At 36.5% G+C, this 69,289-nt stretch overlaps 3 protein-coding genes and 2 long non-coding RNA genes across 6 annotated transcripts; 3 read left to right on the forward strand and 2 right to left on the reverse strand.

Moving 5' to 3' along the window:
* Nucleotides 1-37,202: 37,202 nt before the first annotated feature.
* LOC120426845 (intraflagellar transport protein 52 homolog) lies at nucleotides 37,203-39,038 on the forward strand. The gene is made up of 5 exons (XM_039591633.2): nucleotides 37,203-37,568; nucleotides 37,631-37,848; nucleotides 37,906-38,333; nucleotides 38,392-38,640; nucleotides 38,733-39,038. Exons 1-5 carry the CDS (start codon nucleotides 37,459-37,461, stop codon nucleotides 39,024-39,026), a joined length of 1,299 nt encoding a protein of 432 aa, XP_039447567.1. The 5' UTR covers nucleotides 37,203-37,458; the 3' UTR covers nucleotides 39,027-39,038.
* A 9,498-nt stretch (nucleotides 39,039-48,536) lies between these two features.
* LOC120426843 (cytochrome c oxidase subunit 5B, mitochondrial-like) lies at nucleotides 48,537-56,373 on the forward strand. The gene is made up of 4 exons (XM_039591631.2): nucleotides 48,537-48,747; nucleotides 49,106-49,279; nucleotides 55,757-55,800; nucleotides 55,873-56,373. Exons 1-4 carry the CDS (start codon nucleotides 48,669-48,671, stop codon nucleotides 55,933-55,935), a joined length of 360 nt encoding a protein of 119 aa, XP_039447565.1. The 5' UTR covers nucleotides 48,537-48,668; the 3' UTR covers nucleotides 55,936-56,373.
* LOC120426844 (uncharacterized) lies at nucleotides 50,231-51,582 on the reverse strand. The gene is made up of 2 exons (XR_005606766.2): nucleotides 51,236-51,582; nucleotides 50,231-51,175 (listed from the first exon to the last, which is right to left on the reverse strand). It is a non-coding gene; the product is annotated as an uncharacterized LOC120426844 (long non-coding RNA).
* Nucleotides 56,374-58,297: 1,924 nt separating the features above from the next.
* On the forward strand, nucleotides 58,298-59,285 carry LOC120426838 (uncharacterized). The gene is made up of 3 exons (XR_005606764.2): nucleotides 58,298-58,807; nucleotides 58,870-59,014; nucleotides 59,070-59,285. It is a non-coding gene; the product is annotated as an uncharacterized LOC120426838 (long non-coding RNA).
* A 6,587-nt stretch (nucleotides 59,286-65,872) lies between these two features.
* LOC120426847 (uncharacterized) lies at nucleotides 65,873-67,349 on the reverse strand. Of its 2 annotated transcripts, none has more exons than XM_039591637.2 (3): nucleotides 67,156-67,349; nucleotides 66,746-67,057; nucleotides 65,873-66,682 (listed from the first exon to the last, which is right to left on the reverse strand). In XM_039591637.2, exons 2-3 carry the CDS (start codon nucleotides 66,972-66,974, stop codon nucleotides 66,288-66,290), a joined length of 624 nt encoding a protein of 207 aa, XP_039447571.1. In that variant the 5' UTR covers nucleotides 66,975-67,057; nucleotides 67,156-67,349; the 3' UTR covers nucleotides 65,873-66,287. The 2 variants fall into 2 exon arrangements, with proteins under 2 accessions (XP_039447571.1, XP_039447570.1); XM_039591636.2 differs by having other exon boundaries at nucleotides 66,746-67,084.
* Nucleotides 67,350-69,289: the final 1,940 nt, after the last annotated feature.

Raw genomic sequence — 69,289 nt, forward strand, 5'->3', positions numbered from 1 at the left:
TTTTCCTGTATATTATATATTTTATAATTATGCAAAATGACTTCTTTCGACATATCGAGTTTGATAAATTACGACGAGTACTGAAAAAATCAAGTTTGGCAAGTTTTATCATAATGATATTGAAGTTTATAATAATGATATTGAAAAATATTACTTTTCAATACAATTACTGACAAATCCAAATTTGCTGTTTTAATTGTTGAAAAGTAGAACTTTTTAGTCCTTGTAGGGCGTCCAATTTTCCCGGGTTTTGAATTTCCCGGGAAACGGGAAAAATATTTTTTGAATCCCGGGAATTCCCGGGATCCCGGGAATTTTTGAAACAGTCATAAAATCTTTGTTTATGTTATTTTTGTTATGTTTTTCTTGCTTTAAATCATAGAATGACCTCAATGCTAGTAATTATTTATAATCTACACTTAAATCTAAACATGGGCAGCAAAATAAGATTGCTTAAAATACAATCAAATTTTTATTGTTGTTTATTGTTGTGCTATGTATTTTAAATGAACCACAATTTTTAATCCAATGTGATTGAAATTAAATAAGTTTGTTATTAATATATTTCTCTTATTTATTTATTTATTTCAATGCCATGACTACAAAAGCTTAAAAAAAACTTTTAAACTGTCTGTGAAAAACAAGAAACGAAAATAAATAAAATGACAACAGCCAATGTCATTTTGTTAATAAGTTTAGATTTTTTTTTAATTATCTTTAAGTCACTGCCGCAAATTGTGAAAAAACAACGGGACTAAAGTCTGAATAGGTACAGGAGAATTTAGAGCAATAAATTTGGAAATCGGTGTACTAATTGTTTTGTTCTGTTTCTGTTCACCCGAAATCAATGAAAAAATCGAAACATTTGGCTTAAACAGCTGCCTTAATTCGTCTTAATTTGCTCCAGATGCCGATTTTTGATGAAAAATAATAAAATATGATATTTTTTATGTTTAAAATCATAAATATTCGTGAATATTATAACAAATCTTTTAAAAAATAAATAAAATTAATTAGAAAATATTTCGAGGGGATCTGTAAACTAAAATTTTAGCAATTTTCCCTAATAAGCCAAATTAATATAGGCAGAACACAAATTTTAATGCTTTGAAATTCTTATCGCTTACTAAGTATTGAACTGTTTTGAACTGAAATTTTTCTCAACCAAATCTGAATTTCCAGACCAGATTTTTTTTTTTCAATTTCGGGAATTCCCGGGACAAAATATGAAAAATCCCGGGATTCGGGAATTCCCGGTTTTGGAAAAATCCCGGGAATTTTGTCCCGGGAATTCCCGGGATGGACGCACTAAGTCCTTGTATCGAAAAGTATTACTTTCCAATTATGTTATTTTTGATGAAGAAAATTAGGCCGTTTCGTCTTCCGAGAATGACGGGAAACGTAAGTAGATTTACAATGAAGTTGAGAATATTATTTTTGCAATTCCGTTGAGACTTTTCCTGTTATTCTCGCATCACGAAAAGGCCATATTTTCTCTACTAAAAAATCGAAAGGTAATACTTTTTGATACAAGTGCTGAAAAGTTCTACTTTTCAACACTCAAAAAGTACTTTAAATTTGGATTTGTCAGCAATTTTACTGACAAGTAATATTTTTCAGTATCATTTTAATAAACTCTTTGCAAAACCTGTTTTTTTCAGTACGTAAATTATAATTTTAATTTATCCCCGAGCAGACGGAAATAAGATAGTAATAACATTTTTTGTTATTTGAAAATACTAGGCCAATAACATTTTATGTTATTTATAACAAGATTTGTTATTCATCGTTATGATTTTTTTGTTATTGGATTGTTATGGTAATAACAGACTAATAACATTTTGGTTATTCTTCGAACAAATGTTTGTTATTATTTTTTGTTATTTTAACAACTAACTGATAACATAAACTCTTATTAAAAACTTATGCAAAAATTGATTTTTCAGGAAGATTCCATAACACTTTTTGTTTTTTTAACAGTATTTGTTATTGAAATGGCATGAATTTTGTTATTACCGTCTGCCCGGGTCGTAATTTATTCAACTCGATATGTCGAAAGAATTCATTTTGCATAATTATTTTTTCCATACAGATCTCCATGTATGTACTAAAAATAAAAGAATCAAAAAGTAATAATTCTCGATACAAGCCCCGAAAAGTTCTACTTTACAGTACTAAAATGGGTGCTGAAAAGTTGAACTTTCCAGCACTTGTATCGAAAAGTTATACTGTTCAATATTGTTTTGATTTTATCGATGAATCGACTAAGCACATAGAGACAATTGTCTTAAATTCAATTTAAAAGTATTTTATCGGAATCGCAAAAAATGTTGTATGGAACGGGTTGCAAAACTTGATTTCTTCAGCTCTCGTCGTGAATGTATAACTGGCATTTTTTTGCTTTTACAAAAACAGAGTATAGAATTTTTCAAATTTTAGTGAAGATCATTTGGAAACTTTTTTTCACTATTAACACTTAAACTACCATCCTCAATATTATCCCGCGAACTACCAAGCTAGCGAAAAAAGGCGAAGTCCAACTTCAAACAGCTGTATCTCGGCTCCCTGTGGACGGATTTTCAAAATTCAGGAAGCAAAAGATGCGGACAGATCTCTAGATTATTTTGCTTTTTGAAAAGTCAAAAACAGAGGCACTTACCCTAAGTTATTCCCAAAACCAACCAGGTAACTTTTTTTCAGCCCTCTATTTTCTAGTTGTTTTGCATGTTGGATCTAATGTTGAATGACAATCTGTTTAAAATTTTATCATAATGCAAGTTACAGTACAATTATAATATCCAATACCATATTGGACCGATCAGGCCACATTGGAACCGGTTCCAGGTTCTCCGGTGGAACCCGGAATATCCCCAATTACGGAGTATTTTCTAGAAATTTATTAGAGTGGCAATATGGGTATCAAAATTCAGCATATTCAAAATCAAGCTCACTGACAACGCTTAAAACTATTTTGGACATATCTGGCCATTTTGGGACCGGTTCCAGGTTCTCCGGTGGAACCCGAAATATCCCCAATTCCAGAGTATTTTCACAAATTTTATTGGAGTGGCAATATGGGTATCAAAATTCAGCATTTTCAAAATCAAGCTCATTGATGACGCTAAAAGCCATTTTGGACATATCTGGTCACTTTGGGACCGGTTCCAGGTTCTCCGGTGGAACCCGGAATATCCCCAATTCCAGAGTATTTTCAAGAATTTTATTGGAGTGGCAATATGGGTATCAAAATTTAGCATTTTCAAAATCAAGCTCATTCATGACGCTGAAAACCATTTTGGACATATCTGGTCATTTTGGTACCGGTTCCAGGTTCTCCGGTGGAACCCGGAATATCCCCAATTCCAGAGTATTTTCAAGAATTTTATTGGAGTGGCAATATGGGTATCAAAATTCAGCATTTTCAAAATCAAGCTCATTGATGACGCTTAAAGCCATTTTGGACATATCTGGCCATTTTGGGACCGGTTCCAGGTTCTCCGGTGGAACCCGGAATATCCCAACTACGGAGTATTTTCAATAAATTTATTAGAGTGGCAATATGGGTATCAAAATTCAGCATTTTCAAAATCAAGCTCATTGACAACGCTTAAAACTATTTTGGACATATCTGGCCGTTTTGGGACCGGTTCCAGGTTCTCCGGTGGAACCCGAAATATCCCCAATTCCAGAGTATTTTCAAGAATTTTATTGGAGTGGCAATATGGGTATCAAAATTCAGCATATTCAAAATCAAGCTCATTGATGACGCTAAAAGCCATTTTGGACATATCTGGCCATTTTGGGACCGGTTCCAGGTTCTCCGGTGGAACCCGGAATATCCCAACTACGGAGTATTTTCAATAAATTTATTAGAGTGGCAATATGGGTATCAAAATTCAGCATTTTCAAAATCAAGCTCATTGACAACGCTTAAAACTATTTTGGACATATCTGGCCATTTTGGGACCGGTTCCAGGTTCTCCGGTGGAACCCAAAATATCCCCAATTCCAGAGTATTTTCAAGAATTTTATTGGAGTGGCAATATGGGTATCAAAATTCAGCATATTCAAAATCAAGCTCATTGGTGACACTAAAAATCATTTTGGACATACCTGGCCGTTTTGGGACCGGTTCCAGGTTCTCCGATAGAACCCGGAATATCCCAACTACGGAGTATTTTCAATAAATTTATTAGAGTGGCAATATGGGTATCAAAATTCAGCATATTCAAAATCAAGCTCATTGACAACGCTTAAAACTATTTTGGACATATCTGGCCATTTTGGGACCGGTTCCAGGTTCTCCGGTGGAACCCGGAATATCCCCAATTCCAGAGTATTTTCAAGAATTTTATTGGAGTGGCAATATGGGTATCAAAATTCAGCATATTCAAAATCAAGCCCATTGATGACGCTAAAAGCCATTTTGGACATATCTGGTCACTTTGGGACCGGTTCCAGGTTCTCCGGTGGAACCCGGAATATCCCCAATTCCAGAGTATTTTCAAGAATTTTATTGGAGTGGCAATATGGGTATCAAAATTTAGCATTTTCAAAATCAAGCTCATTGATGACGCTGAAAACCATTTTGGACATATCTGGTCATTTTGGGACCGGTTCCAGGTTCTCCGGTGGAACCCGGAATATCCCCAATTCCAGAGTATTTTCAAGAATTTTATTGGAGTGGCAATATGGGTATCAAAATTCAGCATTTTCAAAATCAAGCTCATTGATGACGCTAAAAGCCATTTTGGACATATCTGGCCATTTTGGGACCGGTTCCAGGTTCTCCGGTGGAACCCGGAATATCCCAACTACGGAGTATTTTCAATAAATTTATTAGAGTGGCAATATGGGTATCAAAATTCAGCATTTTCAAAATCAAGCTCATTGACAACGCTTAAAACTATTTTGGACATATCTGGCCATTTTGGGACCGGTTCCAGGTTCTCCGGTGGAACCCGGAATATCCCCAATTCCAGAGTATTTTCAAGAATTTTATTGGAGTGGCAATATGGGTATCAAAATTCAGCATATTCAAAATCAAGCTCATTGGTGACACTAAAAATCATTTTGGACATACCTGGCCGTTTTGGGACCGGTTCCAGGTTCTCCGGTGGAACCCGAAGTATCCCCAATTCCAGAGTATTTTCAAGAATTTTATTGGAGTGGCAATATGGGTATCAAAATTTAGCATTTTCAAAATCAAGCTCATTCATGATGCTGAAAACCATTTTGGACATATCTGGTCATTTTGGTACCGGTTCCAGGTTCTCCGGTGGAACCTGGAATATCCCCAATTACGGAGCATTTTCTAGAAATTTATCAGAGTGGCAATATGGGTATCAAAATTTAGCATTTTCAAAATCAAGCTCATTCATGACGCTAAAAACCATTTTGGACATATCTGGCCATTTTGGGACCGGTTCCAGGTTCTCCGGTGGAACCCGGAATATCCCCAATTCCAGAGTATTTTCAAGAATTTTATTGGAGTGGCAATATGGGTATCAAAATTTAGCATTTTCAAAATCAAGCTCATTCATGACGCTGAAAACCATTTTGGACATATCTGGTCATTTTGGGACCGGTTCCAGGTTCTCCGGTGGAACCCGGAATATCCCCAATTCCAGAGTATTTTCAAGAATTTTATTGGAGTGGCAATATGGGTATCAAAATTCAGCATTTTCAAAATCAAGCTCATTGATGACGCTAAAAGCCATTTTGGACATATCTGGCCATTTTGGGACCGGTTCCAGGTTCTCCGATAGAACCCGGAATATCCCAACTACGGAGTATTTTCAATAAATTTATTAGAGTGGCAATATGGGTATCAAAATTCAGCATATTCAAAATCAAGCTCATTGACAACGCTTAAAACTATTTTGGACATATCTGGCCATTTTGGGACCGGTTCCAGGTTCTCCGGTGGAACCCGAAATATCCCCAATTCCAGAGTATTTTCACAAATTTTATTGGAGTGGCAATATGGGTATCAAAATTCAGCATATTCAAAATCAAGCTCATTGGTGACACTAAAAATCATTTTGGACATACCTGGCCGTTTTGGGACCGGTTCCAGGTTCTCCGGTGGAACCCGAAGTATCCCCAATTCCAGAGTATTTTCAAGAATTTTATTGGAGTGGCAATATGGGTATCAAAATTTAGCATTTTCAAAATCAAGCTCATTCATGATGCTGAAAACCATTTTGGACATATCTGGTCATTTTGGTACCGGTTCCAGGTTCTCCGGTGGAACCTGGAATATCCCCAATTACGGAGCATTTTCTAGAAATTTATCAGAGTGGCAATATGGGTATCAAAATTTAGCATTTTCAAAATCAAGCTCATTCATGACGCTAAAAACCATTTTGGACATATCTGGCCATTTTTGGACCGGTTCCAGGTTCTCCGGTGGAACCCGGAATATCCCCAATTCCAGAGTATTTTCAAGAATTTTATTGGAGTGGCAATATGGGTATCAAAATTCAGCATATTCAAAATCAAGCTCATTGGTGACACTAAAAATCATTTTGGACATACCTGGCCGTTTTGGGACAAGTTCCAGGTTCTCCGATAGAACCCGGAATATCCCAACTACGGAGTATTTTCAATAAATTTATTAGAGTGGCAATATGGGTATCAAAATTCAGCATTTTCAAAATCAAGCTCATTGACAACGCTTAAAACTATTTTGGACATATCTGGCCATTTTGGGACCGGTTCCAGGTTCTCCGGTGGAACCCGAAATATCCCCAATTCCAGAGTATTTTCAAGAATTTTATTGGAGTGGCAATATGGGTATCAAAATTCAGCATATTCAAAATCAAGCTCATTGGTGACACTTAAAAATTATTTTGGACATACCTGGCCGTTTTGGGACCGGTTCCAGGTTCTCCGATAGAACCCGGAATATCCCAACTACGGAGTATTTTCAATAAATTTATTAGAGTGGCAATATGGGTATCAAAATTCAGCATTTTCAAAATCAAGCTCATTGACAACGCTTAAAACTATTTTGGACATATCTGGCCATTTTGGGACCGGTTCCAGGTTCTCCGGTGGAACCCGAAGTATCCCCAATTCCAGAGTATTTTCAAGAATTTTATTGGAGTGGCAATATGGGTATCAAAATTTAGCATTTTCAAAATCAAGCTCATTCATGATGCTGAAAACCATTTTGGACATATCTGGTCATTTTGGTACCGGTTCCAGGTTCTCCGGTGGAACCTGGAATATCCCCAATTACGGAGCATTTTCTAGAAATTTATCAGAGTGGCAATATGGGTATCAAAATTTAGCATTTTCAAAATCAAGCTCATTCATGACGCTAAAAACCATTTTGGACATATCTGGCCATTTTTGGACCGGTTCCAGGTTCTCCGGTGGAACCCGGAATATCCCCAATTCCAGAGTATTTTCAAGAATTTTATTGGAGTGGCAATATGGGTATCAAAATTCAGCATATTCAAAATCAAGCTCATTGGTGACACTAAAAATCATTTTGGACATACCTGGCCGTTTTGGGACAAGTTCCAGGTTCTCCGATAGAACCCGGAATATCCCAACTACGGAGTATTTTCAATAAATTTATTAGAGTGGCAATATGGGTATCAAAATTCAGCATTTTCAAAATCAAGCTCATTGACAACGCTTAAAACTATTTTGGACATATCTGGCCATTTTGGGACCGGTTCCAGGTTCTCCGGTGGAACCCGAAGTATCCCCAATTCCAGAGTATTTTCAAGAATTTTATTGGAGTGGCAATATGGGTATCAAAATTTAGCATTTTCAAAATCAAGCTCATTCATGATGCTGAAAACCATTTTGGACATATCTGGTCATTTTGGTACCGGTTCCAGGTTCTCCGGTGGAACCTGGAATATCCCCAATTACGGAGCATTTTCTAGAAATTTATCAGAGTGGCAATATGGGTATCAAAATTTAGCATTTTCAAAATCAAGCTCATTCATGACGCTAAAAACCATTTTGGACATATCTGGCCATTTTTGGACCGGTTCCAGGTTCTCCGGTGGAACCCGAAATATCCCCAATTCCAGAGTATTTTCACAAATTTTATTGGAGTGGCAATATGGGTATCAAAATTCAGCATATTCAAAATCAAGCTCATTGGTGACACTAAAAATCATTTTGGACATACCTGGCCGTTTTGGGACCGGTTCCAGGTTCTCCGGTGGAACCCGAAGTATCCCCAATTCCAGAGTATTTTCAAGAATTTTATTGGAGTGGCAATATGGGTATCAAAATTTAGCATTTTCAAAATCAAGCTCATTCATGATGCTGAAAACCATTTTGGACATATCTGGTCATTTTGGTACCGGTTCCAGGTTCTCCGGTGGAACCTGGAATATCCCCAATTACGGAGCATTTTCTAGAAATTTATCAGAGTGGCAATATGGGTATCAAAATTTAGCATTTTCAAAATCAAGCTCATTCATGACGCTAAAAACCATTTTGGACATATCTGGCCATTTTTGGACCGGTTCCAGGTTCTCCGGTGGAACCCGGAATATCCCCAATTCCAGAGTATTTTCAAGAATTTTATTGGAGTGGCAATATGGGTATCAAAATTCAGCATATTCAAAATCAAGCTCATTGGTGACACTAAAAATCATTTTGGACATACCTGGCCGTTTTGGGACAAGTTCCAGGTTCTCCGATAGAACCCGGAATATCCCAACTACGGAGTATTTTCAATAAATTTATTAGAGTGGCAATATGGGTATCAAAATTCAGCATTTTCAAAATCAAGCTCATTGACAACGCTTAAAACTATTTTGGACATATCTGGCCATTTTGGGACCGGTTCCAGGTTCTCCGGTGGAACCCGGAATATCCCCAATTCCAGAGTATTTTCAAGAATTTTATTAGAGTGGCAATATGGGTATCAAAATTAAGCATATTCAAAATCAAGCTCATTGGTGACACTAAAAACCATTTTGGACATATCTGGCCATTTTGGGACCGGTTCCAGGTTCTCCGGTGGAACCCGGAATATCCCAACTACGGAGTATTTTCAATAAATTTATTAGAGTGGCAATATGGGTATCAAAATTCAGCATTTTCAAAATCAAGCTCATTGACAACGCTTAAAACTATTTTGGACATTTTGGAGAACCTGGAACCGGTCCCAAAATGGCCAGATATGTCCAAAATGGTTTTTAGCGTCATCAATGAGCTTGATTTTGAAAATGCTGAATTTTGATACCCATATTGCCACTCCAATAAAATTCTTGAAAATACTCTGGAATTGGGGATATTCCGGGTTCCACCGGAGAATCTGGAACCGGTCCCAAAGTGACCAGATATGTCCAAAATGGTTTCAGCGTCATGAATGAGGTTGATTTTGAAAATGGTGAATTTTGATACCCATATTGCCACTCTAATAAATTTCTAGAAAATGCTCCGTAATTGGGGATATTCCGGGTTCCACCGGAGAACCTGGAACCGGTCCCAAAGTGACCAGATATGTCCAAAATGGCTTTTAGCGTCATCAATGGGCTTGATTTTGAATATGCTGAATTTTGATACCCATATTGCCACTCTAATAAAATTCTTGAAAATACTCTGGAATTGGGGATATTCCGGGTTCCACCGGAGAACCTGGAACCGGTCCCAAAATGGCCAGATATGTCCAAAATGGTTTTCAGCGTCATCAATGAGCTTGATTTTGAAAATGCTAAATTTTGATACCCATATTGCCACTCCAATAAAATTCTTGAAAATACTCTGGAATTGGGGATATTCCGGGTTCCACCGGAGAATCTGGAACCGGTCCCAAAGTGACCAGATATGTCCAAAATGGTTTCAGCGTCATGAATGAGCTTGATTTTGAAAATGCTAAATTTTGATACCCATATTGCCACTCTAATAAATTTCTAGAAAATACTCCGTAATTGGGGATATTCCGGGTTCCACCGGAGAACCTGGAACCGGTTCCAATGTGGCCAGATCGGTCCAATATGGTATTGGATATTATAATTGTACTGTAACTTGCATTATGATAAAATTTTAAACAGATTGTCATTCAACATTCGATCCAACATGCAAAACAACTAGAAAATAGAGGGCTGAAAAAAAGTTACCTGGTTGGTTTTGGGAATAACTTAGGGTAAGTGCCTCTGTTTTTGACTTTTCAAAAAGCAAAATAATCTAGAGATCTGTCCGCATCTTTTGCTTCTTGAATTTTGAAAATCCGTCCACAGGGAGCCGAGATACAGCTGTTTGAAGTTGGACTTCGCCTTTTTTCGCTTGCATGGTAGTTTAGGTGTTAAAATTCCACTACAACTTTATTGCAAGACAACTGTGAAATCAATAATCATGCACATTTTTCTTCAAATGTTGATTCTAATTCAAGCCTTTGTTTTGTAAATATGTTATATATTTTATTTCAGTTTTATTGCTATTGATTTGGCTGAAACTTTATGGGTACAGATGTCCATACAAAAATAGTATGAAAGTAATCATAAGAGCTATTCCTAATAAGTTCAAGTTTAAAAATAATTTATCGAATAGTAATTAGCAAATTTTTGAAAAAAAAAATCACACGAATTTGAATACCCAAAATAAAAACAGGTTTATCTCTTAAATTGACATTCGGTTAAAAATTGTGTTCCCAATGGAATTGCTCCCAAGGAAACAAAAACCAGATTTTCTCCAAAGGGTACCTATTTTGAGATACACTATTTCAAAATGTTGATGTTTAGATGGGATTTTTTAACTTTGCTTCAAATCATAATTTTCATTTAAAGATTATTTGAATAAAGAATCAAACATTTGATAAGGTGAAAAGATGTCTAGATGGCGACTTTTTCAAAAAAATGTATTTGCTGTCATCCGACAGGTTGAACACGAGAACGCATTATTAGGTAGGGGAAATATACCCATTTTAATCACTCTAAGCCGTTGGACCAATTCTCATCACTTTGGCCGTTTTCCGCTATTAAATCAACATTTTCAGATGTATCAATAATGGAGAGTTGCTTGCTCATTTTTATTTGAGCTATTTATTACTTTGGAACAGTCAAAAACACTTTATGAAAGCTGTAATTCATGATCAAAGTGCTGATAGGCTGATAATAGAAATAGGCAGAAAAAGGGTATAGTTCCCCTACCTGAGAAGCAAAAATATGAACTTGAATTGATCATATCTTGCGATTGACAAGCTAATGCTACATAGATTTCCATGAAATTCTAATTGCGGTTTAATGAGCATCTAAGCACCTTTTTTTCAGTCCATGAAGCGATCTTATTCCCACAAAAATGCAATTCCTAAGGCTTCTGTTATCAAATACCAAAAAAAGGAAAGCAGAGATGATTCTAGGAACAATCGGTCCAAGTGATGCGTGTCAAGGTTTGTGGCTACCGAATTTAGAAAAACCACACAAAAAGCTGGTTCGTCAAAAAAAAAGTGGGAATAAAAACCTGAGGGCCTAAAACGAGAGCAGCTCATCATCACAGAAGCAGTAGGTGAAAGAGCTGTCCCTCATCGTTCAGAACCTTGTTTCGGGATAATGAAAAGGCCGCCGAGGAATTTCTGGATGCGCTGTTGGCGGTCAGTATTTCAAACCAAATCGGTACTCTCCTAGAGAGATGCTGGCGGGTCTTTTTGTGTTGATGGCAGAAGAAGAAGGGATCTTAAAGCCTACCCTCGGCCGTCGGTGGCTTCCTCATGGTGGCGGTTGGTGGCTTCCTTGGGATGATGAGGATGCATGCGTCAATGCGGTTGCGTTGATTGACGGGTACAAGCTCCTCCGGTCGGCACAGATTGGGCTGAAACCTTCAAGGCTTTCTCGAGGTTTTTAATGAGATTCAACGTTTTAATTTGTAACGAGGGGGCTGAGCTTTGGGCATGCAAAAACAAACAATTGCGAATTTGCACGCTAATTTGATGCAGTCAAAACTTTGAATAGAAGCCCATTAGAAGCATAATCTGCCGGCCGTGAAATCGTAAAAAAGTCATAAGCTGGCTCGTTTCGGCCCGAAATTCAACAACACTCCAAACAAGGCATTATGCGCAGCATAAACGCCGAAAATGAACGACACAGCAAATCTCGGACCAGACAGTTTTAATTCTTACTTTTTCTCTGACGGCTGGTACTGCTTCGAACCAAAAACTGAACCCTTCGCGCGCCCTTGACTTTGTTATCCTCCGCCCGAACCGCCAAATACGGCAATGAAGTACCCGGACTAAGAAAGCGGTTCAACTTGAGCCCAAGCGGATTATGTGTAATGTTTTCCGACACAAACCGCAGCGGAGAGAACCTCCCCGGGCGAAACAGGTTGTACCGCCGCTGGAACGTCGAGTTGAGTCGGTCGTCCCGGGTTAGGGGGCTTTGGGAAGGTCTAGTGCAAACATAAGACAAAAATAAGCTCTTTGTTTACTGGGACTGCTGTTTCAGAAACCCCTCGCGGGCCCTCCGAAGGGAAGAAGCCTTAGCCATGACCGTGGCATTGAAGACCTGCAGGCGAAGACGAATGGGCATGCGGGTTGGTTGGGGGTTGTGAACTGCAGCATTGGTCATAATCTGAAACATATTTTGGACGTTGAAGCACTTCACCAACTGTCGAAATCGGCACTTTGGCCACGTGGATCCAGACTGCGGGGAGACGATTTTTTGTGGTATTTCAAATTAACAACGCAACAAAAGTAAATAAAATTTATTTTAAAAAACTCATGGAAATGAAGTCCCAGTGGAAAATTCCCAGATTTCCAACATATTTTGGGTTTGGTTAAATGTGTTTAACGGTTTTCTTTGCATTTTTTTTTTATTTTTCACAAATTTTAAACATAATTTAAGAATGGTATGTAAAATTTGTTTAAAGGCTTTCTTTGCATTCACGGAAAGAAAGGCTGTAAGCTAATCCGGTAACTGTGTTGTTGAATTTTTAAACACAGAAATTTTCCCTAAATCATAAACATTTTCCTTCTTTTATCCAACAACAATTTTGTCGATTTAAAAAAACATGTCTAGATTTTTTTTAAATGTCCTATGAGCTATTATCTTTTATATGTTTTTCTTTTAAAAATAAACTCTAGATTTACAGCGAAAATCGTTTCTTTTTACGATTTTGGAAACATTTCTATGTTTACAAATTTGAAATCATAAATTTACTAGATTTGCTTACAGTATTTCTATCCGTATTAGGTACAGATTTTACATCATTTCAATGGAAAATCGTTTCTTATTTTTAGATCAAATGCTTTAAGCTTAACACTCTACTACCCAAATTTTTTTTTCGAAAATTTTTATTTTTCCCGTGTTCCCGGAGGTCATTTTGAGCAACTTATGTTCTACGAAAAAACTTTACTTCTCTTGTTTTATGTTTTTCTTGTTTTATTTTTGGTATTTTAATTTGCATTTATCTTGTTTGGTTTATGTTTGTTTTTGGTAGTATTTGGCCTATTCTACCACCTAATATAATTACATTTTGCCTATCTAATTTTTTCACGTTTTTACAGTCACTTTTTCAATTTTTTGCATGTTTTTCACATTTTCTGCTATAGAATGGCACCTTCTTCTTTTAAATTGCAAATAAATGCGTAGAGGCATAGTCTGGGACACTAGAAAAATTACTGCATACTTCTTTTTACTGAAAATATAAAAATGTTAGTAAAAAACACAACCAAAGTTGACCCCTAAAAAAATTACATTTTTAAAAACATTGGCAAAGTCACATAAAACAAGTTAAACTTCCAACTCTGAAATTTTCTAAAATTTTAAGAGTTCTTCTTTCCATTACTTTTTAAAGATCAAAAATCGGTTGGAAAATTGATTTTTGGCGATTTTTTAGATCGAAGCCCGTCTAAAGGCGGGGTTAGGTTGCGGAGGGTTAAGCACTTCATGAATATTTTTCAAGTTACAGTTCAGACTAGAATATCCCAAGCAGGGATGGAATACGCGCAAAAGAGAGAGAAAACGAATTACGTAAGAGAAAATCGAAAAAAATATCAGTCAGTTGCAGATTTTTTGTGATTTTCAATGTTGGTACCACTTTTTTTCGTTTTGTTTACATACATTGTTCATTCATAGTGAAATCGGTGTTCCGTCGAATAATCAAGTTGATGATTTTTCGGTTTAATTTTACCAAGCTTTCGTGCGCGAGAGAGGAGAGCCATGTTTCCTTTTGATTTTTTCTTTTGATGAGCGTCAAAGATTATCTTTTAATGAAGAATCTTCCATTGCTGATTTCAAGCCTCAATTATCTGAAGTTTGATTAATAATTTCATCACCGTCATCTTGGATTTAAAATTCCCATATCACTTTGAAGCATTTTTGGGGTCATATTTGAGCTCAACGACTTATAAAGAGCAACGAAATAAAAAGTTTTTTTTGATATTCGATTGTCCGCAATGATTATTTTCGAGAACTTCATATAATCAAGTCTGCAAGATATATGTTTATTAATTTCTTGCTTAATTGGTATACTCAAACAACTAAGAGCCAAAGGCGGCAAAGTCCTTGTAGATAAAAGAAAAAAAAAAGAAAAAAATCCAGACATCAACTCAAATCTCAGAATATTATACTTTGTTAGTTAGGCAATCAAAAGACCTTTACAACGGGTCAAAAAGATTGAAGATCTGGCGATCTCAATTTATGACCACATAAGTGATATTTATGTACTTTTTAGAAGCTGGATATCACTTAACTGTATGTAAACTATATCCGGATCCGTCATCTGAATCATCGTAGGTTTGGTAATCGAAAGACCTTTTTCAACGAATCCAAAGATTGAAGTTCTGGCAACCACCGCTGGCCAGAAATCAACTAAAATCACAAAATATTATACATCGTAAGTTAGGTAATCGAAAACCCTTTCTAATGAACCTTAAAGTTTGAAGACTTGTGGGGATTTTTCAGTAAGGAGTGAGGAAGGCACGAACCGCTTAGGATACGCAGTCATGCGTTGTAAAATCAGCAATTCCAAACAAAATAAATGTTTCTAATTTCCAAGTTTTTATTCAGAGCGATTGTATAAAACTAATTTTGAACAGATATGTTTTTATAAACGATGCAATTTAGCTAAATTTATGTTTGTTTTTTTAAAGAATAGAAATTTCAAAAAGTTATCGGCCATCATACGATATTTTGAAAAATGCAATATTTTGCTTTTTTACACGGGTTTTTTCAGTAAAATAGGAATTTTCTATTAATTACAAATTTTTTTCCAAAACATGGAAAACATTTTAATATTCTATTTTGCAGATTTTGCAGTTGATACAACCGAAAATTAGCTTTTTTAAACTGTAATGAACGTCATAGTGCTGATAAGCCAATATTAGGTGCTTACCATTACCACAATTTCAAAGAGCAAAGGGTTTTCACTAAGGCGTCATCCATAAAGTATGTCACGCTCTAGGGGGAGAGGGGGGGTCTGAGCAAGTGTGACATTGCATGTTATAAGTATAGGAAAAGCGAGACAAAGGGGGGGGGAGGGGGGGTAAATTTTGGCTGATGTTTGCGTGACGTACTTTATGGATGAAGCCTAATATATGAAAAGCAGGAATCAGAAAACTCTAAACATCCGACAAACAATTTGAGCAACAATGTAACTCCAAGTGTTCATCATCTCATGACACATTCGTTTCCTAGTTCCGTTCTTTGTTCAACGCGACAACAACCTGACGCCGCGTATGGCACTGACAAATTGAATCAATGTATCAAATTGTTCTTTTACGGTTCTTCCACCACAACGGCAGCCGTGGATGGTGCTTCCTTCTTCCGTCCCACCAACACACATCCACAAAACTCATCCTTTGCACCTCACGGCACACAGATACTCCAACATCAACGCCATGCTCTCCCTACTGGATCAACCCGCACGCGTAAAGCTCCGCCCTCGCGCCGATTCGATGCAATCAAAATTTCGAAAGATGTTGTAGTGTCATCACTCTCAACACATGTACAAAATCTTCAACTCCACTTTTCGTAGCTTGGAAATTTGGGAGTTTGCAAGAGTTTCTACTTTTCGTTTGCTTGTGGTCGTTCCTTAAGGTTTAGCTTGGTTATCTTTTTGCTACGTTAAAAAGGTTTCTGGTGAATTTGAAGAAAAGTGCATGAAATTCCTTGAAACCGTGCAGCGACTAGGTTTCTCCACCTAAACTCCTAATCCATGTTGTCGTTTCAGAGCGCTGGGAAGCCCGGCAAGTGCCGTTCCATTCAGCGGAAACTTGCAGCACTTCACACATGAGTGAGCTCCAGCGGAGTGGGGAGTGTTGGAGGGGGTTGCGACAAACCTGAAGAGATGAATGAAGAAAACCTGAAATTCATTCATGCCTCGAAGGAAACCCCTTTTTCCCAAGTCGCGCGCTGCTGTCCATGTGGTCTGGTGCAAAGGTGGTCGTGGTCAGCCTGGTAGATGTCTAACGCAATAGACCCAGAAGGACCAGTTCAACCGTGGAAGCCAACAAATTCCAGCGAAAAACCTCAACACCGACCTGACTGACAGACACTGGAGTGGTCGTCGGCATCAACCAAGCACGTCAATCTCCGAGATGCATCACCGACGACGACGACGACCGTCACATATGAAACCGCACCGCCCGCCACCCATCAAATGTGGCTGACGTCTAGGATAGGAAAAAAGGAACATGTTTGTGAAGAGTGAATCTCTGGGAAATGATGACATATATTTTAACATTATTTTTATTGAGAAATCAACACCACGCTCAGATACGTTATCTTGTCATAAGTGCACTTTGGACTTAAGCTATAGAAGCCATTTTGGGTAGCTTCCAATGCCTCACTTTTTGACGTTCATAGATCCCCAAAAACTTGATTTCAATCCTGAGATATTCAACAAAATCCATAAAAACTCCGTGCAGAGTTGACAGACGATATGATTTCCTTTTAAGCCACAGTCTGCAATTGTGACAAAATTTACATAGAAATTTGACTATACCAGTTTGACACTCTGTAAACAACATTTTGATTTGAACTCAAGACTCCAGCAACCTAATTCAACAAAACTTTGGGACAATCCACAGAATGTTAAGCTAAACAAAACGTGTTTGTTATTGTTTAAATTACGTGCTAAAAATTTTGTTTGTTAAAGGTAAAATATTTGTGTTTTTTTATGTCTTGAAAAAAAAATTAAAAATATATCTCCCAAAGAATTTTTATTTTTTCCTACTTCCTCAAAGATAGTCACCACAACTGTATAGCCTTTCGGTCGGTTGACGGCTATGATGACGATATGACGAACCAGTTGGTGAAGCCAAACCACTGACGATCGACAACTCCTCAAAAACATGGGGTAAAATAAAGCTTGAAAAAAATCCATTTCACCCCGTTACTCTCCAGTTCTACCAGCTACCTTCTGCAGTTGCTACAATGTGTGTGACGACCAACAACGCAACGGATGCGTTTGCTGCCCTTCTGAAGAATTTCTCAATGAGCCACACAGCCAGCACAAAATATCGTCCGTCGTCCATGCAAGGTGGCCCAGAAAGCTAGGGAAACGTAACCGACCGGCGATCCTCCAGCCTGGGTTTGCTGTTTTGATATCGGGTTACCCACCCATCCGTCCATCTATCGGCCACGGACACCAGATGCTGCACCCTGGTTCTATATGTATACGGTATTGTGTACGGAGATGGAACCGGGAGAACAGTCACGGTAGACACTTTGTGCTGAAAATCGATAACTGGGTGATTGGAGCAGTCAGTGCGTACAATGTATTGGAAATAAAAACAATTTTGTTCATTGTTGCAAACATGGCATATTTGGAAAAAAAAAACTCTAATCAGGATTTATGGGAGCCACCTAAAACATAAGCAAGTAAATACTAAAAAGTAAGCATATATTATTATCAACATATGGTTATTCCAAGGGTAATTTTCCACTTATAAAATATGAGTTTCATACAATTTTCGGAGCTGCCCGTACAAAAATGCCATTGAAATTTGATCAAATTTTATTCGACTGTAATAAACATAACTCCGTTTGCTTGTTTTTTTTAATTTCAGTATTATTTTTTAATTTAAATAAATTTTGAATTTTAAAGAACCTTTGTGAAATTTTGAATAAGCCTCCACGATCCAACCCCGCTTCCAGAAGAACCTACAAATTTATTGATAATTATCGTTTTCCAAAATTTGCTGGATTTCATTTTTAATTTTTTTTACGGATTTTTTGCTAACCTGGCCGTCTAGATAGATCGATCTGAACACATTTTTTTAAGATATTCAAAACATGTTTGAGCTTTTGTTTGAGTGACATTAATGGTTTCGAAAATACTGTATTTTGTGAAAATTTGTATATTTCATTCAAAAAAAAAAAAAAAATCTAAAACAGTGAAAATGCATGCACAATTTTGAATCGTGAATCGAAAATAAGGTATTTTGTGAAAATTTTAGTATTTCATTCAAAAAACTCTAAAACATTGAAGATACAGGTAAAATTTTGCTTCGTTTGATACCCATATTGCGAATTATAAAAATTTTAATATTTTCAAGAAAATACGGTATTTTGTAAAAAAAACAGGATTTCATTCAAAAAACTCTAAAACAGTGAATATGCAGAAAAAATCGCTTCGTTTGATATCCATATTGCAAATTATGAAAATTTGAGTACAGTCCAGACTCGGTTATCCGAAATTTCGATTATCCGAAGTTCAATTATCCGAAGGTTTAAGACTTCGGATTATCGATTCATGTTCAATTTTTTTTTCTAAAACAGTGAAAATGCATGCAAATTCTGAATCGTTTGATACCCATATTGCGAATAATAAAAAAAAAGTGGACGTATGTTGTGGCTCGTACACAGCTTGAATGTGGGGATTTTTCTAAAATAAAGATACAATCCTATCTCCTAAGATACCTACTGCCGTATCTCATAAACATATATTTTATAAATGAAAAATCATGTCATTCTAACAATAGACAAGCCACAAAAACGTCAAAGGGTCATTGTTAGGCAAAATCTACTGAACTTTCCAAAAAATACTTTTATAGGCTTACAATTGACTTTTAGGGGTACTTTGAAAACTGGTCAAAAATAGTAAAAATCATCACTTTTCAAAAAAAATAATAAATAAAAACAAATATGGAGTAACGGAAAAGAGCAACGATTTTAAAACTTTTTTTAATTTTTGTTGATGAAAAATAGGTTTATTTTCGTAATTTTGAGTACACCATCAAATCGGGCATGGCATTTAAACCTTTGTGCTCTGAAACCATTAATGTCACTCAAACAAAAGCTCAAACATGTTTTGAATATCTTAAAAAAATGTGTTCAGATCGATCTATCTAGACGGCCAGGTTAGCAAAAAATCCGTAAAAAAAATTAAAAATGAAATCCAGCAAATTTTGGAAAACGATAATTATCAATAAATTTGTAGGTTCTTCTGGAAGCGGGGTTGGATCGTGGAGGCTTATTCAAAATTTCACAAAGGTTCTTTAAAATTCAAAATTTATTTAAATTAAAAAATAATACTGAAATTAAAAAAAACAAGCAAACGGAGTTATGTTTATTACAGTCGAATAAAATTTGATCAAATTTCAATGGCATTTTTGTACGGGCAGCTCCGAAAATTGTATGAAACTCATATTTTATAAGTGGAAAATTACCCTTGGAATAACCATATGTTGATAATAATATATGCTTACTTTTTAGTATTTACTTGCTTATGTTTTAGGTGGCTCCCATAAATCCTGATTAGAGTTTTTTTTTTCCAAATATGCCATGTTTGCAACAATGAACAAAATTGTTTTTATTTCCAATACATTGTACGCACTGAATGCTCCAATCACCCAGTTATCGATTTTCAGCACAATGTGTCTGCCGTGACGTTCCTGTCTGTGTGTTTAATCAATTTCAAAACGGTTCCATCGCCGTACACAATACCGTATACATATAGAACCGGGGAGAGCATCTGGTGTCCGTGGCCGATAGATGGACGGATGGGTGGGTAACCCGATATCAAAACAGCAAACCCAGGCTGGAGGATCGCCGGTCGGTTACGTTTCCCTAGCTTTCTGGGCCACCTTGCACGGACGACGGACGATATTTTGTGCTGGCTGTGTGGCTCATTGAGAAATTCTGCAGAAGGGCAGCAAACGCATCCGTTGTTTGTTGGTCGTCACACACATTGTAGCCAACTGCAGAAGGTAGCTGGTAGAGCTGAAGAGTAACGGGGTAAAACGGATTTTGTTCAACCTTTATTTTACCCCATATTTTTACGGAGTTGTCGATCGTCGGTGGTTTGGCTTCATCTAGTGGTTCATCATATCGTCATCATAGCCGTCAACCGACTGAAAGTCTATACAGTTGTGGTGACTATCTTTGAGGAAGTAGGAAAAAATAAAAATTCTTTGGGAGATATATTTTTAATTTTTTTTTCAAGACATAAAAAAACACAAATATTTTACCTTTAACAAACAAAATTTTTAGCACGTAATTTAAACAATAACAAACACGTTTTGTTTAGCTTAACATTCTGTGGATTGTCCCAAAGTTTTGTTGAATTAGGTTGCTGGAGTCTTGAGTTCAAATCAAAATGTTGTTTACAGAGTGTCAAACTGGTATAGTCAAATTTCTATGTAAATTTTGTCACAATTGCAGACTGTGGCTTAAAAGGAAATCATATCGTCTGTCAACTCTGCACGGAGTTTTTATGGATTTTGTTGAATATCTCAGGATTGAAATCAAGTTTTTGGGGATCTATGAACGTCAAAAAGTGAGGCATTGGAAGCTACCCAAAATGGCTTCTATAGCTTAAGTCCAAAGTGCACTTATGACAAGATAACGTATCTGAGCGTGGTGTTGATTTCTCAATAAAAATAATGTTAAAATATATGTCATAATTTCCCAGAGATTCACTCTTCACAAACATGTTCCTTTTTCTCTAGCCTAGACGTGAGCCACATTTGATGGGTGGCGGGCGGTGCGGTTTCATATGTGACGGTCGTCGTCGTCGTCGGTGATGCATCTCGGAGATTGACGTGCTTGGTTGATGCCGACGACCACTCCAGTGTCTGTCAGTCAGGTCGGTGTTGAGGTTTTTCGCTGGAATTTGTTGGCTTCCACGGTTGAACTGGTCCTTCTGGGTCTATTGCGTTAGACATCTACCGGGCTGACCACGACCACCTTTGGGAAAAAGGGGTTTCCTTCGAGGCATGAATGAATTTCAGGTTTTCTTCATTCATCTCTTCAGGTTTGTCACAACCTCCTCCACCACTCCTCTGGAGCTCACTCATGTGTGAAGTGCTGCAAGTTTCCGCTGAATGGAACGGCACACTTGCCGGGCTTCCCAGCGCTCTGAAACGACAACATGGATTAGGAGTTTAGGTGGAGAAACCTAGTCGCTGCACGGTTTCAAGGAATTTCATGCACTTTTTCTTCAAATTCACCAGAAACCTTTTAAACGGAGCGAAAAGATAAACGGGCTAAACCTTAAGGAACAACCACAACCTGTATCTTCAATGTTTTAGAGTTTTTTGAATGAAATACTAAAATTTTCACAAAATACCTTATTTTCGATTCACGATTCAAAATTGTGCATGCATTTTCACTGTTTTAGATTTTTTTTTTTTTTTTGAATGAAATATACAAATTTTCACAAAATACAGTATTTTCTCGAAAATACTAAAAATTTTATAATTCGCAATATGGGTATAAAACGATTCAAAATTTAGCATGCCCACTGTTTTTTTCACTGTTGTAGAGTTTTTTGAATAAAATACTCAAATTTTCATTTTTTTGTTTTGAATGAAATACTCATGCATTTTCACTGTTTTAAAGTTGCATGTAAATTTTGGAATCGTTTGATACCCATATTGCAAATTATAAAAATTTAAGTATTTTCAAGAAAAAATCAGTATTTTCTTTTAAAAAAACTCTAAAACAGTGAAAATGCAGGAAAAATTTCGCTTCGTTTGATACCCATATTACAAATTATGAAAATTTGAGTACAGTCTTGACTCGTTTATCCGAAGCCTCGATTATCCGAAATTTCGATTATCCGAAGTTCGATTATTCGGAGGTTTGTATGAGATTTCGGATTATCGAATCATAAACAATTTTTTTGTTCGTGTTTTTATTTATTTTCTTACTTTAAGGGGTTACATACATGTAGAAAATCACAAAATTTTATATTACAGAAAATTTGTTAAATACACTTAATAGACGATTATTAATCACTCCTGAAAGTTTCATGAAGATATTTCATGATTAAACTGAGTAAGAGACGATTTAAGCTCAAAATTTTGCCATGCCTAAAGCGGGCTGTCCAACTTTGTTGGCGTTTTTCTTTAAACTCCGAGTTGATTTACGAGTGCCACGATATCTCAAGATGGGATGGACCAAATTGGCTAAAATTTGAGATAAAGACTCTCAAGATGTATACCGTGTGCATGACGAAGCCCAACATTTAAAATTTGCTTTTTAAAAAAAATACAAAAATCTAAAAGTAACGTTTTTTTATATGAAAAACACAAAAATATTTTTATCTTTTTTAAAATAAACTTTTTGAAAATCGGGCTTCGTCATGCACACGGAATCGGTTTAACGAGTCTTCACCAAAATTTTGAGCCGATTTGGTCAAGACAGTGTTGAGATATCGTGGCACCTGTTTTTTGAAACTGCTAACTTGAAATTGCTATATCTCGGCAATGATGCAATCAAATATCTTCACATTTGTTTTGTTAGTAAGTAAAAATGTATTTTTTGATTCTCTGAAAAAAAGAATTAAAAAAAGTTGAAGTGTGTGCTCATACTAACCTCTGACTTTTTTGCCGAAATACATGTATGTAACCCCTTAAACATTTAATTCGAGTTCTGCGACCCCATTTTAGTCAAATTTAAATTGTTGGTTGCCTATTAAATTAAAAAATGCATTTTTACAATATTTCATCGCCGCAATTTTGGACACCCTCTTGAATTTAAATATTATAATTGACTTTTTGCAATTCCGTCGTGAAACTACTTACTTTTCCTGTCATTCTTGAACGACGAAATAGCCTACTTTTCTGTACCAAAAATAACAGAATCGAATAGCAACACTTTTCAAAATAAATGCTGAAAAGTTCTACTTTTCAGCACTGAAATGGGTGCTGAAAAGTTGAACTTTTCAGCACTTGTTTCGATAAGTAACACTTTTCAACATTTTTTTGATTTAAACGATTTATTGACAAAATACATGAAAATTCGACTTAAAATTTCACTCAATGGGTGTTTTTCGAAATTGCAAAAAATGTTGTATGGAACTCGTTGCAAAACTTGATTTTTTCAGCACTCGTCGTATTTATCCAACTCGGTGAACCTCGTTGGATAAATGTACGACTCGTGCTGAAAAAATCCTCTTTTTGCAACTTGTTGCATAAACTACTATTAGAGTAGTTTAGAGGTTATATTTAAGCTCAACGATCAAAAATAAGTATTTTATAAGAGATGTTTGGTAGAGATTGTTGATTCAACAAGGATTTTTGACAGATTTATTCACTATACCACTATAACACATTCTTTTTATTTGAGGCAATCTCATCTTTATAAGATCTGTGGGTCAACCATAATCTAATTTAAATATTTTATTAAAGATGTAGATCGATATAACAGGTTTTAGTTAGTGATCGAAAACCACGAAGTCCAACCAGGAAAATGATTTAGATTGTTATGAATTCCAAGATTGTTTAATTTGAGCTAGGTCATTTATAAATGGTCCCCTTAAAAACCTTTGTACTAGTGTACCCAATTTGTCCACCATGTCAGGATGAGCAGAACAAATATTTTATATAGGCCTTCACAATAAATTAAATCCAACCTTGCACTGAGGGCGCACTCTTTTTTCAAATTTCCTAATCATAACACCATTTCAGGCTGCAAACTATTAAAAACACGTATTTTTCGAATGTTTGAAAATGAAAGGTTTCGTACTGCCGCCGTCATGAGATATATCGATATATCGAAAAATTACGGCTTGGGACAAAGTTTGACGCAAATCGAAGAGGGGTCAAGGCAACTGCTGTGTGAGTTGGTGGAGAATTACCTGTACATAATTAACACTTAAGTACTCATAACTTTTTAAAAGGCTGACAGATCTTCAAATTTACGAGCTCATCAGAAAGGTATTTTAAATACCTTTGGGTAATTCTCCACCAACTCACACAGCAGTTGACCCGACACCTCTTCGAATTGCGTGAAACTTTGTCCTAAGGGGTAACTTTTGTCCCTGATCACGAATCCGAGGTCCGTTTTTTGATATCTCGTGACGGAGGGGCGGTACGACCCCTTCCATTTTTGAACATGCGAAAAAAGAGGTGTTTTTCAATAATTTGCAGCCTGAAACGGTGATGAGATAGAAATTTGGTGTCAAAGGGACTTTTATGTAAAATTAGATGCCGATTTGATGGCGTACTCAGAATTTCGAAAAAACGTATTTTTCATCGAAAAAAACACTTAAAATGATTTAAAAACTCTCCCATTTGCGTTACTCGACTGTAAAAAATTTTGGAACATGTCATTTTATGGGAGATTTATGAATCAGAAGAGTCATTTTTTCATTTAGAACAAAAAATTTCATTTTAAAACTTCGTGTTTTTTCTAACTTTAAAGGGTTATTTTTTAGAATGTAACAATGTTCTACAAAGTTGTAGAGCAGACAATTACAAAAAAAAATTATATATAAACATAAGGGGTTTGCTTATAAACATCACGAGTTATTGTGATTTTACGAAAAAAAGTTTTGAAAATGTTGGTCGTCGTTGATCATGGCCGTTCATGGTCACCCGCGACAGACACGGACGACAAAACAAAAAAAAACGCAAAAAGTAACTCTTTCAAAAAAAAAATCGTAAAATCTCGATAATTCGTGATGTTTATAACCCCTTATGTTTATATATCAAAATTTTTGTAATTGTCTGCTCTACAACTTTGTAGAACATTGTTATACTCTAAAAAATTATCCTGCAAAGTTAGAAAAAACACAAAATTTTAAAATGAAAAATTTTGTTCTATATGAAAAAATGACCCTTGTGGATCAATGTTGATTCGAAAAGTACATTAAATTTCCCATAAAATTACATGTTCCAATTTTTTTACAGTCGAGTAACGGAAAATAGGAGAATTTAAAAAAAAAATTAAGTGTTCTTTTCGATGAAAAACACGTTTTTTTTTCTGAATTCTGAGTACGCCATCAAATCGGGCGTCTAATTTTACATAAAAGTCCCTTTGACACCAAATTTTTATCTCATCACCGTTTCAGGCTGCAAATTATTGAAAAACACCTCTTTTTTCGCATGATCAAAAATGGAAGGGGTCGTACCGCCCATCCGCCATGAGATATCAAAAACGGACCTCGGATTCGTGATCAGGGACAAAAGTTGACCCTTAGAACAAAGTTTCACGCAAATCGAAGAGGGGTCGGGGCAACTTTTCCCGATTTCGTGTGAGTTGGTAGAGAATTACCCCTTTCTAAAAAGCGACGATATAATAAATAATACGAACAATGTCAGTTATACAATCTACAATTTTTTATCTTCTGGACATTTCACAAATAGCGTTTGAAAGGAGTCCATATTGCATTTTTTTAACCTTAATTTCAATCACTGTTTAACTTAAATTAATACTGACATAAACAACCAATTGTCGTACATGCTCCACATCAACTTGATGGATACCTTGTTTTGATATTACCTGCCTAGCAGCACTAACTGCCCCACGTTTAAACACTGCTTACTGCCTCCATCGCCCTACCGTCCACTACCCCATAAACAAAACACAAACATTCAGACCCATGAATATTTCCCCAATTTATGCCCCACACTGCCATATCTCGCGGCCGGGATCGCGTGCAATAAACTAACGACGTTGCCGAGGCTCGAACCCAGGACGATCTCACACGCAGTGGATACGAACGGGTTTTATGACGCTCATAAATTGATTAATAATTATCACTTCGTTGCCAGGGCTTTGTTTCCAGTTGGCCAGACCAACTGGAAACTGTGAGTTCCTGGGGGTTCCTACCATGGGGCACGACACCCTGGGCGGCAGTCCCGGTTGTTGGTGTTGGTTCTGATGGCGATGTTGATGGTACCTTGTGGAGCTTGGGAAAACGATTAAGGCAGTCGGGATGGCGTGGCAGTTTGGAGGTTGACCTTCTCCGGTTGATTGCGACTAGCCCTATATCTGCACTATATTGGTATATGGAGCTAATATAATGTTAGATAGCATTTAAGTTGAACTTAACACATTTTCGACTAAATATTAAAAAATCAGTCCTAATTGATTATCCAGGTCTCCAAAGAGGTTGAATCGCTGGGAACACCACATTCCGTCGTTGGAGTGTCAATTTGTATTACCGGGGATGAACGTTTTATTCGTTCCTGTTTAAACATCTGATTCTTGCCCCTCTGAATGCATCTTTTTGGCAGTTTGCCATAATATCGATAACAGGTCCACCATAATCTCCTGGGTGGCGTGTGACCAAGGTTTTGGTGCAACATCTGGGACCATAAGGGTTGACTGAGTCCGGCTTTAAAGTTGCAAATGAAATATCTCTTTCCGAATGGCATGTGACAATTGTTTATGAATGTGCAATTTGTGTGTAAATTATATTCCGATCTAAGATAAGCCACTAAAACTTCGTAGCAGATGCGCAAGTGAGAGAGTAATCAATAATCTCAACGAGCAAAATTGATGTTTGTCATGAAGTTACAACAATTAATAAAAGCTTGTTGGTTTGGACAGGTAAAATTTATCAGAAAGGTTAAATAAAATAAATCTGAATCTTAAAGTTGGGAAGAAACCAACTAATCAAGAATTCATCGATTTTTCACAATTTCAAACAAAATTGCACGCCAAACAAAGAACTCGATTAAAATCAAATTAAACACGGCATTTAACGCAAAACGCGAGTAACTTGAAACCTGCTCGGCTGACGAGCCACCAACATCGTTTATTGGTAAACTCTGTTCGATATCTCTCGCAGGCAGCAGCAGCAATTTTATTTTTTTCAATATGGTGTGAATTTTATTATCAATTTCATGACCCTCCGGGAGAGATACCTTATCGCGACTGGCTTATCTGGCGTCTGCCCCGTAAGCTGGATTTATTGCCTCGCGGCCCATAAGTTGACACACCACCGACCCTGAAGAGAGAGAGAGTCTTCTTCCCTCCCAAACGGCAGATCGATACTCATCGGGTGGGGCGTGCGTGTTCCGTAGCTTGTTGGACATGGGGCTTTTCAGGTGTGAATTGGTCGTGTCGTGATGCTGTTTGGGGATTGCCCTCCACCCTGTGTTGGACCCTCACCTGGGACAATTTGTAGCCATTTAGGCTCCATGATCTTCAGCGTAGTGTGGGGTTGGATGTGAAGGGGTTGTTGGTAAACTATGCGGATTGTTTTTTTTTTATCTTTCGAATAAAAATAACAATAAGTCCTGAAATCTACAAACAAAACTAGAAATGTCCAGACCAGTCCAAACTCGATTATCCGAAGCCTCGATTAACAGAAGTTTTGATTATCCGAAGTTCGATTATCCAAAGGTTTGTATGCGACTTCGGATAATCGAATCACGAACAAAAATTTGTTTTTTTTTATTGTTTTTCTTTCCCTTGTTTAACACCAAATTTGAGTTCTGCGACCCCATTTTGGTCAAATTTGAATAGTTGATTGCCTATTAAATAATAAAATGCATTTTTTCAATATTTCGACACCGCCATCTTGGATTTAACATTTTTAAATCACTTTAGCGTAGTTTTTGGGTCATACTTAAGCTCGACAATCAAAAATAAGTTTCGAAGAGAAATTTTTCCGAGGCCGAGTCTGGACTGTAGAGATACGTGAAAATCATGTAATGTATTTTTATTTTTAAATTTCAAATCAATTAAGGCACTTTGAATTATTTGAAACTTTTTATTTATTTTGGGACCACAAATCGGAAACAGACACAACACAGGAAAAACAACATTTGCATTATTTCATAGATATGTTACAAGTTTTTAACAAAAGCATAACTGTAATATCGTATAAACTTTTGTTTTATACTTTTTGCTTAAAAAATTTGAAAGTTGAGCTTGAAATCCATTTTACAAAAGATTGACCCCAAGACCAATAAAAAAATCCTGGAACGTAGAAAAAGTGATATTTTTTTTTTGAAAATTCGAAACAAGACAAAATGTGGAAGCTGAATTTAGTAGTGTTATTTATTATCATTTTTATTATTTAAAAAAACGCATAATTCAGAAATACAGAACAACTCCACAAATAAAATAGGTTTTTAAAATTCTCGATTTTATCGATCAACTATTTTGCAGTTATTTAGAAAATTCGACAATTGAATAACCATTGCATTGAGTGAAATAGTCCCACGAATCTATGTCGTCCAATGATTCGAAAACAATCAAATCTAGACTTTTTTTGATTAGGTCCTATAAACACATGACCTTTTCAAAAAAAAACTCTGGTAATAACCTATGAAGCTTTTTGTTCAACAGATGCATGCTTTAATATCCCAAGAATTGTATAATTAAATGCTTTAAAAAATAAACCATTTTAAATCAGACATTCAACTTTACAAAAGTATGGCAGTATAAACAGCCCAGAACAACTTTGATTGCGGTTCCCTCAATAATATTAATGGTAGATTTTCTTTTTTTTTTCATTTAAACTTTATAAGTATAGTTTGTGGAACTGATAAAATAATGATTTTTTTTCGTTTTAGGCACTATCCATAAACCACGTCCACACCTTCTAGAACTCAACCCTCTAACGCTTATGAGCTGAGTACCAAAGCTTCAAACTCAACTGGCCCAACTTATTTTTTTACAGATGATTTAAGTTTGCTATCATCTCCTCAAATTTCATCTAATTTGGTTAAGCACAAGCAAAGTTAATGGGCGAAATGTAAATGAAAATGGGCAATATTTTGGGAAATTAATAATGCCTTTAAAAAAACTCGTCTGAACTAGGTACCAAATTCAAAAAAATGCTGAAACTTTTCATCATTTGATACCATTTGAATTTTTTAACAAGATCAGTTTAGTTCAGTTTTTCATTTGTAACTCCAGAGCACTACCTGGGTATATTAGCGACTTAAAATTAACGAGCCAATACAAGCAAGAGATCAAGAAATCTGAAAATGCAACGATTTATTTAACTATTATTTTATACCAACATAAACATTATGTTCTACAACACAACAAGAATTTCCAAACATAAGCATTTTTGGAACAATTGATCCAAAAAAATTAGATACAAATATTTTTTGCTCAAATTCAATGTATGTGTGAAATAGTAGAGCATTTCCTGCATTGTTATACCATTAGGGTAAGTGAATTTTCACGATTTCGCGGACAGCGTGAAATTCGTTAAATTTGAATATTTCCGTGATATCCCGTGAAATTTATCATTTTTTTTTTAATCTTTAAGATAGCAACATAATAAATATTTCAATCATGGAGACTTTTTAAGAAAATTTATTAGTTTTCAATTGAAAAGTGTGATATGAACCATTTGAAGAATTGTTAGAAAAACATACATTGACATGACATTGATAAAACATTAACTGAGAAGTGAACGCTGCTAAATCTTAAATAAAGTTAACAAAAATCAGTCAAAGAAAAAAAAATATTCCCGAAATTTATTTTTTATAAATTTTGTTTTTTCAACCAAAACTTGTTAAAATTGACTGGTCAAGTATATTGTATTTTTATTTAAAGATTGCACAGATTTTTTAATTATATGATTTATTTTTAGAAATCAAATAAAAGCAAGCATTCATGTTAAAGTAACATTCAGTGAAAATAGTCGTCTTTCCCTTTTCCTCCGGTCAATGATAAAACCTGAGGAGCAAAACAAAAAATAGATTGAAAAATTTAATACCATCTGAGTAATGAAAAATATTGAGAAAAAAGATTGATTTTTTCTTGATACTTTTAATAATAGTTAATCAGTTTTTCTTAGGAAACCTACTGAAATTAACAATATTTTCATTCACCGTAATAATAATTTAACCTTTATTTTATCAGAAATTTAAATGATATTATTTTTAAAAGAAATTGAAAGATTCAAGCTTGATTTATTAAAGATTAAATACATAGTTTTTTTATCTTTAAAGTCACATTTTAGGAACATTTCAGAATTTTCTGAGTCCTGTTTTATTTTCACGATATTTGATTTTTAGGATGATTAAATTATTTTGCCTATTGATTTTAATTTATTTTTTGAAAAGTGAGATGAAATCCTTTAAATTTTTTTTACTGGGCCAAATGTTGCAAAAACAAGTTATTTTAATTGTTAGACTGTTTTGTTAAATTTGGCTTTGAAATGAAATTCAATTAAATGTAAAGAGATAAAAAATAGCAAATTAGCGAAAACTGTTTAGCTATACTATTCGAACATTAAAAAAGCAGCTCAATAAATGACAATACGCATGCCCTACATTTTGGTTGCAAAATATATATGTATTATATATTTTGGTTGCAAAATATATAAACCAAGTGGATTTGTTTTAATTAGTAATTTTTGTTGTGTCATGTTCACATTATGTTAAGTATATATTAGTTTATTGAACAATAATAAATAATAAAGCATAAAAAGTAGTTTCTGTAAATTTAACATAAGATTTGCATAGTTATTTTAATATTTTTCAAGTTCCACGAAATTTCCGTGAAATTTTGTGTTTTGAAATTAAGGTCCCCGTGTAATTTGCAATTTTTTAGCGTGAAAAATCACTAAGCCAAACCATAATGTAACCGCTTACTGTGGGAGTTAGAAGGTTGAAGAATAGCATTTCCACACTGCACAAACTCACCTTCTTTTCCTTTATTAGCAAAAACCTTTGTCAAAGGACAACATTTTAAAAACGAATTAAAAGATTAATTGAACGAATACATTTTCAACGTGTAAATTACCAATTTTGTTAAAAATGTATTCGTAATTTTGTTAAAAATGTACTACGTGATTTTTGAATGACCCCTCCCACCACTGAACGAAGCGAGACCGCACAGATTTCGCATTACTAATTTATTCGATTCGTATGCCGGGATGCACGAGAGTTTACATGATTCTGCTTACGAGACCATACTGCCCAGACCCCCATCACCTGACATGGAACACGTTTCAGGTGGTGGTAATGACACAGAAAGTTGGCTTGCTCTAAACTTGGGGAAACTTGAAGGGGGCCCAATGTGTGGTGGCTCCAGACACCATTTAACCGTAACAGTTTCCTGGAAAACAGAACAATCAGCCCATTGGGGAGTGGAAATTTATAGCACCATTCGCGCTGCAGGACCATTGCTTCATAAATCTAGTAAAAAACGGTTTCCTCCGTGGGTATGGCTCCTTGGAGGTTCCCAGTTATTTTTTTTTTTCTAAAACGAGGAAGCTTCTCCCGCTTCTGACTGGGCTCACCGCGTGATCTCCCGTTCCAAACTAGTTTGTCATATGGCCCGTGAAGAACTGGAAGCGCCACCTAGCCAAGAACTTTATCGTTTTTTAGATGAGTGCTTAAGTTTAAACCGAACAAACAGAATGAGATCTGATCAATCCAACTAAAAGGGGAAACATTTTTTCAAATATCATTGAAATAAAGTACAAATATTCAAATGATTACATTTTCAACCAAATTGTTGAATTATTACAACACAACACCAAGCATTTTTAACGTTTACAAGAACCATACAAATCCAATATCTCAGGAAGAAAGCGCGTGAAGTGCCGTTGGAGACGGATAATAGTGATATTCAATCTCAAAGATGCAAACGCGTCTCCTGCCTCGACTTCCCCAGCAGCCTCGGACGATCTTTGGGCATGAACAGCAGAGGAGAGACGATCGGAAAGCCGAGCGACGAATGTGTCTCCCCAGGGAGCTGTTTGTTTGTATTATTTATTCGTGACAATTATGTAGCCCGTGTTGGGACATAAATTTTTTATGTTTAGCAGCAGCAGTGATTTGGAGAGAAGTTGGGAGTGGGGGCAGTGAGGAGAGGGGGAATGTTAAAAAAGGTGAGGAAATTGGTGTTTTTTTACGAGGTATCGAAGAAAGCAGAAGAATGTTTGCGAACATGGAGAAAATTACCGAATGGAATGTTGAATGCATGGCGACAATTTGTTGGATAATGTGATAGTTTTTAGAGAACTATGGTCTCATGTATTGCCCTGAATTAGCATAGAACACTTGGATAACAATCAACTTTTATTACAGAGTTTTTTTTATTTGTAATCGAGAAAAATCCATGATTTTCTTTGGAATGATCAAAATTACTTTTTTTTATTTTCTTCATGTTCACGAGATCATTTTGACTAACAGTTAAGTTTATTGTTGAACAAAAGATTCTTTTGTTCAACGAAAAACTTAACTTATTTGGATTATGTTTCCTTCTTCCATTTTAGTATTTTTTTTTTCAATAAATCTGTTATCTGTTTCTGTAAGTAACTGATAGCTTCATGCCTTTTCTACAGTTTTGAAAAATTATCTTTTACGAACTTGCTGTTTTCCATATTTTAAGTCGCAACAAAGTGCATCAAGAAATAGCCTGGGAGGACATATGGCTATATTTGACCCCTAAAAGTATGATATTTTCAAATCACTGGCAAAACAATTCCCTAGAAAAATTAAGAGTTCTTCTTTCCAATGTATTTTGCAGATCCTAAATTGGTTAAGAAATGATCTTTGCCGAAGGAAACATCTGATTAAAAAAGGGTAAGAAGTGTACTGTCGTTCTACGCATAATCGTCCCATGTTCGAAAAAGGGCAACTGAGAAAAACGCGATTGAAATTTTTCGATCGATTTCTGTGTTTCTACGCATAATTGTCCCGTATTCCCTATTCGCCCTATAAGTCCCTAATCACCCCGGTTAACATTTTATCACCCTTATTTTTAATCCTCTTGCAGGTTAACAGCTAAACAAGAAGAAATGCTTCTTAAAACTCATTATTTCGTGATAGAAAATACTTGGTGGGACAATTATGCGTAGAAGTTCAACGATGGGACAAACAGACTTGTTGTTGTTTTCAATGATTTTCTGAACAAAGTCCTAGATTTTATGTGTTTTTCTGAAAGTATACGTAAAACTAAGCTTAATCTAATCTAATCTAATCTAATCTAATCTAATCTAATCTAATCTAATCTAATCTAATCTAATCAGACCCTAGCGCAGCCAATCTTTCGAAGGGATCCTGGATAATGCCTTAGGTTAGATGACACCTAGCACTCTTCTTGTCATTTATTAACATTTGTAGTGCGCCATTGCATTAGAATGCATTGAAACATCACAAGCGTTAAAGCGGCCAGGCCTACTGCGTAAAGCCGTATCGCTGAGATGACTCGTAAATTGAGTTGAGTTTGAGCACTGAGTGTTCGAACAACAACACAATTCTGAATCGACAGGGGAGGAAGAAGCGTGTGGACACACCACCATACGCTCCGAGATTTGGTTGTATTCGTTGGGAGCACCATGCTAAGAAGGTTTGGTACTCCGGGACCCTCTGGAATGGGACATTGTATTACCACGAATGCCCTGGACACTATTTGCCGTGGTTATAGCGCCACAACTCGTTCTATACGTGAAACTAAGCTTAAAAATGATAAAAAGTCAGAATCGTCCAAAAATGACATGGGACAATTATGCGTAGAACGGCAGTGTAGTACCGTAAACTGGGGTGACTTTGATAGCCCGGGGTGACTTTGATAGGTTTTTCAAATGCCCGTCAAATTAATATCTCAACATTTTTGAAAATTTTGAGTATGTAAGCATTAAAGGATAACTTATTATCGAACATATATGCAAAAATGTGACTGTTCCATTCGATATATCAAAATTAGTGGCCAGATCAAATTTCTATCAATGTCACCCCGGGCTATCAAAGTCACCCCAGTTTACGGTACTACAAATATTTTGTCATGTGTGTCATTTACAATTTGTTTTCTCATTCTCAATCATCTCTTTGATATATTGACCTTTAAAATCAGGACCATACAATCCCGACTCGATTATCCGATGCTCTCCATAAAAATTTAAGAAAGTCGAACCATGAAAAAGTTTTTTTTTCTTTTTGATTTGCTTATTTTCCAAGCCAAATTCAAGTTCAGTGACCCCATATTGGACTAATTTGAGTAGTTGATTCAATACCAAATAAATATTCTCAATAGACAATCCCCACCATTTTTTTAGTCAACTCATCGACCCAACAATGGTCAATGTAGAAAATTGTATTTCCCGAAGGATTTTTTGCGAGAGCTTCGGAAATCGAGTCTGGACTGTCTAAAACCTGATTAAAAATTATTGTAGTTGTAGTACATTTTCACTAAATATGTTCATAAAGATCCATTGCACATTGGTGCACATGAAAAAGTACTCAAAAGTTGTCAATTGCAGACCTACAGCATTTTGTGAAACCTTTCGCTAAACAGCATTTATCAAAAAATTTGATTTGTTAAAGTATAACTTTTAAATTTATAAAACCCAATTCGATCACAGCCAGAGCCGAGGGACAAAACAAATAATAATATTTCTAAAAGCCTGAGTGAAATTACACCGAAAACAATTACTGAAGACCTAATTTGAACATTGGAATTACAGGTGGGCAAAAAAATAGCGAGCCGCTCTAAAAGCCGGTTCACTGAAAAGAGCGAACGAACCGTGGCTCACAAAAAAAAGAACCGCGGTTCGTTTTTAAACTCTGGTCTTTTTTCAATATAAAATATTGAATTTCCAAAAAAAAATAGTATTAAGTTTGTTTTTGAGAGTTGAAAATGCAATTTCAAATATTTCAATGCATATAAAAATTTATCCCAAAGTAAATGATTTTCTAAACGAAATGAAAAAAAAACTTTTCATTGTACAACTGATTGTATATTAAAGTATTACCGGATTACAAATTTGAGCATCCAAATTGCATGATTTGTAAAATATTACCAAAAATCTAATGAATAGTTTAGATATTTTGGGAAAAAAATAAATCCTTTTGTCCGATTAAACTTTAGCGTTTATAGACTTTATCGATAAAATCGGAATGTAGAAAAGAGTTCACAGAATATTTATTTTCTCCAAATAATATATCAGCATTAGTTCAATTCTTGCAGAAATAAACGCAATTTTAAAATTAATAGCATTTTTACCATTTAAGTTTGGATGCCATTCAATTACTCGAATGTTTAGGTTCGAGTAGAAATCTTGACATAGAGACTACCAACCCTATCGTTTTGAAGGGCATCTTCTCGTTTTCAGTTTTAATTTTTTTATCAATCTATCTATATATATAAAAAATTTCGACGGTTTTGTTCGAACGCGAATCAGTTCAATAAGGAGCGTCGCATCGAGGTGCTTTTTGTTGCATTGGGTTCGTATAAGCCCAAGGAAGGTTTTTACGTTAACTTATTGACACTTTGGCCACTCTGGAAGCGATTCCGGACCATCGGCAAATGGTATGGAGAAAGTTACGTAAAATCATATTTTGATCACAGGAGGCTGAATAAGCAAAAAATCAAAAAACGTCAACAAACGAAAAAAAGGCAGAACGAAGTTTGTCGGGTAAGGCTTGTAATTTATAAAAGTCCAATGCGAAATAACTTATAAAACACTCGATTCTTAAAAAAACCTTTTCATCAAAATTTTGAAAAAGAGCGAATGCGCCGTTCAAAAGAGCGGCTCTTTTTAATGAGCGAACGAAAATGAGCGGTTCCTAAAAAAAAGCGGTTTTGCCCACCTCTAGTTGGAATTTTTTTTTATTTAGCCGAGACGGGAAAAAGAACAATAACTTGAAAAATGACTTATGAATGCAGTAACTCTCCTAGAAATCATTTTTTTTTTTTCATTTGCCTTAAACTTTAAAGAAGCCTTTCCTGTGACCCAACCATACAAAAATGAAAGCTATGTTCATACAAAAATGGCGTCTAATAAAAAAAAAACATTTATCAAAAGTTAATTTTTAGATGTAAAATTGGATTTGGTTGGTTACCCAAGACTGAAACTATTTGTTTCGAACAGTAAAGAAAATTTCATATAAATTTGCCTAACAAACATTCAAGATCGGGCCTAGGGTTGCTGAGTCACAGGCACAAATATCTTTCCGATAAAAATATTATTTGAATTTTAAATTCAATACTAACATTTGATAAGAACTTTAATTGTAAAATTGAGGATATTATCATTTGAAAATTGAATGCTATTTGGGAGATAACCAAAAAAACATGTTTAATGTTTCTTTTTGTTTGTGTGGCTGTATTCCTTAAAGTTTTTTAGGCAAATTTACAGGATTTTTTTTTAAATCTTCGAAAAAAATATTTTTAATTTTTGGCAGCCATGCGATATTTTTTAGGAAAAATCAAACTTTAGGTGGATTTAATTCGAAAATGGTGCATGTATCAAAATTTTGGTCAAGAACTGTCAAATGCGATTTTGCATCTAGAACAGAAGTAATTTTTTTATTCAAAAAAAAATGCGGAAGACGCAAAATTCGTTCTCAAGATACAGATTCAAGAATATTCAGAGATAACTTAATTAGGTTAGGGAATGCCTTTCTAAAGAATATGAAAAATACAATAACTTAAAATTTAGGTACAATATTTCAAAATTGATCTTTCTTAATGAAGTTTATTATGTTAGCAACACTAACTAACGTGAAATTTAAAATTTACTGGAAATTAATTGTTCACTGGTGATTAAGTTAAATTTGCATTGTAACCTTAATATTAAAATAAAGTAGCAAATTCGTTTTCCAAAAAGTATACACCATAATTCAACATAAAACATTTTACTTTGATGCAAACTCCCAATTCCCAAATCAGATAATCACTAATAGCCTCTAATGTCACGTGTCAGCTAACGCGTGGTATTGTAAGAGGTGTCTAAATTAAATTCCCCCAGCCACTCTCGTCGTACGAACCTTTTTTGTTGGCGATAATTTACGAGCCAATAGTGTTCACAGCCAAAAACGCGGGCGGCCGGGGCTCAAGTTACCTGTTAAATCGGGAATTAAAAGTCTAAATTAAGCGCCTACTTCGAGTGCCTTCGTGGACGAAAAATTTGTACAATCTTGTTGGCGCTACGATTCCATCGAATCGCGGGTAAGGTTACCGGATACCGAATTTCTCCACAACGAACACTAACAAACTAACAGTTTGTATACGAAATGCGGCCGTCAATGTGTATGCGATTCCTCCTGCGTTTAGGCAACCGGTGGGCCGTACGGCGCACGTGCGCGATCGCTGCCATGGCGACCGGCCCCGAGAACCGGGCCCACAACATTCGGGAAAAACGCTCCAGATTTTGCTATTCGCGGAAATAAACGCACCTTAAACAGTGGAACTAATTTGGTTAAGCCGGTGGAATTAACGACGAAGAAGGTATCCTCGGCGAGCGCGTGTGTGGTCACTTGACGCGTGCCCCCGCGAGTTCAGGCGTATAGAGTTACGCCGCCGTTTTCCGAGGAATGTGAAGCGATTAACAACTCAATTTCTCGGTATATTCACGACGGGTCAATAGCTCAAGCTCGAAAATATGAACAACATCAATGTGGTGTTCAACGTGTCCAAAAATGAGCTCTTCAAGTTGCCGGACAACTACAAGACGCTGCATCGGAAGTTAAAAGTCAATTGTCGCGTTGAGAGGTGAGAATTGGGAGGTGATAATTGAAATTGGACTTGACGATCTAAGAGATCTTCTATTGTAGCAATAAAAATGATATAACGCCAGAAATTCTAAAAGGGGCTACCGTTTTTGTCCTTGCTGGACCACAGGAGAAATTCACCGAAACGGAGTTTCAATATCTAAAGGACTACATAGCTGAGGGAGGTCGCCTGTTGCTTCTGCTCGGTGAGGGCGGCGAAGTTCAGTTTAACACCAATGTGAACTTCCTTCTCGAAGAGTATGGCATGACAATCAACAATGGTATTTCTAGATAGATATAAAACTCAATGCATTACTTATGCATGTTGCATTTTGTAGATGCCGTAGTTCGTCCCCAGTACTACAAGTACTTCCACCCAAAGGAAGCACTCATCAGCGGTGGTATTGCTAGCGATAGTCTCAACAATAATCTTATGGAGTTCAGCAAAAGTATCCTGACTGCGTTTGACTTCATGGACGACAAGTACAAAGTGGAGTTCGTCTACCCGTTCGGTGCTACCATGAACGTGATCCAACCCTCGAACGTGCTGATGACCACCGGACCCGTAGTGTACCCCTTCAACCGACCCTTGGCCGGCTACTACCAGAACGAATTCAACGGTAAGCTAGTGGCCATCGGTTCCGGTCACATGTTCCAAGATAAGTACATCTCCAACGAGATCAACATGGCCATTTGGGACAGCATCTTTGCGATGATACTCGAGGACAACTTAAAGTTCAAGTCGTCCGACTTCAATGACCTGGAGGTACGCTAAAACCCTCGTCAAACCCCTCCAAAAGCAGTAATCACTTTCCGGCTTGCAGATTAATGACTACGCAATCATCCCCGATACGATCTTCATGGCGGAGCAGCCCAAGATCTGCCTGATGGATTCGCTCGACTACGAAATCCCCCCCGATTTCAAGCGGCTATTCGATACGGCCCTGTACTCGATCAACAACGATCTGCTGCGCGATGTTATCAATACGTACGCGAAGCTGGACGTGCAGTATGAACAGCTCAAGATCATCAAGCCGCAGTTCGAGATCCCGTTGCCGCCGCTGCAGCTTGCGGTTAGGACCCGGTTCCGAACCACAACGCGCCAACATGGCGTCGGCATCGCAACAAACCCAGTCTGTCTAATCTAAAAGTGTTCCCGTTACAGGTTTTCCAGCCGATCTTCAGCGATCTGGCGGCGCCGCCACTGGAATTGTTCGACTTGGACGAGGCGTTCAGCTCGGAAAAGGCCCAAATTACGCAGCTCACCAACAAGTGTCTGTCGCCGGCGCTGGAAAACTACCGGAAGGAGGGCGTCGACGAGAAGGAGCTCGGGTACTTTGTGCAGGAGTGTGGCCGGATTTTGAAGGTGTGCCAGGACGATCAGCGCATGTCGGCGAAGGAGATCCTGAACGTGATCAGTGTCAAGATTGCGCATTACAAGAAATTGGATAAGGAATAAAATTTATTAATTGATCAATGAAAAAATGAACTGATGAGTTTGCTAGAAAAGCAAAAATTATTTACCCCTCAAAAGTTTTTCAAAAAAAATAATTCATCAATATGAGTATGAACAATATGAGCATTTTTTTAAATAGGCTTCTTATCAAAATGTTGAAAAAGAGCGAAAGAGCCGTTCAAAAGAGCCGCTCATTTTAATGAGCGAGCGAAAGTGAGCAGATCCTAAAAAAAGAGTGGTTTTGCCCACCTCTAATATGAACTATGTATTTTCACTAATCCTGCGGGAATATTAAAATCTGGTAGAGGTGGGCAGAAAAAGAGCGAACCATTAAGATAGCCGGTTCACTAAAAAAAGCGAAAGAACCATGGCTCACAAAAAGAACCGCGGTTCTTTTTGAAACTCTGCTCTTTTGAAAGATCCGTTCCAAGACGAAATGATTTTTAAACTTGTGTCTTTATTAAAGTTTCTATACGAAATTCATTGAATTTTCAACAAATTGCAGTATTAAAATTGTGGTTGAGAGTTGAAAATGTAACATCAAATGCTTATGCCTATAAATTAATTCAAAATTTGTCAAATTTGTTCAATCGTGTACTTTTTCGAGCAAAAACGGCAGGGTAAAGGGGGGCTAGTTTCCAGCATTTTTTAGAACTGAATCAACATATTTCGTTGGAATTTCATTGCAATTTTCCCTCCAATATTCATAGAAATTCCTTTTGTATGCTTTATTATCCTAATATCTAATAAACTTAAAATATTTCAAACTCATATTTTCAGTTTCCAGTTTTTCTTTAAAATTACTCCAAAAGTAAAGCTGATGATTTTTAAAACAAAATTGCACAACTGGCCGTGAAGATACAAAAATACAAAAGTACAAAAAAGCAAAATTTTACTAAATTTAACTCATTTGGCTGATGTGAAGTAATTTGAGTTAAATTGAACTAATTTGAAGTATTTTTTTAATATTTAAACTGAAATTAACAAAATTTCACTTTATTTTTAATTTTTAATTTTTTTCTGGTTTTCTCAAATCATAATAATTTTTGACCAATTTGAAAATTTTATTTACTTACTTTATTTAACCTAAATTTTACTACGTTCAACTAAATTTTAATTTACCAAAATTGATTTGGTATTAACTAAGTTTAACTATATTTATCATAATTTAATTAAATTGAACAAGGTTACACACTTATATACTACAGTTCAGCTAATTTTATGTTATTTTTCTAATGTTATACTGAATTTTAAAGAAAAATTTACCTATTTTCAACTTGTATTTACAAAGATTTAGATAATTGAACTAATTTGTACTTATTTGTACAAATTTCAACTATATTTAGCAATTTTTAACTAGTTTTATTAAATTCAACTTAATTTAAGTAAATTGAACCAAATTTGACAACATTGTCCTAAATTTTACTTACTAGATAAAACTTATTTAGCCATGAATAAGTAATTAAAACCAAAATTTACTAAACTAAATTCAACTTATCTTAACGTAACTCATCTCAATTTAAGTAAACTTTACTAAATTTAGTTTAATTTATTTTTTAAAATTTAACTCAATTTTGCTAAATTTGACTCAATTTCACAAAAATTGAGAATCCAAATAAAATTCAACTTTTAAATTATCTTAAGTTAACTTAGTTTAATTTAATTGAACTTTATTTAACTGAATTTAAATCAATTCATTTAAATTTAGCTCTGATGGGAAGAAGATGGCGGTCGAGTTGGACGTGTGCCGTGTGGCACCGCGGTTTGTTTTTCGATATTTGTGGCGTTGAAGTTGCGGAGCGGGTCGCGGAAGTGGTCGAGTCGTCGCGAGTGATTGCTTTCTTGTGGAGATAGGTGAAGTTTTCTAGAAAAAGGTCGTGAAATTTGATTTTTCGATTGATGTGTTGTGTTTTGTTTCGCAAAAGTGTCGTCGGAAGAGTGCTGAAGTGGCGTTCTGCCCTCCGGAAAAAGGGTACAAATGTGTGTGTGACGGGCTTGGTCCGGCTGGCATGAGTGTTGTGGTGAGCTTGGCTTCTAGCATGAGTGCGCTGCGCCGACAACACGGAAGCGGGAGATAATGGCGAACGGTTTTCGTGATGGATGCCGTGAAACATGTTTTTTATGTGTCCGAAAACTTTGTGGAAAATCATGGAATCATGGCTTTTTGTAAATTGTCTGTGTGCGAATGTGTGAAAGAGAAACAAAAGCAGTGATCGTGTGTTTTGAAGTGCCGGTTTTCTTTCTCACTTTAACATTCGTCCGCGAGTGTTTATGTATTAGTGTGACTGCAAAATTGCAGTACTAGAGGCGGCCAAGAAGAGCTGAAGTGTTTTAGTGGAATTGCAATCTTGGTCGAAAAGAAAGTGGTCGAAATTGGAATTATTGTTACAATACTGAAAATGAACTTCATTAGCGCGAGTGAATTTTAGTTTAGTTTTAGTTTAAAGTTATGAGAGCATAATTGGGTACATTGGTGAACGACGAACTCTGCCAATTTATGTCCCGAGATTTGCAAAAATGCGTAGTTTTGAATGCTGCGTATCTGAACCAGTAGTGAATGATGCTTAAACAAACAAAATAAGTTTTGGGCCGCCGTGTGCGCGTTTTTATAATTGTGATGGGCGTGTATGACTGCTGCTGACTATCATGGGGTCGAAAAGAAAGCATCGCTTGTTGTCCTGTGCAAGAAAAACGGCTCCGTTGGCGCAGCAGTCGGTTGAGTGCACTTGTCAGCTGTTGTTTGCAGCCCTACTCTAAGATGACAGAAATCGTTGCTGGATTTGGGTGAGAGCGTTCTTTGTTTTTCTTTTTGTCTTTATTTATTTTGGTCGCGATCGCTTCTTTTTGTAAAATGTGCGAAGAGAATAGAAGATGTACGCATTTCAACGGTCGAAATTTACGCAGGGTCCAATAACGCGTTTTCTTGAATGTATTCAAAATTGTGTCAGACATTTTATTTTTTGTTCGACTTGTAGCGCCAATCCATCCGATCGCTTGTTTTTTCGAGTTCGTCGCCGGTATGTTTTCGGGCGTGTGCGTGCGTGTGTTGAAGAATGCGGCTGGCTCTGGTGGCTGCGATGACAACTATGCTAGTCCAATTTAAAGCGTCTTTCCGTCGGGTCATGGTGAGAATACCTCTTCTTAGCACTGTAGCTCGAAAAACACGCGACAAATAATGTTTCAACGCGATTATTCCAGTCCTGCCTAAAACATCGTAATTCATCATACATTGATTAGGCACTCATTTTATAATTATTTGAAAGTATAAATCATCTTAGTTAAACTCTATACAAAAATTTTACGCTGAGTATAATATTTCACAATTTAATTACATATTATTTTGATCATATCTTTCCACAGCCGGCTGTCTAAGATTGAATCATTTAAGCTAAACTTAACAGCAAATAAACGGGAATAGTCTCATCCGCAGCATCCGACTGTTTGCCTTGAGAATAATACATCACCCTATTAAACGAAATTTATTGATTATTGGGCCACATCATCATCCTCTATGATGAATCCTGGCCATTACCCTTTCCCACTAACAAAATCCCAAGTAGAAGTAGTTTTCCGGCACACGCGGGGGTGTGGATATCGTATAGAACCCACCCTTTGTAGCAGCCTGTGCTAACTAACATTCCCGTCCCGTTCCCTCGAGATCTACAAACTGACATGGCGGGCGCCGTTGGTGGCCAATGACTGTTACCTATTAGCAACGGCTCTAGTTTTGATGATCGTGATGTTTTATCTTTTCAGCGCATTTATGCATGCTGTTGATAAGGGAAACATTATTTGATCGTTGAAGCGTATGACCGGTTGTGTTGATAGGATATTACGGTCCTGTTCAGTAACGGAGAAGGACAACCATGGGTGGTCTCTCATGCTCATGCTCATGCTCATGCTCAATTCATTTAAATTTAGCTTTGTTTAACTTTATTCAACTTAATTTAATTTATTATTACTTCATTTATCTTAATTTAACCTAATTTATCTTAATTTAACTTAATTTATCTTAACTTAGTTAGTTAGTTATTTGTCTTTATTAACGAGCCTTTCAGCCGTAGACGCTGGTTCGGCTCGGTATTATCTTAACTTAATTTATCTTAATTTAACGAAATTTAACTTAGTTTAACGAAATTTACCTTAAGTTTCATTTAATTTAGTAAAATTAAGTTGAATTGCGTTAATTAAGTTACATTTATTTAAAATAAGGGTCATTCCATCTGAAGCGGAACAGCATTTGAAAATTACCCTCTCCGATCCTGCTCAAATTTGGCAGGGCTGTTGATACTATCAAAACATGCAAGAATCCCGAATTTCATACAAATCGGACCACCCCCTCCATTTTTGTACCTCCCCAAAAAATCGACTTTTTGGCGATTTTTGAGCAAACCTCCTAGTTTCAAACGACGATAACTCAGGAACCACAAATCTTAGAGGTTCGGTCTTAGACTCAATTTTGTAGGAAATTGGACGTAGAATCCATTTCCGTGATCAAAATTTTGATTAATTTATTTTGTCTACCTGTATTGCGCAATTGAAAACTTTAAACGGCCCTATCTCAAAACACCCCAACTTATTTTTTTTATTTGACCTCACCATCGTGTTCCCCGGCCAATTTTACATAAGAATCACTTATCGACAGAAATGAATATGTTTCGTTCCAGAGATATCGAATTTTAAAGTTTTGTGTTTTCGGGTTACCTACATCAGCTTTATTCGCCGCATCTGCAAGAAGCACACAGGCGGGCTGATCAATAAATGCTACCTGGCCATTTATTGAAATAATATTTCATCATAAATAATCTTTATCAAATTGGGCAAAAATTAACTGTATAACACTGTAGGAAACTGGAGTTTAATCGCCATTTTTATCTGCTCAACAAAATGAATTAAGTGAATTTCTGTGCTAACCCACAGGACAGAGCAATAACGACACACAGTAAAGGGCAGAATTGGATTCCGACGGAGCGAGCAGGAAAATGCAATTAATCTTGTTAGTAACACTGAACAATAAGTGCACGATACATTAGTGAGTAAAAAATATGAACTAAAATTAATAAAATTTGTTGATACGTTGTACTCTAGTGAAGGACGATCACAAGGAGCAGGAAAAGGATTTCTGGAAAGTATAAAACTGAAAAATGTAAGAAAATCACAAAGTTTGATCTGCTGCAAAGCGGCTAATTCCCCAAATTTAGTTGCGATGATTTCGACACCGTCCGAACAACAGTATTTTTTTCTTATATCATTCTTGGATTCTTTTAATCAAATGGAGCTGGCTCACAATATAAAAATTGATTTAATATGATCAATCTTTTAAACCATAAATCGGATTTGCCAAATTATGGTAAAGTGTCAATAATAAACTATAATAATAATAATAATAATAAAGCAGGTTTTGGGGTTTTTGCTGAATGGCACTATTTTGGTACTCTAAAACGGTTAGCAACACGTAAAATAACCCAATAAATATTCCTTTCACAAAAATAGATTGATCAAGGTAGGGGAACAGCATCTAATTCCAGCGTTCCTCTAATGTTGCCATATCAGCGCTTTGGCATTCAATTACAGCTGATTAAAAGCGTTTTCAACTGAAATCGAGTGATAAATAGCTCAATAAGAAGTGAACAAGCAAGTTTCTATCAAAAGTTTTGCAAAATTTGTTGTTTAAATAGTGAAAATTAGCAAATTGGATGAAACTAGGAGCGAGGACTTAACCTGCTAAACATACTAGAATTTCTAGATATTAGCTATATGAATAAATATTTGCGTAAAATTATAAAAATATAAATTAAATTAATCATCTCCCAGAACACCAGGTAGCAGTTATTGATCAGCCCACCTGTGTGCTTCTAGCAGATGTAGGTTATCTCGAAAACACAAAACTTTAAAATTCGATATCTCTGGAACGAAACATATTCATTTCTGTCGATAAGTGATTCTTATATAAAATTGGCCGGGGAACACGATGGTGAGGTCAAATAAAAAAAATAAGTTGGGGTGTTTTGAGATACGGCCGTTTAAAGTTTTCAATTGCGCAATACAGGCAGACAAAATAAATTAATCAAAATTTTGATCACGGAAATGGATTCTACGTCCAATTTTCTTTAAAATTGAGTCTAAGACCGACCCTCTAAGATTTGTGGTTCCTGAGTTATCATCGTTTGAAACTAGGAGGTTTGCTCAAAAATCGCCAAAAAGTCAATTTTTGGGGAGGTACAAAAATGGAGGGGGTGGTCCGATTTGGATGAAATTCGGGATTCTTGCATGTTTTGATAGTATCAACAGCTCTGCCAAATTTGAGCAGCATCGGAGAGGGTAATTTTCAAATTTGCACTTTTTCGTGCACAGTTGAGATGGAATGACCCATAAGATAAATAAAGTTAAAAAAAGATAAATTAAAATAAATTAAGATAAATAAAGTTAAATAATGCTTAATTAAATTAAATTAAATTTGAAAAAAAGTTCAATAAATTTAAATTTAGATAGCCTGAATTTAATAAAGTTGAATTACGATGAATTAAATTAAATTAGGTAAAATTAAGTTAAATAAAGATAAATTGCGATAAAAAAAAAGTTAATGTTACTTAATTTATCTTTATTTAACTTAATTTACCGTAATTCGACTTAATTCAACTAAATTTTCCTAAACTTAACTAAATTCAACACAATTTAACAAACAAATAACTCAAATAACTAAATATTGCTAAATTGAATCAAACTTAACTTAATACTTATAAATTCAATTCAACTTGACTAAATTTAACCAAATTTTACGTAATTTAATTTAATTTATTTTAGTTCTGATTTAACATAATTTAAATAGCTAAATATTGCTAAATTAAATCAAACTTAACTTAATACTATTAAATTCAATTCAACTTGACTAAATTTAACCAAATTTGACCAAATTTTAAACCAAGTTCAAACTGATTTAACTTAATTTAACTCAATTTAAAAAAATAACTTAACTCAACATAACTTCATTTATCTTTATTGAACTTAATTTTACTTAATTTATCTTTATTTAACTCAAATTACCTTAATTTAACTTATTTTTAATTTATCTTTATTTTACTTAATTTAACTAAATCCAACTTAATTTAATTTATTTTATCTTAATTTGAATAAATTTAACAAAATTTAAAATAATGTTGTTGAATTTAGTAATTTTTTGTTAAATTTAGTAAAATTAAGAGCGAGTTTTTCACCAATGTGTAACAGGTCGTATCGAGGTGCTCCGATTTGGATGAAACTTTCTGCGTTTGTTTGTCTATACTTGAGATGAACTTTTGCCAAATATGAGCCCTCTACGACAAAGGGAAGTGGGGTAAAACGGGCCTTGAAGTTTGAGATCGAAAAAACATCAAAAATCTTAAAATTGCTCGCATTTCCGTAAAACTTCATCAATTCCAACTCTCTTAGATGCATTCGAAAGGTCTTTTGAAGCACTTCAAAATGTGCTATATACATCTAAGATTGGTTTGACTTTTTCTCATAGCTTTTGCAAATTACTGTTAAAAATGGATTTTTTTAAAACCTTAATATCTTTTTGCAACAGCCTCCAACACCCATACTCCCATAGGTCAAAAGATAGGTAATTTCATGGACTATAAGCCTACGGAAATAACTTTTTGGCCAATCGCAGTTTTTCTCATAGTTTTTCTATTTTTCTAGAACAAACATTTTACAACGTTAGTTTTTGCCCTGTAGGCCAAGAAGACGGAACTTTTTGGTCTCAATTTTGTCATATTCGGAATCCTCGGACAATTTCACGTAAGTTAGAAGTATTGGAGTTGTACATTTGATTGAAAAAATTGCCATTTAGAATGAATCAAAATATTTTTTAACAATTTGTTGGATTGGGGGTAAAACAGGTTTTCGCCTACTTGATACAGCATTTGACGTATTGATCATAGGTTAAATAAAATCTATTTCTTTTTTCAAAAATGTTTTATTTAATTATTTTTTTCATCAAAATAACAACTCCAATACTTCTAACTTACGTGAAATTGTCCAAGGATTCCGAATATGACAAAATTGAGACCAAAAGTTCCGTCTTCTTGGCCTACAGGTCAAAAACTAACGTTGTAAATTGTTTGTTCTAGAAAAATAGAAAAACTATGAGAAAAACTGCGATTGGCCAAAAAGTTAATACCGTAGACTTATAGTCCATGTAATTACTTATCTTTTGACCTATGAGAGTATGGGTGTTGGAGGCTGTTGCAAAAAGATATTAAGGTTTTAAAAAAATCCATTTTTGACAGTAATTTGCAAAAGCTAAGAGAAAAAGTCGAAGCAATCCTGGATGTCTGTGGCACATTTTGAAGTGCTTCAAAAGACCTTTCGAATGCATCTAAGAGAGTTGGAATCGATGATGTTTTACGGAAATGCGAGCAATTTTAAGATTTTTGATGTTTTTTCGACCTCAAACTTCAAGGCCCATTTTACCCCACTTCCCGTTGTCGTAGAGGGCTCATATTTGGCAAAAGTTCATCTCATGTATAGACAAACAAACGCTGAAAGTTTCATCCAAATCGGAGCACCTCGATACGACCTCTAGAACAAACCGAGCAATATTTACAAATACTGCCTCTTAAGTTGAATTACAATAATTAAGTTAAATTAAGTGTAATTAAGATACATTTAGCTAAATTATGGTAAATTAAGTTAAATAAAGATAAATCAAGTTAAATAAAAATATTTTTAAATAGTTTATCTTAATTTAACTTGATTTAACTTATGTTTAATTGAATTAAGTGTATTTTTATAGATTAAGTTGAATTACGTAAAGTTTAATTAAGTTGAATTACGTTATTTTATCCCATCATTTATTATAATTAGGTTTAATCTAAGTTTTTAATAGGAATTTAAAAATTCAAGAATTTTAGGATTCAAAAAAAATAAATAAGGAATTTAGGATGAAAAAGTTAAAGAACTTCCACTTAAGTTCAACTACTTCTTTGACCTGATAACCTAAAAGGTTATCAAAAATTACAAATTAATTTTACAAACTTAATAAAAAATAATTCATTTATTTGATATGTATTATAAACTCGATTGTAAATTATACATTTTAGGATGTTTCATGTACTATAGTTTAACTCTTAAATTTTTTAGAACTATAAATTGCTAATAAAAAATAAATTCTAAAATTCTAAATTCCTAGTTAAATCAAACTTTAATTTAAATATTGTTTCCGAATTTATTTTATAACCATTTAGTTGCCATTAATTAATTTAGCGTGCACATGCACCCTGCGCATTTTATCGTTCTATCTCCCTCTCGCTCACTCTTCCTTCGTTTTCGTATATACCCTTCTCGCTCACTCTTTCTTTTTTTTTCTTTACAGATTTTTCCAAATTTTGAATACAGATTTCGAATTTGGGCCTATATCGAAAATTTTCGAAGTTCGAAATTGGTCTTCTTTTTCTTTTTCTTGTTGTTCTTTTTCTTCTTCGCTGTCAAAACTCGCTCTGTCTCTTTCCCTCTTGATCTCTCCTTCTCCCTTTTGCGCTGTCAAAAATCAAAGACGGCTGTGCGGAACGCAAGTGCCACTTTTATCGAGAGCCTCGCTACAAAGTCAAACTTTTTTTCCTCTACGAACTCGATCCTCCGGGTGTGTGATTCCAGGAACCTACGATGGCGTCCCTGTGCGGAAGATTGATGCTGAACGCGGCCAAGCGTAACATTACCTACACGCCGGTGCGCTTCTGCAAAAGTAAGTTCCAGAGTTCTCTTGCTCGTGTGGTGTTTCTGCGCCTGGTTGTGCAACCATTTTTTCCTCCTTCATCGCTCTCTGCCCTGCCTGCTGTGTGCCGTGTGACAATCGAAGATTTTTCGCCTTGCTCGACCCGCTTACGTAATGTGTGGGGCAGACGAGCGGGACTTTCGGGACGTTCCGACCACCGGAGGATGTTCGAGAACCGTGCCGTCGAGTTGGACTCTTCGGAACGGTTCCTCCGGATGGGATGGTTCTCGTTCAGAGATGCCGAAATAAACTTTGCACAGACTAAAATTCCTCTTTCTTTCTCTCCGGTGATGATCCGGAACTTTGCTCTTTGTTTTTGTTTTTCCAGTGATGAACGACCCGATTGAGCACGCGACCGGTCTGGAGAAGCGCGAGCTGCTGGCCCACCGAGCCGGCGACACCGATCCCTTCGATATGCGTGTGTTCAAGCGCGGACCGGGCACCAAGGAGGCACCCAACATGATCCCGTCCGCTTTCGAGTCGCGCCTCGTCGGATGCGTCTGTGAGTAGTCTTACTATGTTGCTGGGGGATATTAGATGAATGACTTGCGAGTTTTTGGGATTAATTAGTTGCACCAAAAAACTCTGTCTGCAGCTTGGATAACGCTAATCAAATGACGTAAAAAATGTGTGAAAAAAAAACTGATTGTGCTTATTCATCCTGTAGAGAGGAACATCAGCGTCCAAACTGGTTTGACCATGGAGAACCAAAAATGATTGAATTTAAATTCGGGAAATCTATGGACTTAACATCTGAGATAGATATTCAAGGATTTTTTCTGCAACTTACAGAAATTACACTTTTTTTTTGTTTTTTTTTAAAGTCACTTTTTACAATTTTACAAAATCTACTAAGAAAATCAGGAAAATATAAAAATTGCAAAGATCTTATTGCATAAAACGGGAACGGTCATTCGTTATAGGGTTAAAGTTTCCCTATTAAAATCAACAACATTATTAGGTTTTACGCCGACTCGATTTGGAGGTTAGAAAGGAGTGCACTGTTTACATGGACTTAGCACAGCTCGATGCGGTCGTCGATTTTGTTCGAGGAAATTCGTCGACAATCGACGAAGACCATGTAAACAGTGCACACGAGCTGTCAAATGACGTCACGGTGTAAAACCTAATTACTTAAAATTATGGTCTGCGATGCAAGTTCTCCAGAGCAAAATCATGCGGCTCAAGCCCGAATGCTTGCAGTGGATGTCGGTAAAGCAACGGATCGAATACAAACACACTTGTCTTTGTTCTTCTTGAGAACAAAACGATGTCGCCACAATACTTGACGGAAGCCATGGACTGCTGATATCCATGAGCACGACACTAGAGAACCTAACAATCCCAGATCGCAAATCTGGAGGACAAAGTGTACGCAGAACTCGTTGTTTTACAAAGGATTTAAGCTTTACCACCAGATTCCAGAGGCTGTAAAAATGACGAGCAACATAGCAGTTGATATGGAGCTGCAAGAAGTTTGTACATCCATTTTAGTAAAAGTGAACGACGATAATACCGTGACGAAGAACACGTTATGTATGGGATCACTTTGTGTCGCATATGAGAAACCTGCTCGAAATTAACGCAAATCTACCCAAGTAACCAAACAGCACTAAAACAAATCACTGTTCAGCACTAAAAGCGCTTTAACAGCTGCGAGCTAATGCTAAAGAGTTTTGACATCTGCATGAAAAGCGCTTTTGCAGCTGATTTGCAGCTAATTTTGGACTTTATATTTCTGATTTCCAGCTGGCCCCTACTGTTGTTGTTCCACCCCTGCAAAATGTCAACAAAGTTGAGAGAGGTAAAAATATTGCTCTCTCACACTCTTCTCTCAATTCTATTTTTAGTTTGTTTACCATGTTACCGACTCAGCTGACCGAGCGGAGAAGCCGATTTATTTGATTGAACTTGCTTTGTTGGGGATGTGATGCCAGATTCCAGAAGTGGTTTACTGATGGTTCCTGCGCCCGTGTCGTCACGCCTGTTTGGGGAATGTTCAAACGTTGTGATTGGACTGTTTCAATTACTGCTACTTATCATAAGTAACTCTCGTAATCATGATAGCAAAGTCTTTGTCTAAATTTGTGTCACTCGAAGCCATGAGTAATTATGTTTCTTTGAGAGATAAGAACATTAAACAATTTGATCAGGCTCAAACACATTTATTCATGAATTGTATTCAAGTATTGCACAGTTATCCAAGCTATTCAGAACACTTTATCTTGAACCTGCAGCAGGAGCACCACGACCACGCCATGACCGCTTCCAAAGTCGGATGAATCAGCTTAGAAATTGTTAATTTTTAAAACACCTTTCCAGCCAATGTCCAAAGAATGAATGATATTCCCTCAGCGTAGATCCCACTTTGAAGTTCCAATTCTTGATTTCCTGCTTCCTGAAAGTTATTTGTTTATTAATGTTTTATGTAAAACTGTGCATTTTGTGTAAAACTTACGAAATTGGCAGAAAATGCTGCAACTTTTCCCGGTTTTGATTTTTATTGCCATGTTGATGAAATTACGAACGAGCGAGCGAGAGTTGTGCATCATTTTGTTTTTCTTCTCGCTCACTCTCGCACTCGCTCCCAAAATTCTAACAGTGCTGCCAGTTTTTCAAAGAAAAATCAGAACAGTGTTGCCAGCGTTTGCTTTAAATCAGCTCTATTCCAGCTTTTATTAGAGCAGTTGTTTTAGAGCTGATTTGCTATCACCTTAGCTGTTTTATAGCTGATTAGCTGGTGCATGCCGTTTACCAACTAATTTATGATTTCTTTTAGTGCTGGATGGTTACTTGGGTAGGCGCGTTTTAACCCTATGTGCTACATTATGCGTGTGGAAAAGCAAATGATTTAACGACCTAAATGGACAAAATTTCTGCAATCTGAAAGATTAGGAAAGACTTTACACTGGATTTGTAAGATTCTCTTGAGATGAGAAAAGAAAGCTATGTACGGACATACACTTCACAGTGTGGCCACTCAAGTCGGGAAATCGGGAAAGTCGGGAATTCGCCAAAATCCGCAAAAAAATCGGGAAAAGTCAGGAATTTGTGATTTTTTTGTCAAAAAGTCGGGAAAAGTCGGGAATCCCAAGCATACTCTTTTGAAAATTATTTTAATATTTTGTACAATTTTCAATTTAAATTCACTCAATTCTTGCTTAAGAACTTACATTAAATTTAAGTTTCCTTTCACTATTTCAATCTATTTTAGAATTAGCGGTTATGACATTAAAGACATTAAAATTCCTAATAAATATTGGATGCATTATTTCAAACAAGATGTAACATATATCTTAAAACAACAACAAAGTAAATGAAAAACTAATATAAAAATAGAGCCTAATTTTAACGATTATAGCCAGCGTAATGTTATGATTATGTTTTATTTTGTCACATTTATTGAATGTTTGAAAAAAGATTAAAACTTGAGTTTGGAGTTTGGGTTTTTTTGTGGTAAATATTTTTAATTGTTTAACTAAATTCATTAAGTCATTTCCATTTTTCACAAATCTTGAGTTTTTTTTATAGGTCCGGTGAACATATGAAAGACAATAGCCTATAGGACCTTTTAAAAAAAAACTCTAGAAATTTGTCCCTTGAACTTTCTGTGAGTATGGGTAGAATTCTATAGATAAAGCTTGATTTTAGTTATCGGAAAACTTTAATATCGAATAAAATCCAATCGTTGTTCGTTCTGAATGAAAAAATAGAAAAAAAATATTTTCGTTTTGAAAATATTAAAAATAATATTGAAGCTACAAAAAAATACTAAAGCATTTTTCAAAAATTATTGCAAATATGTTTAAGGAGTTTGTCTCTTTAAACATTTTGTTTAATATTGACAACTGATTAAAAACGTAACTTAATCCACTTTTAGGTGGTTGGTGCCTTCCTCTCATTTATAGAGTGATTACAATCCCCTAAAGTGTCCACATGGTTTATGGATCTCCCCTAACGTGATCGCAGAACCTAAGAGGTCCTAAAAAAAAATAAGTGACGAGTAAAAAAAAACAGACTTCCTACAGACTTTTTGTCAAGATTATACAGACACCGCCTTTCAGGAAAATGGCATCCCTCTACAAGGCTTTTTTTCGTGGCGATCAGACGGGACCATTTGAGGTTATGTAAATTCAGACCATTTTTTAAACTGCTTGTAATTTTAGATAGGTAAGTTAGATCTTGAAAATTCTTAATCAACAAGAAAGGTATTCTCATATGCTTTCTAAAAATATATAAAATGTGAGGTTTTCATGAAAAAACCACCCTTTTTACCACAATTTTAATTTAATGTGAAACAGTTTTTTTTACATAACTTTTTTAATACATGATCAAACTGCATGCATTTAAATAGCAACTCGGGGGACGTTAAGACAGATCGATTAGAACCATTGCGGCCAAAATCGGTTGAGCCTGTGACGAGATATTCCAGTGACATTGATTTGGTACACATACAGCCAAGCACACAGACATTTGCTCAGCTGGTGATTCTGATTCGATATGTACAAATGAAGGTAGGTCTAGGAGGTCTAACTAAAAAGTTAATTTTTGAGTGATTTTATAGCCTTCCCTCAGTAAGGTGAGGAAGGCAAAAATCCAATATAAAAATTTACAAAATTAGAAACGGAACTTTTCAAAATCATGTTTATTCAAGTAAACAAAACTAATTAAGTTTCTGATTTTACGAAAATTGTCAATAGTTTGATTTAGTATAATTCATTCAGATATTTTATCGATAGTTGATATTGACTTTTTTACAAAGAGTTTTTTGCTTGAAATCATTCTTTAGATAAGAAATGCCTATTATGTGAGTTTCTGGAAAAGGGAATTTGAAAATGGGATTTGAGTGGTCACCCTGAGACTTAATAGGTTTGCCCGGGCGTACCCAAAACCAGTTCCGGAGTGGCCAGGGTCCAACTTTTCTGAGTTGGCCATTCAAAATAATGAAGTTTGATACCCACATTGTCTATGTTTGAACGCATTGGATAGGGGTCATAACAAAATACCAAAAGTACATCTGGAGTTTTTTTTGAAAAGGTCCTATCAACAAAATTTTCATTTTTTGCTTTTTGGGTGTTTTTGAATACCCCTGACTCAAGGCGGTTCTAAAAACACCCAAAAAGCAAAAAATTGAAATTTTGTTTATAGGACCTTTTCAAAAAAAACTCCAGACATCTTTTAACTACCACCCAGTTTCTATGAATGAACCCCAAAAAAGTTCATTTTTTAACCAAACATTCTCCAAGATGTGTACAACAATTGATTGAAAGGGTTTTACGACATCTTCAATCCAAAAATTATAATAATCAAACATTGAAAAAAATAACCCTTTGTGGCAAAGTAAGTCTCTCCTTAACGTGAAGACTTCCATCATTGCCATGATTTTTCGTTCAATGATATAAATTTTGCGTCGCTATCCATATTTTGACGAAATTCCTTTTACAAGTTGTTTAGAATAGTTCTCTACACATGCTGATACTTTTTTGTAACGATTATCCCATTCCTTGCGAAGTTATGCAAATCGTCATTAATCAATGATTGCGAACTAGGACGTCAATGATTGTTCCACAGAATTAGGTATATAAATTTTGAGACACATTTGATTTAGATCACAAATTCCTTCAGTGGCTTCAAGAAGGCAACAACCGGCACATGCTGATTCATTTTGGTGCAGAAATTCATTAAATTGAATTTTGTATCCAAAACAATTGGTAACTATTTAACAACACCCGAGGTGTTAAGAGCTATTGTTTTACACCTTGAGTTTTGTTCAAAAGTTACCGGTTATTTTGGAATTTCGAGCTGTCAAAATGCTTATGAGCCCATTTCCGTGTTGCTCCTGTAATAAAAAGTGGCAACTTTTGGTTTGGTTGAAAATTAGGGAGTTTCACGATTGGGTGCCGGGTCCGGTGGTGCAGTGGTAGGCGTGATAGCCTCTCACCCCAGTAAGGCCTGGGTTCAATCCCAGACGGACCCGGTGGCATTTTTCGAGACGAGATTTGCCTGATCACGCCTGCTATCGAATGGGGAAGTAAAACGTCGGTCCATTTGCGTTTAAGAGGTTTTGGGTGACTCACCACACATAACCTATCCAGGTTTTTAAGCAAAGATGGCGTTCGAATGTTGAACGTCCGAAATGTCAAAATCGCGCAAGAGCACCAACATAAGAAAAAAAATGCGGCTGTCATACCATGGCACACTTTTTTCGTAATGTTGGTACCACTGCGTGATTTTGACATTTCGGGCGTTCACCATTCGAACGCCATTTTCGCTTAAAAAGCTGGATAGAAGCCTAGAAATTATCAGAAACTTGCAACAGAGACCACAAAAAGACCCGGGAGTCGTAAAAGTGGATTGCTTTGCTTTTTTTTACGATTGGGTGATTTTGAAAATCTAACTTTTCAGGAATATTGTTGGGATTTTTTGACTTCTAGAAATTTGTTGGCCTTGCCAATCCAAACAACTTTGTCCTAAACACCAACATTTTATCTCGCAATCTGCACCTTTTACGAACCAATTTAGAGAAAGCATCTGAGCAAACCTTCAAAAATAAGTTTTTTGAACTTAGCAATTTAGGGTTATGTTTTAGAGAAATTGATTATTAAAGCTCTAAAAATTTGCTTTCAGAATTAACCTAATTGTCAAAATATCGATTTTTGTCTATCGAGAAATTAAAAAGAGAGATGTGAGCCGGTAACATGGAGTGAAACTTTCGCAGCTGTCATGGTAAACTTCACAGCAGCTTGACAGAAAGTTTAACTCCATGTTGCACTTTTAATTTCTCGATCGAGAAATTAAAAAGAGAGATGTGAGCCGGTAACATGGAGTGAAACTTTCGCAGCTGTCATGGTAAACTTCACAGCAGCTTGACAGAAAGTTTAACTCCATGTTGCACTTTTAATTTCTCGATATTTTGGGCTTATATGATAATTTTACACAGACATTACAATGAAACATTGTTTTCTTTTTCCCCCAACAGGCGAGGAAGATCAGACTTACATTCAGTGGATGTGGCTGCACCAGGTAAGTGACCCAAACTTAAAGCTATTCAAATCAGTACATTCTAAACATGTCTTTTCCCCCCAATTTCCAAAGGGTCACCCCAAGCGCTGCGAGTGCGGACACTGGTTCAAGCTGGTCGAGAAGGCCCCCATCTAAGGAGCGTTTTACCAACACTTGTGGGGGAAGCAAGGCCAACCACAAAACACCCTGTAATTGTAGAAAAAAGCAAACAAAACAACACACGTATGTTACAAACAGAAACTTAATAAAAATCAGCAATTAAATTTCTCCAAAAACAAAAGCGACATGTTATGAGCCAATGTGGGAAAATAAATTCAAAGACACACACACACAACAAGTAGTAGCCTATGTGTGTTGTTGTTCGTTTGGTCGGTCACTAATTGTTCCCAACGGTTTGTTGAAGAACACTGCTAAGAGAACCGCCCCCCCAGTAACATTAATAATTCCGTGTAGTATCCGTTCTGATGTGCTCGTCGTTGTTCCATGAATGCGCTTCTCTGATTATTCAACGTGATTAGTCCACGCTGCGTGCTAGTGTCATAAATCGATACAATAAACGATTAAACGAAACGATGGACGCATCTTTTTTGAAGGTGGCCTTGCTGCTCATTGGAAGAATATCATAGGTTCAGTTCATGTCTGTTAGCAGTGTTTGGAACAGCCGGCTTCTGCAAATTTGAAAGAAATGTCCCTCAAATGGAATTCTGTTTGAATTACAGTCCAGACTCGATAATCCGAAGACCTCGGAAAAAATTTACTTCGGAATCTCGAACCACGAAAAAAGTTTTTTTTTTTTTTCGTTGTCTTATTTTTGATTATCTAGCTTACATATCTCGACTTTTTTTTATTAGGTCCAATAAACCTATGAAAGACAATAGCTTCCCACTGAGAATTTTGGCTCGAGCCTCGAGTCGATCTGGCTCGAGATCGAGCCTGAATCGAGTCGAAGCTCGAGCCAAAATTCTCAGTGGGTTATAGGACCTTTTCAAAAACAACTCCGGATATGATCCCTAACTTCGCTAAAATGATTTAGAATTTTTAAATCCAAGCTGGCGGCCAAAATGGCGGTGATGCAATATTGAAAAAATGCATTTTTTTTATTTTATTGGCAATCATCCATTCAAATTTGAGTACTATCTGACTAAAACAGAATCGCAGAACTCGAATTCGATGTTAAAGGAAGAAAGAAATGAACACGAAATAGTAGTTTATGCAACAAGTTGCAAAAAGAGGATTTTTTCAGCACGAGTCGTACATTTATCCAACGAGGTTCACCGAGTTGGATAAATACGACGAGTGTTGAAAAAATCAAGTTTTGCAACGAGTTCCATACAACATTTTTTGCAATTCCGAAAAACACCCATTGAGTGAAATTTTAAGTCAAATTTTCATGTATGTTGTTGAAAAGTGTTACTTTTCGAAACAAGTGCTGAAAAGTTCAACTTTTCAGCACTCATTTCAGTGCTGAAAAGTAGAACTTTTCAGCATTTATTTTGAAAAGTGTTGCTATTCGATTCTGTTATTTTTGGTAGGAAAAAGTAGGCCGTTTCATTTCTTCAGAAGGACAGGAAAAGTTGACAGTTTCACAGCGGAATTGCAAAAACATTTTTTTTTTTTCATAATTCGATTATCCGAAGTTTAAAACAAACCTTCGGATAATCGTTTCTGGACAGTACTGAGTAAAATCTTGGAAAAAGAAACAGTTGAAAATCCTATTTTTTAATCGCAATTTTTACCGATACAGTCCAGGCTCGATTATCCGAAGCCTCGATTATCCGAAGTTCGATTATCCGAAGGTTTGTATGGGACTTCGGATAATCGAATCACGAACAAAATTTGAGTTCTACGACCCCATTTTAGTCAAATTTGAGTTGTTGATTGCCTATTAAAAAAAAATACTTTTTTTCAATATTGCATCACCGCAATATTGGCCGCCATTTTGGATTAAAAAATTCTAAATCATTTTAGCGAAGTTTAGGAGTCATACCTCGACAATCAAAAATTAGACAACGAAAAAAATATTTTTTCGTGATTCGATTATCCGAAGTGAAATTTTTCCGAGGCCTTCGGATAATCGAGTCTGGACTGTAGAAATTTATGAAATTTCCAAATTCTTATATGCTCAGCTGCCATTTTTGCCGCCATCTGAAATAAAAAATTGTAATTTTTGGAGTCATATTTTAGGTTAGAAACTCAAGTTTAGAAAATGTGGAAATTGGGAATTTTGACATGAACTTTGGGCAATAGAGTAGGGGAGAGTGGGGAGACTTGATCCCCGGGGAGACTTGATCCCAAGCCTGTATCTCGTCAGCATGTGAGTAAAACAATTAGCTTTGTTCTAGAAAGTTGTGCGAAATTGACAAAAACTCATTGTAGAAAACAAAGAAAAAAAATAAAAAAAGTTTAGATTGAGTTACACACTAGGGGGGTGCCACTTCGGTTCTGGCGGGTTTCTCGCGTCTGAAACTGCTGAAATTGCGTGATCGGCTCCGTCGGCTCCAGATCCGATCCGAACCCACGATTTTTTTTCAAAGCAAAGTTAACTTAATCCATATGAGCGTGTACCACTCTGCTGAGCTGTCAATCGTTTTGTTTATATTTTGTTTTTCTCCAGTTTCATGGTGAAGTGCGAACGCAATCAAGTAAAAAGGTGGAGGAATGTCCGCGTAGTTTGGGCAGCTCGATCCAGAACCTGTTAACGTTCGTGGCCGCATCAACTCCAGCTGAAGCGAATCTGGGTGCTGCACTGTGAGACATTTTTCCAGCTGCTCGGCAACGAGCGCATGTTCCACAGCAGCAGCAACGTAACAACACCATCAACGAGCGGTTGGCCATAGAAAACAGTCTGACCGATCCGGAATCATGTCTAAGCGTGGCCCTGCTGATGACGAGCGAGGCACTGGCGGAAGTGGCTTGTGGATTCTAGCAAGGCAGCGAACAGCCAGCATCCCGGTAAAAGTCTTGACGGGGAAAAGGTGGCGACGTTTGGCAGATGTCGCCAAAAAAGGTTCGTCAAAGATTTAGTGCAAAAAATGAAAACAATTTTTTTTTCATAGCCTTTATTTGTAGATTCTAACGTGGGACGATAAGCACAAGCCTTTGGAGCAGTCACCCGAGATAACCTACAGAAAAACAGAAAAGGTTGTGAAAGTATAGAAACTGCTTTGGAGGCGTAGCAGGTATCAGCGATTGGTTCTGTCGGAGTGCAAAGAAGGTAAGAGTAAGCCCTCGATAGTGACCGGTGGAATATCTAGTGTTTCCCTCCACAGATCAAGTATCTGCCCACAACTTGTTCGTCCTTCCGGTGGAATTGAAGCTCGCCGAACTCTCCGACAGCGACGGATAGAAGCAGACCGCCGACCGGATATTGATCATCGTGGAAGGATCTCCGTCGCGGAGGCGACACGGTTGTTAAAACTGTGAAAATTTCACACTTTCGTAATTAATACAGTACATTACCTCAACCCGCTTGATCGCACTCACCTCCGACCGGAAATGGCCAAGATCACCTCAAATCGGCGGGCGCCTATCCCTCTACAGCTACTCAGCCCACTCGAGGAGAAGAAATGCAAAGAAGGCGCAAGGTTGCCATCGCCGTTCTGTCTTTTACGGCTCGTGCCTCTGCCGAGACGGGAAAAAGGAGGCATGTCAAAGAGGAATCCGGCGCCACTCCAAGTAAGGTAAAGGTCAAGGTGGAAGCCACAAAAAAAGTCCTGGGGTCAAGAGAGAAAAGTCTAAGGACGCCACCCGAGCCCCGCCAAGAAACTCCGTCAAACGCTGCCACCGAGAAGAAGACCGCGCAGGGGGCCCGAATTCAGATTCGACATTCTGGACACAGCTTCTGCACAGTCCGGCTCGCGTGATGCGCGTTCAGCTGAAGGTGATGACCAACGCGGCCGCCGGCAAGCAAGTGCTGGTCGAACGTGATACGACGTACGAGCCGAAAAATGACGACTTGACGGAACTGGATGCCTTCGATGTACTGGATGCCTAAAAGTACAATAATTGCTTTTCTTGAATGGTTTTGGTGGCAATTACAATTGAATTTATTGTAACATTTTTGTATTTGATGCGATTGTAAAAAAATAAAGATTTGCTGATTGAAGCGCCAACGATGGCGTTCAAATCGGCCATCTTCGCGTGCAGACCCAGCTTGCACGGCTCGAACCATCCTAATGAGTTCCAGCTGAGCAACGTAACGGGGGTACCTCGCTGGTCTAAGCTTTTTCCGGATTTTGTTCTTCACGTCGGATTCCAGAAAGCGTTGCTTTCTCTTCGGTCCCTCGACTAGGCCGGATTTCAATGGATTCGGTCAATTGACGGCGTCCAAGCGGTCGTGCTAAACGAACTCGAGCAAGATACGATTTTCGTTGGTCGTACGATGGAGGTCAAATCTTATGAGAAGATCTCTGGAATGTCTTCCGTAAACTCATTTGAAATGATGACCGGAATCATGGACTAAGACGCTTGGGACAAGCAGGCCTTCGGCGGCAAAGAATTCCCGGATTTGATCGGTTGTGCGCTCGACTTGGAAGGTGTTCATACGAAAAAAAAATTGACAAAGGCTAATTTAGATCGTCGTCACAGATGGGATTTTGGTCTGTTAACGAGTGCCGTGCTTGGGGACATGCTTGGGAACGGCACGTGCGTCGCAGGGTGACGGAACGTTCTAAAGCCTCGTCTCAGCTACTCTACGATGGCAGCTCTTAAACGGGAAGTAATTCATCCAAAAAGATAGGGGTTTAAGTTAGTTTACATATGTTTTACTACGATCGACTGTTTACCGCAACGAGACCCAGTTTCGAGAGGGCAAGCTTCAACCGAAGACAGCCAAAGTAACCAACATTTCGTCGCGGACGTTCCCTCATTCGATCCGCATCCTGCTGCACTTGAGCTCGCCTTTGCTTCCCGTGACCTGCCTCTTAGCCTGTTGTGCCCCATCCAACAGAACGATGAACTTTCTGTTACGTGCTCTTGCGAGGTTCCCCTTCAAAATCCCCACTGCCTTCGGTACTTGCTCAAGATCGATTCCGGAAGTACCCTCGGATGGGACACATGCTACCAAGATCTGTCCACGGTGGGAATCTTTCCCTCGAGCAGCTGCCGTAGAACTTCCTCCTCCAGAACCTTGTCCTTTACGCTGGCTTATGCGCGCTACTCCGTGTGGACCCGGCCGTGCGAAATCCTGCTCCCATAGCTTCCGCACTACTAAACTCCATCACAACATCAGTCAGATTCAACCTGGCCACGGTGTTAACGCATGGTCTAAGATTCCCCCCGGAACATCAGCTCAACCGTCGATCCGTCTTCTCTCCCAAAAACGGTGCCAAAGCTAATCCAATTGACCGAGTTCCATTCGTACTATTTTCTTGGCTTCTCAAGCAGCATCCCCCGGAAAACCGAAGGGAATTGGCCACAATAAAACCATCCTGTTAGTTCGCGGCCACGTTTGATAAATCGAAACAAAATATAAACAAACAGCTTGAAGTGTCAAAACGTCAAATTCTGCACTCTTAAAAAGTTACCCATATTTTGTTAAAAAGTTGGAGCGGGTTCCAAAGTTCCGAAGCCGATCCAAATCCGCTCCGAAAACCTGAAGTGGCACCCCCCTAGGTTACACACATTTTTCTAAGAAGTGCTGCAAAAAACATCCAAGAGATCTTTTTTATTTGTTTTAATTAGTATAGAAAACACTCAAAAATTATTCAAAAAAATATTTGTTATGCATGAATTGTTTGATAAACATATCAAATCCAAAACCCTTACGCATTTGACGTTAAATTTATCGTCATAATATTTTTACAATCAGTTGTTTAAAAAAATGCGTTTAGGGAGACTTGATCCCTGCATTTTTACAGTCACTGGAATCAGCCTCAAGATTAAATAATTGGGCTGGGTTTTTGTACATAGTTTCCTTTAGTATAGTTGTACATAACTTACTGCAGTTTGAACCATTTTTCAAAAGTTTTGTAAAAAAAAATTACCAGCTTTTGTAAACATGCTCAATTATGGTCTAAAAAAGAAAATTTTAGGTTTATAAATATTTTGCATGCATAACTTGTTATAATTTGAACACAAACGTACAGGTTTAATGTGAAATTGCTGTAACTTATAGAAAATTAAAAGTTTGGATGAATAAGAAACATTTTGCTTAAGATTTCTTCAAAATGTTGAAAGGGGGATCAAATTACCCCCAACATTTTGAAAATGCCGGTTTAAAATATTTTTTTAAAACGCTTGGCATGATTCGAAGAGTTTATCTGATGAAATACCCTTATCACCCAAACATAGTTGAATGTTTAACTTCCAATTCATGCAAAAAGATCATAGTTTTGTGAGAAATTGACAGAGTTATTTGCGATACAAAAAAAGGGGATCAAGTCTCCCCACTCTCCCCTACGTGTTTTTTCACTCCGCGTCATTTTTCCCAATTTTTGAATTATACCTTTGAAAAAGTAAGTTTTGTTATAAAACCAAAGGGAACTTTGCAGGCCAAGGATTGATACCTAAGAGCATGCAATGGCACTGACCTTGTTGCGTGCTCTTCGGTTGACGTCCACGTAAGGAACATCCTGGAAGGAGCGTAACTAACTACATCCGTAGTTCTGTTAGATCATCCGAATTATCTTGATCAGAACAGTATAGCTCTGGTTCCTTGCGAGTGTCCTATTTTCTTACCTCCACTTTGGCTTGGTTTTCATGATGACCTAGCTGGTGGCCTGTGGAAACGGATCGTAAACCTTTGACCACCGCGGGTCAGAGTCGAGACGGCTAAAATAAAGGGGCGCGACAATGTGGGAAAGGGAAGTAATTTGTGATTGTAGACGGTATTGTTTTGATTCGCAGTATGTTGAGTCAACTGCTGTGGATGTACCTGAAACATCGCACAACGTGGTTTGTCTTCTCTTCATTCTCAGCTACAGCTATCTCCTTTTTTTTTGTCTTTTTTTTTTTTTTTTGCTCTACTGATTCTCAATTCTTCACTGATTCTTCTGTTTAATATCCATCATTTGATTTTGATTTTACTAACTTTTGATTCTCTTATCTCTCAAAGCTTTTCTACTTTTTTTTACCAATTGATACTGCTGTAACAAACTTTGTTTTGTTTGTTTTTTTTTTTCCTTAAAAATATACTTTTCCTTAATGTACTAGTAATATCAAGTCTATTTATCATTCGCCTAATCTTTTTTGATTTTATTGCGAATTTATTTATTTGAATAATTCTTTATCTGTCCTATAAATTATCATTACTATAATCTAAGCTTGTTTTGTATCTCTATTTATGAACTATTGTCTAATTTTACATCTAATACATCTAGCTTCTCATTTTTATTCTTTAAAATACGCTCATCATTCTCTTAAGATATTGATACTTGATTTTTATAAAATAAATTCTCTTTTACTGTCTATTGTTTTCAATCTTCACCCTTTCTTTCAAAAAAGTGAGGTTTGCGCCCATACTCAATTTATGGAATGGTTAAAGGATTAACACAAATATTACTACTGTATTTTTGGTAAACTTTTATAACATGCTTAGGACCAAAAATTGTAACAAAACACCGCGACAAAAGAAATAGCAACATATAAACACGACTCAACACTAGGAAAGATTTCAGGAGAAAACAATACACAGTAAAATAACAACTAGTTTTTAAATTCAAACTAAAAATAAAACAGTTTTTGCTTTAATAAAAGTTGATAGGCACACTATAAATCTGGAGCAACACGAGAAAAGGGCGGATAAGCATTTTGACATCCAGAACTATTTAGCAAATTCCGAGCCAACAGGTAACTTTTTCACAAAACTCAATGTGTTAAACAATAGCTGGCCTTCTCAGCTACCATCTAACGTAGCGAGTTTTGTTAAATAGTTACCTGTTGTTTCGGAATTTGCAAAATAGTTCTAGCTGTCAAAATGCTTATGCGCCCTTTTCAAATGTTGCTCCAGATTTATAGTGTGCCTATCAACTTTTATTAAAGCAAAAACTGTTTTATTTTTAGTTTGAATTTAAAAACTAGTTGTTATTTTACTGTGTATTGTTAGGCGCTTATACTTACATCAAACCCTACGTAATGTACCACCCCCGGCCGAGTTAAAATGCGTAACCGGAAAAGAAGGTGTGCATGCCTGGCACGAACACTCAAAGCGTGTTCTAGCGTGCTGCTCGTACTGACTCAGAGCAAGGGTGAGATGTAGGTGTAAGGGCAGTGCGTGTTCGTCGGGAACCTGGTGCATAAGATCGGTCAAGGCCCGTTCTTACACTGAAAATTGCGAATTGCGAATTGCGAAAACCGAAGGGAACTGAAGTATATCCTTGCTTCGTGTGTTCTTTCGTTTAATGGTAACGGTGGCCAGGATTAAAAAGGTGATCGTCATCGGTGCTAACTAGCAAAAGCAGATCAAACATGGTCCAGGACTTTACGGTCAATGAACGAGTTGAAAGGTTCGAGCGAGCTGGAGAGGACGCGGTGGTCAACTTTCGTAGAAGCCATCGTCGTGAAAGTGAAAATCAAGCCCGAGATGTCAAGAAATTTCAAGAGGTAGCAGCAGTAGAACATTGGCAAACATCTTCATCCGGTGTATTTCTGAGGACAACCTTTGGATCCGACAGTGCTGTTTCAGAGTTTGGCAAATTCAACGCCGGAAGTCTCGAAGATCGCAAGTGAATGAAGCTAGTATCGAAGATTTCAATAATTGCTGAGCCCGTTCTTGTTAAAATAACAATTATTCTAACATTCACTCACATCATTTAAGACAAACTACGCCAATTTTCACTAAATACGTGGTAGGGTGTTCCCTTGGTCGTTCGCTGTGAGTTGTGGATTGCCTGTTTCTCTCCTTATGGGGGACATGCTTTTGAGTTTCTCGTCGCTCCATACCTTTAGTGACGTGATTGGAGCAAGGGCGTCTATGCGAAGTGTCCCTTCACCCGCTACAAATTTTCCGGCGCTTTTGGGATGGGAGAGGGCATACATTTTGTTATGTGCGCCGGTATCTGTAGCACAAAAAACCGTGCAAAAAAAATTATACACGTGGGTGCACAGATTATGGAGTAAAATATAATCGAATTGTTCACCTAGCGCTCACATTCGATTCCAGGACCAAGTTGCCTACGGGTATGTATGTATGATCATACATACATACCAAAAACAATTTTTCAACCGATTTTTGATCTTTAAAAAGCATTGAATAGAAGAACTGTTAAAATTTTAGGGTTGTGAATTTTAATTGTTCTATGTGACTTTGCCAATGTTTTTAAAAATTTAATTTTTTAGGGGTCAACTTTGGCTGTGTTTTACTAACATTTCCTATATTTTAAGTAAAAAGGAGTATGCAGTAATTTTTGTAGTATCCCAGACTATGCCTTTACGTATTTTTTTCAATTCAAATAATAATAGTGCCATCTGTGGTGCCATTCTATAGCAGAAAATGTGAAAAACAAACAAAAAATTGTAAATGTAATGATAGGAGGTGGTAGAATAGGTCAAGCACTACCGAAAACAAACGTGAACTAAACAAGATAAATGCAAATCAAAATTCTAAAAATGAAACCAGAAAAATATAAAACAAGAGAAGTAAAGTTTTTCGTAGAACACAAGTTGCTGGTTTTTTTTATCGGATTTTGACGTTTAACTGCCGAGCGCCGAGGATTGAAAAGCAGCCCAGTTAAACAACGACCAGTTACCGAACAAGACCGGAAACTTGTAGCGGGTGAAGGGACACTTCGCATAGACGCCCTTGCTTCCATCACGTCACGTCATGGTATGGAGCGACGAGAAATTAATAAAATGCCGAACCATTTAGAAGAGGAGCAGGCAATCCACAACTCAAAAATTGTGCAAAACACTTCCTGGAAGTTGGCTGTTTCGTAACATGTTATTGTATTTCCCGCAATTACGAGACACCTGATTGATTAATATTTGGATTGATTAATATACAGGATACAGGTAGCTTTAAAGCCACATGTTTCAACATTTTTACACAAAATCGTAAAAAATTTTAACAATCGAATCAATAAACCTAGTGATATTTCTCGAGGTAGGAGATGTCATCCTCCAGAAAGAATACTCCTTTCTTCATTTCGATAATTTGTTGTATTGGAATCTTCAAACAATTATAAATAAACAAGTATGAGAGAAAAAAATAAAGTCAATAATGATTGAAAAACGGTCAATCGAAAAGTGAGTAAAGAGTTTTTGGGAGGGGGAGGAGGATAAATAAAAATTAAACGGATTATACACTTAAGAGTAGAAGAAGCTCTCGACGATTAGTTTATGTCCATTCTGCTAAACACACGAGGTGCGTGTGTACTTTTTCCTGCCTTCCTTGCGACAACGACGTCGTCCAAACGGAACAGATCCGAATCCAAAGATGTGGAGGAAACTGAGTTCTTTTTTTTTCTTTTGCTGGGAATCCTGTTTCTTAAATCCCGTCCGAAATGTTTGTGTGTGCTGCTGCTGCTTAAATGTATAGGTTTAATTTTGTTTTAAAAAGTCGAACTACTAGAGGAGGAGGAGGAACCCGCTAAGCTAGAACCGGACGGAGCACCGTCAAAGTTCTGTTGTTGTTGTTGCTGCTGGAGCAATTGCTGTCGTTCCCGGTCCTTTTTCGCGAGCCGCTCCTTGGCCTCGGCCAAATATTTCATAATCTCCCGCTTGGTGATCTCGGCCGCCTCGTCCGACATTCGGCTCAGCACCAGCTCCAGATCGTCGAAGAACTCGGCGTTCTCCGAGCGAAACTTGATGTCCTGCGTCAGCTTGTCGGAGATCATCGCCAACCGGTTGTAGAAGATCATTTTGACGGCGCCACGGGTTCGAGGCCGCGAACGGATGTCCTTGATGATGGAGTTGATGGAACCGTCCTCCTCGTCCGGGTCGGTATCTACAAAAGAGACAGACAAACCAAACGATAGACTTGCAATGAACCCCACTCAGACCCGCTTACCGTTGCTGGTGTCCTCCGGAGTGTCCTCGATGGGTTCGTTCGGTTCGCGCAGGCAGTAAATTAGCTCGTCATTCTCATCGTTGGCCGCGCACAGATGATCCATCAGGGTGCGAATCCGGGCCAGACGGACGGTCGTCTCCCAGATTTGGAAAGTGTTTGTCGTAATTGCCGTGCCAGCATTGTTGTTGATCCGTTCGCCCTGCGCCCGGAACCTGCTCTGCTGTTCCATCACGCTGCGTTCCGTAACCGAACGAGGCAAGCTGCTGGACACCTGCGCCTTCACCAAAGTCCCGATTCCACCCGCTGCGGCAACTGTTTGACCGATTATTTTGGTCCGCCCTCCGGAGACGGAGAGAAAAAAAAAGTTGCTGACTTTTCGGGGCTGAACCAAAATGTTGTGAAAATCTTACCAACTGTTCGAGCACCACCGAGAGAAACGAGTTCGCGTTGAAACTGCCCTCGGGCAGAAGCTGCCAGTGCCACAGAACCCGACCTTTGCAATGGATTTCACTTGTGATAAGTTTGAGTTGTAATTTTTTTTTCTGGAAATCCTGAGATTTTTGTGATGTTCGGGAATCTCTGGAACGAAAAAGTAAACAGTTTATACAAAACGATCAGAGCGAAACGTCTTCGTGACACATATCTGACATTTTGAATTTTTTATCGTTTCTGAAATTTGCCACCTGGGACAGAGGGGGATCACAGATTTTAATTCATCTAAAATTTTATTATCTAAAATTATTTCTAGAGTTTTTTAAAGGTCCTATAAGCTGTCAATTGTCTTTCATATGTCAATAGGATCTATTAAAAAACTATAGATTTATTTTTATTTTTGGTTAATTCTAAATCTAGACTTTTTTTTATTAGATCCTGTAAACATATGTAAACATTGAGTGTATCCCTTTCACACCTTATGTCAAAGTCCATCGGAGTAAGCGGGATACACTCAATGTTTACATTTGTTTATAGGACCTTATCAAAAAAAAGTCAAGAAATGTAAGGCAATGTTTCAATTTGGTAGTTCATATTCTAAAGTTTATTTTTTTATTTTTGTTTTTCTTTTGATTTTTTTTCTAATAAAGACCTTGATGAAGACAGAGACTGTGCAGAGAGCGATTTTATTTTTGTATTTTTTTATTAGTCTTTTTTCTTAAATTTTAATTTTTGTATTTTTTAATCCGACTGAAACTTTTTTGGTGCCTTCGGTATGCCCAAAGAATTTTCCATACAAATTTGGCAGCTGGCCATACAAAAATGATGTATGAAAATTCAAAAATCTGTATCTTTTGAAGGAATTTTTTTTATCGATTTGGTGTCTTCGGCAAAGTTGTAGGTATGGATATGGACTACACTGAAAAAAAATGACACCAGGTAAAAAAAAATTGAGTGATTTTTTATTTAACTTTTTGTCACTAAAACTTGATTTGCAAAAAAACACTATTTTAGATTTTTTTATTTTTTTTATTTTTTTTATTTCCAGGTTGTGCAAAAAATCTTTGAGCGAGTTATGAATTTTTGAATCAATACTGTATTGGTCGCAAAAATTTTTCAATTTCATTTTTCGATGTAAAATCAAATTTGCAATCAAAAAGTACTTTAGTGAAATTTTGATAAAGTGCACCGTTTTTAAGTTAAATCCATTTTTAGGTGACTTTTTTGAAAATAGTCGCAGTTTTTAATTTTTTTAAATTAGTGCACATGTTTGCCCACTTTTGAAAAAAAATATTTTTGAAAAGCTGAGAAAATTCTCTATATTTTGCACTTTTGAACTTTGTTGATACGACCCTTAGTTGCTGAGATATTGCCATGCAAAGGTTTAAAAACAGGAAAATTGATGTTTTCTAAGTCTCACCCAAACAACACACAATTTTCTAATGTCGATATCTCAGCAACTAATGGTCCGATTTTTAATGTTAAAATATGAAACATTCGTGAAATTTTCCGATCTTTTCGAAAAAAATATATTTTCAAAATTTTTAAACCAAGACTCACATTTTAAAAGGGCGTAATATTTGATGGCCCATTAAAATGCTAGCGACGAATTCACCCAATCTCGATTTTTTAATATTTGTTTACTTTGAATACCTCAAAAGCTCGACACCACCGACAAAATAAATTATAGATCGATTACAATACTTGCCACTTCTTGGTATCATTTTGCGAACAGTAAATTGGTTCCACTTTGACAGTTCTAAATTGAGGCCGCTTTGCGAACCACTATTCTGCACCCAGGCTAAAATTAATAATAAGAATTTAACAATTTACCAAATTAAACATTTGAGAAATTTAATTTTTGTTCTGTTTATAAATTTAATTTGTTTTTCATTTTTAAGTTTTGACTTTTTCAATTCTTGAACATCGAAATTTTTGAATTCCTTAATTTTTGGAGTTCAGAATCTTAGATTTTAAATTTTTCATTAGGAAATTTCAGATTTTTTAAATTTTTGAATCTTAGATTTTATTTTTTTTTTGATTAAAAAAGCTATAAACATTAAATTTAATTTATTAAATTTATAAAAAATGTCTTTCTACGGGTTAAACCAT

The sequence above is a fragment of the Culex pipiens genome, chromosome 2 (assembly GCF_016801865.2).
Source record: "Culex pipiens pallens isolate TS chromosome 2, TS_CPP_V2, whole genome shotgun sequence".
Lineage (NCBI taxonomy): Eukaryota > Metazoa > Arthropoda > Insecta > Diptera > Culicidae > Culex > Culex pipiens.

Bases quoted from the DNA above. Each gene is read 5' to 3' on its own strand.
- LOC120426845 (XM_039591633.2), top strand. From the start codon at position 37,459: ATGAACAACATCAATGTGGTGTTCAACGTGTCCAAAAATGAGCTCTTC. The intron at 38,334-38,391 runs GTACGCTAAAAC...TCCGGCTTGCAG, and splicing joins CCGACTTCAATGACCTGGAG to ATTAATGACTACGCAATCAT. The intron at 38,641-38,732 runs GTTAGGACCCGG...TTCCCGTTACAG, and splicing joins TGCCGCCGCTGCAGCTTGCG to GTTTTCCAGCCGATCTTCAG.
- LOC120426847 (XM_039591637.2), bottom strand. From the start codon at position 66,974: ATGGAACAGCAGAGCAGGTTCCGGGCGCAGGGCGAACGGATCAACAAC. The intron at 66,683-66,745 runs GTAAGCGGGTCT...TCTCTTTTGTAG, and splicing joins TCCGGAGGACACCAGCAACG to ATACCGACCCGGACGAGGAG.
- LOC120426843 (XM_039591631.2), top strand. From the start codon at position 48,669: ATGGCGTCCCTGTGCGGAAGATTGATGCTGAACGCGGCCAAGCGTAAC. The intron at 48,748-49,105 runs GTAAGTTCCAGA...TTGTTTTTCCAG, and splicing joins GCCGGTGCGCTTCTGCAAAA to TGATGAACGACCCGATTGAG. The intron at 49,280-55,756 runs GTGAGTAGTCTT...TTCCCCCAACAG, and splicing joins GCGCCTCGTCGGATGCGTCT to GCGAGGAAGATCAGACTTAC.